The sequence below is a fragment of the Adiantum capillus-veneris genome, chromosome 15 (assembly GCF_014529385.1).
Source record: "Adiantum capillus-veneris isolate H3 chromosome 15, ASM1452938v2, whole genome shotgun sequence".
NCBI lineage: Eukaryota > Viridiplantae > Streptophyta > Polypodiopsida > Polypodiales > Pteridaceae > Adiantum > Adiantum capillus-veneris.
In genome coordinates this window covers 115,320,784-115,392,872 of record NC_140945.1, presented here as the reverse complement: position 1 = coordinate 115,392,872, position 72,089 = coordinate 115,320,784, and positions in this window count along the sequence as shown.

Genomic DNA, 72,089 nt, shown 5'->3' with positions numbered 1-72,089 from the left:
TTATTAAAATTATCTTTTCTTTAAAAAAACACTAAACCATTTTTTTTAATTTTTAATTTTATTGTTTTTATTTTACTTCTTTCTCTTTTTACTTTTTTTGGAAATGTTGATGTGCAATGTGCACCTTTCACATTATTTAAGTGGGGCTCTTTGCAATATATAAACCATGTGTGATGATACATGTATAATAGATAATACAATTCTATATTAAAACACAATAAACAAGGTGAGGACTCACGATGGCCTGTTGAAGGTAAGGGGAAGGAAAGATTTATTGAAAGTAGGTCTTAATCAGTGTTGCAGTTGTATTGTTTTAATATAAAATTGTATTGTCCATATACAGGTGAAATAAAAAGATCCATTTAATATTATAACATTTAAGGTAAGTCTCAATCATGCCATTTTTTAATTTCTTCTAGTCGATACCCGCTACTCACAAATGCCTTATATATTATAAAGGGGCCCCAATAATAAGGTAAATGGTGCACATTTTTTGAAACAAAATAAAACAAAAAGGAAGTAAAATAAAAAGACACATTAAAAATCAAAACAAAAGAATATTTTAATTCTTTCAAATAAGCATAGAAAATAATTAAACAATTTAGTGAAGTGATTTTTTTAAAAATCCTCAAATGAGAGAACCGTTTATCAATACCTCAGTGTTTGAGAAAGATGTGTCTGAGCTTAGGCTTAAGCCGATTGAAAATCGAGATTAGCCGCTTACAAAGGATGGCAAAGGAGAAAAAACTGATAAAATATACTAAAAAATAGTTCGAATATTTTGCAAATTTGAAATGTCTACTAGTATTTCTATTTTCTATTTGTACAAGGAGGAAACTTGCCGCTTAGACAAAAAGACTTTCTCGAAGACTTCATCATAAGATCAAACTCCTATGAATATTTTGTTTAATGTTTTGATCTCTAAAGTCATTTTCAAGCATGCAGACAAAGTAAATGTTGCCTTGGAGAATAGCTTTCTATTCCAAAGTTTTAGCTTTCTATTCACAAGACTTTTGAATTACTTAGGGACACTTGTCTCTCAAAGAAGGTGATGTAAGGAAACAAAAGGAACAACAAAGTTATTTACAAAGACCCTTGCCATGTGGCACTCATCCAACCAAAGAATCCAACGACCTCAGTGTTGCAACAACCTTGCACAATGAACCCTATGGCCTTCCGTAGGCGAAAAAAATCTATGTGATTGTAGACACTTATTTAAAATTACTCCCCCTCATCTACCTTAGTGCCTCCTCACCTTGTTTGACTTTACATTCCCAAACTCTATAAGTCTTTTCATTTTCTACCACATCTTAGTACTTGCCTTTCACTTTCCATTTCAAATTAAATGTTTCTTAAGGTTTCTTCTTTTGAAATGAGTATGTGTGACTTGTGACAGGTGGAGATTCTCTCTTTCTTTAAAAATTATAAGATACATTATACATAGTATAGAATGTAGATGTTACACTAGAGTAACAAGGTGACATTTGCATATTTAAACCAAAAGTTTTTTTAAAATACTTATGAAAAAAGTTTTTCATTTAAGGATAATTTATGATTTTTTGTTTTAAAAATAAATTTTTACAATTTACAATTCTTTCATTCTTAAATATAAATTTTTTTTATTTAAGAATAATTTACAATTTTTTATTATAAATTATTTTTAAATAATTTTTTCAAAGAGATTATATAAATATTTTTAAAATAAAAAATAAAAAACCATTGGGTCTTAAATGAAAGGACCAAATTACAAAGTAAACAAATTTATATTTTTTTAAAGTCAAATGAGCATTTAATGAAAAGACCAAGTTACCATGATAGAAAGATCAATTTACATTATAAAACAACGAGTCTTGCTTGGTGGGCGTTGCTATAGAGTATGACAGAACATGTGTAGCTTAACAACAAAGCATCTAGCATTAAAGTAAACAAGTACAAAGTGCATTAGCAAATTTTTTAAAAAATAATTGTACATATGATGATTGATGACCTCTAGCTGTCTGTAAAATGGTCCAATTTCACGACATTGGCGAACTTTTCTTAAAAAAATTGCATGTGTATTTATTACACTAAATCAAGAGCTCAATTTTCTCTTATCTCTTGGGATAAAGGGTTGTCTTCGTGCTACAAAAGGTTATGCAAAGAAGAACATTGACCTACAATATATAAGGTGCATTTCCAAACAAGGACATATACAGATTGACATCAACCACCTAGGAATAAAGTAAACATGTATAGAGTGCATTGACCGTTGCAGTACATAAGTTGAATTGTCCAACTATGAGAAAAGAAGTACGTACGATTTATTTGATATATAGATATGATGATCGAGATTGAGCATGTACTACTGAGGAAAACATGCAGCTAAACTAAACTTAAGGAAGCATTAAAACACTCAAAAAGCATCAACAAACTATAAAAATTAAACTGCACAATCGACCTGATAATCGTGCATGACTGTCTTCCAATTGTGCAAGCCGGAGGACAATGTTTGAGTGAAGCTACATAAAAGCAATGTGAATAGTCAAGCATTTCGTTTTGCAATGAAGCATCACATGTGAAAATGCTAAAAATATAATATCTAACTTTACCAAATGATTTTTTCATATTAAACTGACCATTTAATATGGGAAGATAAAAGGGGAACAAGAGTTAGGATATAGATGTGTGCTTCTAGACCTATCTCAAGGGACCAAAAGGAGAAAGGGTTGCATCTCAATAGGGGTTCAAAAGAACACGGTCTACCAAAGAGCAATGTGCAATAAGTGCTTCTAGACTTACCTTAGCAGGGGACCAAGAGGAGAGATGGTTACATCTCAATAGGGGTCCAAAAGGATGTAGTCTATGAAGAAGCAACGTGCATCTAATGGAACTTAAAATACCTTACGGTTAACTTCATTAAAGACCTCCAAAGGTTAGTGTTAAAAGTCCTTAGACCTTGGGCAAGCAGGGTTGTGCTTGAGGTGGAAACCTGGCCCAAGCTTGAGGTGCTTGTCATGCTTGGTGACTAAGGTGCTTGAGGTGCTTGTCATGCTTGATGAGTAAGGTTCTGGAGGTGCTTGTTGTGCTTGCTGACTAAGGTTCTTGAGGTGCTTGTCATGCTTGATGAGGAAGGTGCTTGAGAAGCTTCCCACTCATGGGGGGTAATGTGCTTGAGCCAAAAGAGACCTACAAAGGAGGGGGGAAGCCCCAAAGTTAGGGGAATCTTTGACTTAACCTCCCACTCACCCAAAGGGCACCCCCTTTCTCAAGGGACACATAGGCACATGCCAAGCTTTCCCTGTGCTTAGCCACATGGTGTGCTTGAATCCTATTGGCTTGGCTAAAGAGGCGTCCAATGAGTTTCTACTTCAATTCAACAAATATCTAGATATTTTGAAGCTCTCTCTCTCAAAGGGGTAAGGAGGAGACTTTTCCAAAGGCTACCCATGTTGCTTGAAATACATTGTGCATGTGATTGGCTAGGCTTAGAGGGGTCCAATGAGCTTCAAGCTTGAGCAAAAAGGAGGGGTCGACCAAAACAAGAAAGGGGTGTGCTTGGGGGTATACACCCTCTCACACACTCATTTTTCATTCTCACTTGGTGAAAGTGGAAGAATTTTTTCTCCTTCTCCAAGCTTGTTGAGAAGTTAAGAGCCTTCACCAGCACTCTTGGCTATGGAATGCAAATCCAACCAAGAGCCATGCTTCAATGCTTAATCTTGTCATCTTCTCCATCTTCATTACTATGCTATTATGCTATGCTAAGCAAGAAGAGTAATGATAAGTGAGGAGCAATTTCTTTCTCCTATGAATATTTCTTCTTCCTCTTCCCTACCCCCATTCCCCGCTAGCTCTCTCCACCTTTAAATGTGTTTGAGGCCTTGGGAGTGAGGCCGGGGATGTTTAATGCTTTTACAAAGTTTATGTTATGCTCGTGATGAATGAAGCTTTCCATCTTCATAGCATCACCAAGATCACAAGGAACACAAACATTGTATTATACCAAGTCCCTCTTTATGGGAGAATCTATAATACAAAAGCCTATTGAAAGGGGGACCGCCGACTCCACATAAATCTAGTCCTCAACTGTTGTCAAGTTCTCTAATTCTCTCTCTCTCTCTCTCTCTTGCAAAAGTCTTGTTCATGCCAAGTAAGTTAAGTATAATGGTTATGTTGCTACCTCTAATTAAGTTCACCCTCTATGTTCTCAAAGTAGTCTCACAAAAATGCTCTCTTTAATTCTCCTAGTTCTGCTATTCTCAAAGTTCATAGACCATTTTCATTACATTGGTATCAGAGCTACTGGTTTCTCTTTTCTTGCTTAAGAAGAGAGGTCCTTAAGTTGTCCATGAAAGGTTGGGCTTGTTTATTGCAATAGGGTAAGTGGGACAGGGATCTATTATCTTGGTTGAGAAGGACTTAGTTCAAGGTACACCGTTGGGAACTATAGTCTTAATAAAGGAGTCTCTCGGGGCTTGCCTTTGGCTTAACCATTATTGAGCTACTAGCAAGCTCAACAAGAACTATAATCAACCGAGCAATGTTAAACCCTCTCCACTAGTCTTTGCAATCAATAGTGTCTAAACCACGGGTGTGGCTGCTTGAGAAATCATTTTCAAAGGTAAAGAAGAGTAGCAACTAAGGTTTTTGAGGGTACCAAAGCACAAAGTAATTTATACTTAAGTTTAATAATCATGGCTTACAATAACGAAGAGAGTAGAATGAATATGAATATTGACAAATTTGATTTTTCACATGAAGGTGCTAATGATGATGCCCCCAAGTTTGTTAATTATCTTGTTACTATGGGAAACCCTACTTTGCAAGCCGAAGTTACTCAACAACTTCGTGCTTATGGGATTTCCCTTCCTCTCCAAGAGGAGAGAGAGCTTAGGAGTCCTCTTGATGAGACCCCCAAAAGAAGAGGAGGAATCCAAATAATGAGGAAGTAACAAATCCCTAAGTTCCTTTGAAGATGTGGCTCCATGAAGACGACGGTCTAGACAATTGGAAACTCCTCCTAAGAGAAAATGGTCAAACCATAGTCCTTCTCCTCGTCACTCCAAACGGGAAGAGAGGAAACAAAGGAAGAAAAGGGTAAGAAAGAGGTCACCCTCTTCTTAACCTTCCTCCTCTTATGATGAAATCAATAGCTATTCTCTTAGATAATACAAGATGCGAGGATATCTCAAATCTTACCCTGCATGGCAAAGGTCCCAAAAGCACAAGAAGTTCAAAGAGGGAGGAAAGGGTATCTCTTTTCTCACCTATGATGGTACCTTTGGTGCTACCAACAAGGTATTGGCCTTCATCCAACAATTTGATGTGGCCTTTGGAGATGAGGGCTTCATAGAGTCCTCCAAGCTAAGTTATGTAGCTCTACACTTCCAGAAATTGGCTCGTCAATGGTGGGCTAGCCTTCGTGGCAACGGCAAATCCCCAAAGACATGGAAAACTCTATGAGTTTCCATCATGAAGCAATTTTTTTTCAAGCGATACAAAGGACAAAGTGCTTACCAAATGGTGCTTACCAAATGGTGGAGTTTGAATCTTCTCTCGTATGAGTCTATCCACAAATATATGAACAAGTTTTGGGATTTACATCTCAAGGCTACTATCTTTCAAAAAATAGAATTTGCCAAGCAAAAGCAACAATTATGTACAGGATTACCTGAAGAAATGGCCGAGTATGTCAACTCCCAATGGACTGGTTCTATTACAGAAGTAATCCAACACTCTATGGTTGCTTCACGCATCAATTTCCAACAAGGTCTAAAAGGAATGCCAAGCCCATGGAAAACAAAGATCGAAATGAAGCAAACGGAAAGAACAATGCTCAAAATTCTTCCCCAAGGCAACTCTATCAACAACAATAAAGCTAAGAATAAAGGAGTCTACAAAGGCAAGAATCGAGTTTCTCCTGAGGATCTAGAGAGTTATCGCAAAGATAGCCGGTGCTTCAAGTGCGGGGAGCAAGGATATGCCTATCGTGCTTGTGCCCAAAGAAATGTGCGCAATGAGCCGCCTAGAGTCCCTATGGTTGAATCTCCAAAGGAGGATGCTCATTACCAAGGATTTCTCCTTTCTTATGCTTGGGAAAAAATGCAAGAGCATGATGCCTTTATTTTGTTTGACCCTGGTTCAACTCACAACTTCATATCCACGGAGTTGACCACCAAGCTAGGTATACAAGCCCATGAGATGGGAGATGCATTGAAAGCCGATGGAGCTATCAAGGGAAAGGACGTCTCATTTACTCCCGTAATTGTAAAATTGAGGCTTCATGTCCAAATCTATGTGGACAAAGAGGATTTCTTCATCTCTCCTCTCAAACATGAGGATGTTATCGTTGGGGCACCATGGTTTAAATGCATGGCTTCTAACATAAAGTTCCCTGAAAGGAGAATCTACTTTACCTACAAGGAAAAGAGCATGTACATAGATGCTAAAGAGTCGGGGAACACCATATCCCTGGTAAATATGCTTGCTTTGATAATTCCATGGAAAGCTCTACTTCAGCGTATATGATTTTTGTTGGAGAATCTGTAAATGATTCTAATGGTTTCACAAGCAGCAATAAAGGGAATCAAGAGGAATTAGAGTTGTCTATTTCCTAAATGGATTCCAAGATATTTTCATTGATGACATCCCTAGTGAGCTACCTCCAAAATGAGGGATGATGACCATGCAATAGAGCTCCTACCAAGAAGCTCACCCCCTAATAAACCTCCTTATTGATTTTCACAAGCTCAACAAGAGTAGATCATGAGGCAAGTGCATGAATTGGTGGAAAAGGGGATGGTGAGGCCTAGCTCCTCTCCATTCTGTTCACCAGTACTTTTAGTGCAAAAGAAAGATAGCACCTATCACATGTGTGTCGACTATAGAGCACTAAATAGGATCATTTTAAACAAAGAGATTTCCTGTGCCGTGGGTAGAAGATCTATTTGATAAGTTACAAGTTGTGGCCTGACAAATGCTCCAGATGAATTCAAACTCATGATGGAAAAAATTCTTTAGGCCACTCAAATTCTCTTGAGGAGTACAAGAGACACCTCCAAGTAATCATTCAAGTTGTGAGAGAGAATAATCTTTTCATTAATCAAAAGAAAAGGGATTTTTTCCTACAAGAGATTCAATATTTAGGTCACATTATCTCTAAAGATGGCACCGTATAGATCCAACAAAGTTAGAGGCACGGGGGATTCACTAAGTTTTACCATATGGTATCACATGAGTGTACAATAGGGGGTTCTTCTATGGCCAAATGGATAGATTTTACATAGGAGGGTACCGTATATAGGGGTTAAACAGGCAATTTTTTTGCACACAGGTGGCATTCCCCTATTACTACTAGTAAATCCCCCGTGGTTAGAGGTAATAAAAGGATGTCCTAATCCAAGGAATCTATAGGAGGTACAAAGCTTTATAGGTATGTGTGCATACTATAGATGCTTCATAGAAAAATTCTCGCTAATAGGGATGACTTAACAAAAAACAATGTTAAGTATTCATGGACTGCAAAAGTGCAAGAAGCTTTTGAGAAGCTTATCTCTCAACTTGTACTCACACTACTAGACCTCTCAAAGCTATTTGAGGTCCAATGTGATGCTTGTGGTGATTGCCTTGGAGCTATTTTGCTTCAAGAAGGGCATGCCATAGCATATGAGAGTCAAAGACTCAACTCCGATAAGCGAGTATTGGGAAAATACAAAAAAGAGCTACTAGTTGTTCTGTATGCCCTAGACATGTGGAAATGCTATCTCTTGGGGACTCCATTCATCCTACAAATGGATCACAAAGCCTCAAGAACTTCATGATGCAAACCAAGCTCTCCGGCCCCGACAAACAAATGAGGTGGGCAAATTTTCTTTTGCAATTTAAATTTCATATTGCTCACATTGCTGGGAAGCACAATCAAGTGGTCAATGCACTTTCACGATGGCCAATGGTAAATGTTGTGTCTATAGCAACTCACAATGATCTATCTTTTATGATAGATGAGTATGCTATTGATCGAGACTTTAAGTACGTAATTACATTCTTTACATTAGGGAAGAAAAAAGAACCATTCACCTTGAAGAATGGTTATCTTCCAAACGGAAATAGGCTATGTGTTACTCACCTATACAATAAGAAAGTCATGTATCCATACCATGCTTCTCCTTCTGCGGGGAAAAGACGGATTCCATAATCTACTCTTCAAGGAGTAGAAATGTATTTCTATTGATCTATCATGAAAAGTAAACATACAAGAGTATGTTTCAAACTGTGTGGTATACCAAAATTGAAATTTGATCGAGGGAAGAAACTTGGATTGTTTTAGTCAATAGGCTTAGCAAGAAAGCACACTCTATGTCCGTCAAAAAGACTATTAAGGCACATCACAAACAACAACCCTCTTTAGATCTCAACTTTTCAAGTATCATGGCTTGCCAACATCCATAGTGTTGGACAAAGATCCTAGAATGACTATAATTTCTAAAAGGGTCCCTTTGAGAATCTAGGAAGTACATTGATTTCTCTTTCGGCCTATCATCCATAAACGGATGACCAAAGTGAAATAACTAATTTAACGGTTTTTGAATCTACTAAAAGTCTATGTCATGGAAGTAGATCAACATTCTCAATGAGAAAATTACCTACCTCTTTTAGAGTATGGGTACAATGACATTGTACATACTTCTATGGAGAAAGCACCTTTTGAGGTTAAAGAGGGAAGATCCAAATGTCCCTTACTACTTAAAGTACATGAGAAGATCTTTGCTACTACTGATGAATATAGCTAAGACTCACACGCATATTTTCCAAAGATTAAAGAGGTTATATCCATCTCACAACAAAGGCAAAAAGGGCTACTGCTAATAAGCACCAAAAGAGCCTTAGCCTTTAAGGAAAATGATTGGGCCTTGCTAAAGTTTCTCAAGGCTCATATAAGGCATACTATGGGCAAGAATCCTACAGGACACCAAGAGTATTATGCTAAACTAGCAAAAAGATACTATGGTCCTTTTTGAATTCTTAAGCCAATCAATGAGATGGCTTATCAATTAAAGTTGCCCGACCATTGGCTCATGCACAATGTTTTCCATGAGAGCCTATGTAAGCCTTACAAAGGAGCACCACCAAAAGAAGCAATAGTTGCAGGCCCTCCAAAAATCAAAGATCAAGAAGAAGTACTTCAATCTGAGTCCATCCTATGATATGAAGACAAGGTATTAAGAAGCGGTAAGATTATCCGATGATATTTTATTAAGTTTGAGGATTATCCTTTTAAAGATGTTAGATGGATGCAAGGAACCTAGCTTAAGGATAGTATGAACCTTGTCAATGCTTACAATGCTACAGTGGAGTAAGAAAATGAAAGTGCATTTTAAATGAACAATGTTTTTGTTTTATAAGACTAGTTCTCTTTTTATTGTGCACAAATTTAGATAGTATGCATGCTTAAGATCATGTTTGTACTGATGACGTCTCCCAAACACCAAGTAAAACTTGTCACTCTACTTTGAAAGTATGATATGGACTAAAGAGCAAACATGCTTGTGGTAGCTAAGTCTTCCAAGCACCAAATCTAGATTATTCATCCATTTTGGAATGATGTCATAGGTTAAAAAGGGATCCTCTACCCGCTAAGAGGCAAGGACTAATGACTAGGCTTTATATTCTCTACCTCATAGTCGAGGACGACTATGATTTCAAGAGAGAGGTAATGTCATAAAATATAATATCTAACTTTACCAAATGATTTTCTCATATTAAAATAATCATTTAATATGGGAACATAAAAGAGAAACAAGAGTTAGGATATAGATATGTGCTTCTAGACCTATTACAACAGGGGACCAAAAGGAGAAATGGTTGCATCTCAATAGGGGTACAAAAGGAGACGGTCTACCAAAGAGTAATGTGAAATAAGTTCTTCTAAACTTACCTCAACAGGGGACCAAGAGTCTCTGGGGGTTCACTATGTAATGGAAATGGCCTATGAACTTTGAGAGTAGCGGAATTAGGAAATTAGACAAAGCACTTTTGTGAGATTACTTTGTGAACATAACGGGTGAACTTATTTGATGGTAGCAACATAAACATGGTATTTAGTTAACTTGGCATGAACAATACTTTTGCAAGAGAGAGAGAGAGAGAGAGAGAGAGCAAGAGAGAGAGAGAGAGAGAGAGAGAGTGGGATGCATGTCTAACTTCACCATCCTATCTTATTGCAGTATTAGCGAGAACCACGATTGAATTGTCAATCCATGGGATGAAGCTGACTCGACTAGTGCATAGAGGCTACAAGAGGTTGTCAATCTCTCAGAAAACAACTAACAACTCGCATCTAACCCAAGCTACACACAAGTGACTAAAATCACCAAAAGCCAATCGCTCATGGACAAAAACATCACATCCGTTACAGCATCAGATGACATCCAAACATAATGAAACTTCTAGGACATGTTTATAAGACCTAAGCACACATGCTTATGGTCTCAAATCCCACTTTAGGTCAAGTTCCCAAATCGCAAATATTAACAGCAGTGGATTTTTGACCTAGTATTTTTCGACTCAGAATGCATCTAAATGCTTAGCAATGATCCCCCAATACCCCACCTATGCTTAGTTTTTGTTTGAAAGTGTAAATTCCTAATTATGATGAAATTAGGAGTCATGGATGGTCGGCAACGCAATGCAACAAACATGATTGCAATGTGACAATCGGGGAGGGAGTAGGAAGCGCGAGAAGGAGAGGAGTGAGCGTTGTTAGTTCACGCTGTGTGTTTCATTATCCAAAACTTATAAAAAAATTACAAGAATTGTCTTTTATACCTTAGCCAAGGTTTTTGGTGGTCAAAACTAATAATCTGGGAGTTCTACCAAAGATGGGTAATGACAGGCTGATACAATCTGGAAGCTTGTAGCCCCGGCTCATTGATTATAGAGATTATCCGAGAAAATAAGAGTTACAATATTCCCGATTTATAAAAAATAATAAGTGTTTTACAATGATAATTTTGAAAAATGCTATATGTGGTATCTGTGTTAGCTTGCTACTGACATTTCCCCCTCCTTGCCTGTGTCGTCCCTTGACACAACTTTATGGGCTGAAATAGTCTTCGGGTTGGCGGCTAGCGAGGCGGTCTTTAAACGCATTCAATGCCTTTTGGTATCTGATTTTCCATTCTTTATCTAGCACTTGTAGAAACTGCATAGTCACTCTGTTCTTCAGCTCCACCGTTGAGTAGCCTACAAACCTGAATGTGAGGTTGCTCATCACTGGCGCAAATATCTTTGTTCTCCAAGTGAAGAATCTCGTGTAGAACGCTTCCTCGAATGCCAGTGATCCGAGCCTATCACAAATTTTCGTTTATCATATTTTGTTGGTTTTCCTTGCTTCTAGAGGTTTACAATAAAAGAAAGAGTGAGAACAACCTCTTGGAAAAATTTTAAAAAAATGATTTTTTCTTGACTATTTCACCGGAGGTGAAAGGTAGAGGGAGAACCTAGTGGTAAAGGGAAGGGAAAATATGTAAATGTGAAAAGAAAAGATATGATGTGGTTGTGGAGCCATGCACCCATGATTCAAGGGACATGAGTGGCTCATATCATCATGGCTTTGGAGCCATATGATGATTCAAACAAATGGGACCCAAGTGGAAGACTTGGTAAAGGAAGAAACCAGGCACATGATTTTGTTGAATTTTTAAAAAATACTTCCACTCCGATCCAAGAAAAGTTGTCTTCATCAAAGTTGTAACTGACAAGCTGAAGATTCTGGCCATATTTTTTTTATAATTTTTGCACCTACGGTCTAGGAGATATGGCCAAAATGGTGGACGGCAGTTTTTTCAACTGTGGTGGAGACCACCCCCCTACCTTTACACACACACACCCTTCCTTTTCCACATTGAGACCTTCTTTTAAATCAGCCATTAGTCTTCTCACCCTCCTCTCCTTCCTCCTCTCTCTCAAGCTCAAAAACCCATCAAAGTTCCTCTTCTAATCACCTCTCAAGTCATGCTTAATCTTGTTGTAATTCATAAGTTCTCATTCAACCCCTTTCTATTATTACTAGATATGTATTGATTTTATGTAGATTCCTTACATTTTAAAATAAGGAAGCTCTTGGACTCAAGCTATGGAGGAAGGAGTGAAGACAACACAAGTGATGATGGAGCTAATTGGTCAACAAATCACTTGGAAGGAGCTTCTTCATTGGTTGAAGGTCCCTAATCAAGCTTCATTTGTACAAATTACACTTGTATCTTAACCTCACTCCTAATCACTCTCTTTCCTATATAAAGAGGCCTTCCCCTTTGTAATTTCAAGCCTCCCTCAGCCCATTGAGCCTTTGTATCACTCACCATGAGCCCATAAGCTCATTCATTCACTCTATTCTTGCACATCCTAGAGTGAAAATGGTTTCATGCTAGTAACCTCTCCTCCTCTTACTTGTGTTAATTAAGTGAAATGTTGTATATGCGTGTGAGGGTGCTTGATGTGATCTTGGCTAATCCTTGAGTGATTGTTTGGTAATCTATATGCTATTTGTATTGGGAGTGTTTGAAGTCATCCATTCCTTGTACACACACCACGGTTAATGCTTCATTCATAGTGCTCTCTCTCTCTCTCTCTCTCTCTCTCTCTCTCTCTCTCTCTCTCTCTCTCTCTCTCTCTCTTTGTGTAGCGGTCCTAGTCCACGCTTCCAAGACTAGGTGGTGCCCTCATCTCATTTCCCTTGTGGCGCAATGGAGTTTGTTTTGGTGTAGAGGCCGCCATTCCAAATTTCCTTCGTCATAAATTGGTGCCCCCACTGAGGAGTTCTCAAGCAGCGCTCTATCAATCCTATGAAGGAAGATCCATCAAATTCCCCGAGACTTCCACTATGGTCTCCCCAAGAAGCTCGAGAAAAGAAGCGTCTTTATCTACAAACGGCACGTATGCGGGTAAAGAGAGTTAACTACACACACCCTTCTTTGCTTCAAGGAAAATCTTGTAGTCATCAAGTCCCTAGGTCAAAAAACTGTGTTGAGTGCTTTGTGGCTAGTGTGAAGACACTTCCTTTGAAGCCTCGACTTCAGGTGGTGAAAGCACTCTCAAACTCGGGTATTAACAAGTTTTTGGAGGGGGAGCTACACATCAATGGGGTGCGGTATTGGCAAGAGGTTACATATGGTGATGCACTCCAACTACTACTAGCAAGAAGGCTCAAGGTGGTTGAGAGGGTAGCCATCGAACCCTATGAACTCTACAAAGCTGAAGATGGTCACACCAAAGCTAGGCTAATCACCGGTGAGCAAATTCTTCGCATCTCTCAAATGGTGGGATCCAAGAGAGCTCAACTTCAATGAAGTGCTTCATGGAAGGTTGTAATTAATGCACCAATGAATAATCCCATTTTCCACAACTTTCAATCAGTTCAGAATATTAGGGTGAATGTGCGCATTGATAGAAAGATTTTTTTCCAACAAAGATTGGTCTTCTATTTTGGAGCTGAGAGGTTGAGAGAGATATTGCTGTCCCCTGACCCTATAATATTTCCTATTTTGGAGTATAATGTATCTTTTGATGTTCACATCTTCATCTTGCTTTAAGCATACTCCATGAATCATAGGGATTTATATGGACCTTTCCAACTTCTTGCTAGACAAACTGTGCATATAATAGCTAGCACAAAGCTTAGGTTCCAAAACATCATAAGGGACTTACTAGGCCCTCATCGTCTAGCTGAGATTAATGCATCTATCAATCCATTTATTCTACCCTTAATAAGATATGATTTGGGCCTAGACGTTTTCATCTTTGTGCTATATTGAGAGGAAGGCAACCCACTTTTATGATGGCTTTCCCAAATTTTTTCGGGCGTAGTGGGGAAAATGCTGGGGATTTTTTGGATAACTTGGAGATGGCTTTCCTTGTCTCCGGGAGGGATGACGAAGCATTGAAATTGAGAGCTTTTCCTTTGGTGCTCAAAGAAGAAGCTAGGGTATGGTTCCAGGCTCTAGATCCAACCCAAAGAATTGATTGGGAGGGATTGAAGGTGGCTTTCCTACGAAGATTTCAACGAGCCAATTCGGCAGAAGAACTATGGCAACGACTTCTGTCCCTTCATCAAGTTGACCCTCATGGTTATGCAACCTATGAGGAAGGTTTTCTGAAACTTTGGGGGCAATGGTCAGACTCACTAAACCCTGGTGAGCGAGCTCCCAATTGCCTCCAAAAGGATCGATTTATCTCAGGTTTGTACCCCTTGCTAAGGGAGAAGGTAAAGGGAAAATTTCCAAATGCTTTTGAAGATGCCTTAAGAATTGCTAGGGAAAAGAATAGAAAGATTCTCTATCAAGCCCAAGCTGGCCAGCTAGCTTTGGGAGGCAATATCACAACTATGGAAGCTTCTCACATACCTCCAAATGTGCCTAATGCACCAGACCTCAATAGAGGTCAACAAGAAGATATGCTCCAACAAATAAACAATCTCACAAACCAGCTAGAGGGGTTGAGAGTAAATCTTGTGCAGGGTGTAAGGAGGCCTATTGAGGGAAATGGTGGGAATCGGCCACCAATGCGACGTCAAGCAAGGGAAATGTTGTGTTACAATTGTGGGGAAATTGGCCACGGCATGTATAATTGCCCTCATCCCAGAAGATATGACTACCCTGTCAGAGGTCCTCGACAACAAGTAAGTCCACCCCGTGCTAGAGCTCAAGCACAAGAGCAACCGCAACCTCAAATTTTGCAGCCACCTCGTGCTCAAGCTCAAGCCCCTGCTACTCAACCAAATGTGAGCATCATAAGGATGGAGGAGGTCCTCAAGGGCAGAAGCAACCAGGAAGAAATAGCTAAAGGGAAGATGAAGATAGATGAAGTGGCTACAATGCCTATCAAACGTGTGCGTGTCCAAGATGAAGTAGGTAAAGAAACAAGCAAGGATGCAAGCAATGAAGCAAGTACATCTCGGGCAACTAAAGATGAAGCCAAGAAGAGAAAGACCCGTACTAGGTCTCAAATTGACATCTCTGATTTCCCTATGGGATCTCGGACACAACCTTATGACTTGACAGCTGATGTGAGTTCTCAAGGACCAAAGATTACTTGGCCACAACTACTTCATATCTCCCCAAAGCTTCGACGACAATGGTCAAAAATGGTGAGCACGAGAGCAAAGCGAAGTAAGCTAGTAAGTGTAATCAAAGCATATGGTCTCAAGGATATAGTGCCTTTGGTGGAGGCTCAAATCAAGGGACAACGGATTCCAAAAACTTACATTGACAGTGGAGCAGAGGTTTGTGTCATGACAGAAAAGCTAATGCATCAATTGGGTTTAGAGGTAATGGAATCATCAAACTTTAGGGCAAAAATGGCCAATAATGTCTCTGTCACTTGTGTGGGTGTAGTGAAAGCTTTGAGAGTTTCTGTTTTTGGAATCACTACAGAGGTTGATGCTTATGTGATGCCAGTAAAGGGAGAAGGATACCCCCTTATTTTAGGACGACCTTGGCTTATGGGTATAGGAGCTAGGCAAGATTGGGCAACAGGAGACTTGGAGTTGAGGCCTCGCATGGGTGGCCATAGTCGGAAGGTGGTTTATAACCTAAAGAATGGGCGACAAGAGAACCTTGAACTAGAGACGTCAGCTGATGAGTGGAGCTCAAGTGGATGCTCCTCATCCATGGACGAGGAAGAGAGTTCAAGTGAAGAGAGTGATAGCACTCTCGAAGTCATGGGCGTCACCATAAAGGAAACTACCTCATCAGAAGACAACCCAAGGATCCAAATGGAGAATGTGTGGGATGCCAGCCTAGAGGAGATGTTATCCAAGGATATAAAGGAAGAAGAAAAGGAGGGTTATGTAAATGTTCTCAAGAAGCATGCATCATTGTTTATTTCTGATTACACTCACATTACAGGTGTCACTGCAGTGTAGCATCATATCCATCTAAAAGAAGGGAGCAAGCCAGTGGTACAAAAACTAAGAAGATTAGGAGTTGTGCAACAAAATGCACTGTTGTCTGAGGTGAAGAGACTCTTAGAAGCAGGATTCATATACCCAGTGGAAGATTCAGAATGGGTCTCCCCAGTAGTGGTGAGGCCAAAGAAGAATGGTAAATGGCGAGTGTGCGTGGATTACAAGCCACTAAATGCTGCAACAAAGAGGGACCACTTCCCTCTCCCATTTCAAGATGAGATTCTAAATGAAGTAGCAGGCCATGAGAGATACACAGTGTGTGATGGCTACTCTGGCTACTTTCAAATACGCATTGCAGAGGAGGACCAGAAAAAGACTACTTTCATCACACCATGGGGATGTTTTGCATTTCGAGTCATGCCTTTTGGTCTCACCAACGCTCCAGCCACCTTCCAACGATTCATGAACATGGTCTTCCAACCTTACTTTGGTAAGTCCATAAGGGTTTTCATTGATGACTTTTGTATTTACAGCTCCAAAAGTATGCATCTCGGCAAGATTGATGAAGGATTTACTCGTTTAGCTAAGCTGGGTGGACAACTAAACAAGGACAAATGTCACATTGGGGAAAGCAAGGTTACACTATTAGGGCATGTAGTGTCCATTGATGGAATCGAGGTAGATCCTGAAAAGATAGAAACATTGCTAAATCTACCTTCCCCAACTTCCATCAAACAATTAATCTCCTTCTTGCAAAAGCTAAGATATTTGAGTAGATTCATACACTTACTCTCCCAAGTGATATTTCCTCTACAACAGCTGACTCGTCAAGAGACGCTTGTTTGGAGTGAAGAAAGTGAAGGGCATTTTAGAGAGATTAAAAAAATGTTAGGGTCACTCCCTGTAATCCTCCAACCTTGTTGGGAAGAAACATTCTTTGTAAACCCTAGTGTGGGAGAAGAAGCCATTGGTGCTGCCCTCCTACAAAAAGATCCAAAAACCTCCTTTATGAGGCCTGTGTATTTTGCTAGCCGCCTCATGGAAAACACAGAGAAGGCCTACACCCTAATGGAACAGCTAGTGTTAGCTCTCATGTTTGCGGTAACCAAATTTCGGCCATACTTGCTGCCGAAGAGGTTTGTAATTATCACTGTGGAGGATATGTTTCCCTATGCACTACAACATATGGAAATCTCTGACAAAATAGCAAAGTGGGTGGTGCGACTTCAAGAGTTTGATTATACAATACAGGTTGAAAGAACAACTCGAGCATGCTTAGCCGACATTTTAACAAACAAGTGCTATGAAAAAGTTTGCCATTTGAAGAGAAAGGAACTTCCACCACCTCCAGCTGTAGAGGCTTTGGTCAATGCTTATAGCCTCTACTTTGATGGAGCATACAAGAGAACCAAGGATAAGGCAGCTGCAGGCATCGTGGTCTTATCCCCATTGGGAGAGAGGATCCATGGTGAAGGGATCACTCTAGAAGATGTCCACTCCAACAATGAAGCAGAATATCATGCTCTAATTCATGGCCTTTGTTGGTGCCTCGATAATTCAATTAAGAGATTAAACGCTTTTGGTGACTCCATGCTTTTGGTAAGGCAAATGCAAGGTACATGGGGTTGCAAAAATGCCCGTCTCTCTACTAAAATGAGAGAAGCAAAAGCTCTTATGAGGAGATTTAGGGAGGCACAAGTACATCATGTACCAAGAGACCAGAACAAGGATGCAGACCACCTAGCATCATCAAAGTTAAACGAGTCAATAGTGGGAGCAGTGGCCATCAAACTTCCACTTCAGCAAGGCAAGGAGAACTTGGAAGATATTATGCACATTCTGGAGCAAGGAGAGGCTCCTAAACACTTGAATGCAGGGGAAAGGCGATGGTTAGCTAGGAAGGCTACCAGGTATCGCATAGTAAATGATGACCTGTATTGTCTTGGTAAGGATAGTGTGCTTAGGAGAGTTCCTTTGAAGAGTGAAATTGAAGAGATTTTAAAAGCTTGTCACGATGATATGTGCGGAGGACACTTTGCACACGACGTCACTAGTAGAAAGGTTCTACAAGCTGGGTTTACTTGGCCAAGTCTTCATCGTGATGTCAAATATTGGTGTCAAACATGTGATGAATGTCAGAAAGCAGGACCACGACGGCTCATAGCTGAACCTCAGAACCCAATAAAGGTATATGGGCCCTTTGAGAAGTGGGGAATTGATGCCATAGGGCCTCTACCACGCACTCAATCAGGTAAAGAGTACATCATCATGGGAGTAGACTACATGACTAGATGGGCTGAGGCTATGCCGACCAATAGAATTACTGCTAAGGATGTGAGTCAGTTCATCTTTGACCACATTTGTTGCCGGTTTGGCACCCCTCTTGAAATATTATCTGATAGAGGACCAGGGTTTAGAGCAGACTTGGTAGGAGAACTCATGAAGAAGCTAAATATTCAGCATCAACACTCTACTCCTTACTACCCTCAGTGCAATGGTTTGGTGGAAAAGGTAAATGGAATCATTTGCAAAATTCTCACCAAACAGGTACATGCCAGGCGCCAAGATTGGGACAAACACCTGAATGGAGCTCTATGGGCCTATAGAACCTCCTTCAAAACCACATTAGGGTACACACCCTTTCATTTGGTTTATGGAAAGGAGGCGCTTTTGCCCATTGAAGTGAAGTTAACAAGTCTTCGAATATTGGGTAGCCAGGTAGGCTCTCAAAAGGAGAAAGTACATCAAAGGATCATGGATCTAGAGAGGCTGCAATTGGATCGTGAAGAAGCCATCAACCACTATTCTCAAGAAGCAGAGAAACGCAGAGAAAAGTTCAACAAAAAGCTAGCATCCAAAGACATCAAAAAGGGATCTCTGGTGCTTCGATATGACAATCGCTTCGACACTCGTAAGGATGGAAAGTTTCTTTTCCGATGGGAAGGCCCGTTCTTGGTCACCAAAAAGTTCAAAAACGGCTCTTACAGACTTCAGGACATTGATGGTAAAGTGCACAAGACCAGGACAAATGGATGGCGTCTAAAGCCTTATCACATCAGGATAAGGTCAGCTCAAGATCAAAGAAAGTAGGCTAGAGGCATAAATACCCCTAGCCAGGTTTGGGGGGGCTATGATCCGAGCCTATCACAAATTTTCGTTTATCATATTTTGTTGGTTTTCCTTGCTTCTAGAGGTTTACAATAAAAGAAAGAGTGAGAACAACCTCTTGGAAAAATTTTAAAAAAATGATTTTTTCTTGACTATTTCACCGGAGGTGAAAGGTAGAGGGAGAACCTAGTGGTAAAGGGAAGGGAAAATATGTAAATGTGAAAAGAAAAGATATGATGTGGTTGTGGAGCCATGCACCCATGATTCAAGGGACATGAGTGGCTCATATCATCATGGCTTTGGAGCCATATGATGATTCAAACAAATGGGACCCAAGTGGAAGACTTGGTAAAGGAAGAAACCAGGCACATGATTTTGTTGAATTTTTAAAAAATACTTCCACTCCGATCCAAGAAAAGTTGTCTTCATCAAAGTTGTAACTGACGAGCTGAAGATTCTGGCCATATTTTTTTTATAATTTTTGCACCTACGGTCTAGGAGATATGGCCAAAATGGTGGACGGCAGTTTTTTCAACTGTGGTGGAGACCACCCCCCTACCTTTACACACACACACCCTTCCTTTTCCACATTGAGACCTTCTTTTAAATCAGCCATTAGTCTTCTCACCCTCCTCTCCTTCCTCCTCTCTCTCAAGCTCAAAAACCCATCAAAGTTCCTCTTCTAATCACCTCTCAAGTCATGCTTAATCTTGTTGTAATTCATAAGTTCTCATTCAACCCCTTTCTATTATTACTAGATATGTATTGATTTTATGTAGATTCCTTACATTTTAAAATAAGGAAGCTCTTGGACTCAAGCTATGGAGGAAGGAGTGAAGACAACACAAGTGATGATGGAGCTAATTGGTCAACAAATCACTTGGAAGGAGCTTCTTCATTGGTTGAAGGTCCCTAATCAAGCTTCATTTGTACAAATTACACTTGTATCTTAACCTCACTCCTAATCACTCTCTTTCCTATATAAAGAGGCCTTCCCCTTTGTAATTTCAAGCCTCCCTCAACCCATTGAGCCTTTGTATCACTCACCATGAGCCCATAAGCTCATTCATTCACTCTATTCTTGCACATCCTAGAGTGAAAATGGTTTCATGCTAGTAACCTCTCCTCCTCTTACTTGTGTTAATTAAGTGAAATGTTGTATATGCGTGTGAGGGTGCTTGATGTGATCTTGGCTAATCCTTGAGTTATTGTTTGGTAATCTATATGCTATTTGTATTGGGAGTGTTTGAAGTCATCCATTCCTTGTACACACACCACGGTTAATGCTTCATTCATAGTGCTCTCTCTCTCTCTCTCTCTCTCTCTCTCTCTCTCTCTCTCTCTCTATCTCTCTCTCTCTCTCTCTCTCTTTGTGTAGCGGTCCTAGTCCACGCTTCCAAGACTAGGTGGTGCCCTCATCTCATTTCCCTTGTGGCGCAATGGAGTTTGTTTTGGTGTAGAGGCCGCCATTCCAAATTTCCTTCGTCACCAGCATATTGTGTGAAGGTAGAAACATGAATCTGACGTAGAAGCCATAGAGGAATTCTTCGGAAGGTTGGCCACTGAGATCATAGCACAAACCTTTATTTCCCTCGAGGAATGACATCCACGGGGTGCCTGCTTGCTCTGAATCATGAAAAACTTCAATACAGGTGAGCAGCATTCGGCATATTTTATATAACATTGCGCAAGTGAGATCAGGTAGACTCTTGAAGAATAACATGGCGCCCGTTAGGGTTTTCACCATATATTCCTCTGTGGCCAGTCCCTTCTCTAGAGCCGGCAATCTCGGGTAGTTCAGCCAGGTTGGCCGCTTCTTCGTCAGTGCCTCATGCGCTTGCCAGTCCTTACTCTTGATACATGACAGAAAGTGGGATCTTTTTGTAGCGATGCAGGTGCTCTTGTGAACAGAATCAAATACCTTGGATTCTTGTTCAACCAACTCAGCCTCCACTTGGGGTGGTCTTGATCTGCACCATCTATTTGCATGTCTGCATAAAGCCTTTATTTAACCTATAGTAAGTCCACTTTTATCAGAGGGTATGGCAGGGGTTGTTGGTGTCGTTGCGCATTGATTTTATTGGGAGTGAGTTGTGTAACGTTGACGGAGTGAAGAACTCTCAACTCCCAATCCATCGCTACCTTCCACTGCTCATCCACCTCTTGTGTGATCTTTTCTTTCAGTGCATCTTCTTCATCTTTTGAGACCTGGACCATGGACACTGTGTCTGCGTCTATAATGTTTACCTGGAAATCATCCTCACCACTCAGCTTTGCTGTGGACTATCTCCAATTCAACAAATGACACTGAGGGTATATCTATTTGTGGTTGCTCCGAGTGTCTACCTCTTCTTGCGTTTCCGGCCTTCCGCCTCTCAGCAGCAGCTGGTTAACTCTTTTAAGCTCAGTTATCTCCTTCAGCAACTCTTCTTCTCTTTGGACCCGCATCAAGACCAGGTCTCGGCATTGAGACTGCTCCAGCTTTAACTCCAGCTCGAGGTCTTTGTTCTTTTTCTCTAATGCTTTGTACACTTCATCTATCCCTTTGTACACTTCATCTGTCCCTTTGATCGAGGCTACAGGTGGATTTTCACGTATTTGCCGCCGCAAGAAAATTGCCTAATCATTTATTCTTTGTTTTGAATATTGTAAAGAAGCGTTGGCGACATCCAACTGCACTTGAATTTTTTGAGCTGACAGGGTGGTCGTTAGAAGTTCCTTTCTTCTGTCAGTTGTTCATCCTTGGCTTTACAAGCATCTGACAACTTTGTAAGCAAGTCACCTAACTCTTCCATCTCCTTCTGTTGTCTATCTCTTGCTAGCTGATGTGTGTTCAGCTTCATGTTTCATTTCCTGTACTTGCCTCTGAAGATCGGTGATGATGTTTAATCTATCTTCTAACTCTCCTTGGAGAGCGTCAATCACCATCTCTAACTCCTTGGCCTTTGTGCTATGGCCAAGTGCTACTGATCAGAGTCTTTCCGTCATATCCTGCATTTGCTTTGCATATTCGTTGACTTGCAAGATTACTTCGTCATTTGTTTTCCAGTCGTCATTTCTTGCTAGCTGCCTAGATGTCGCTGCAGCCTCTTGTGTGTCTCTCAGCTGCATCGTGGCGGCTGGTTCTTCTTGCCCTTGAGGCTATGTCCGGCCTTCTTCTGCCTTGTCTTCCTGAGGCTTTGTGGATGCCTCGACTGTTTCATGCTGTGTGGAGGTAGAAGGTATTGGCTCTATTCCATGTTCCTGTGTTTGCTCAGACTTTGTGGTCTCCTTTGGTGCAGGACTCACTTCCTTTTTTGGATCAGATTCTTTCTCTTTTTGTTGCTCTTGTGTAGTAGTAGCCTCTTGTGTAGATTCTTCTGCTTCTTTTGATTCAGGTTCTGGTGTAGCATCGACTGCTTTCTGTTGTTCAGGCTCAGCTTATTTAATTGGCTCTTTTGTGGCATCTTTACCTACAGATGATGATGGTGGGCTTGGCATAGGATTTTCCTGTTGTTCTGTAGACAGTGAAGTGGGTCGGGGAGACTCGTAACCTTATTCGTGTTGTGCCTCTTCCCTTGCTGTTTCCTCAGCTTGTCTCTGGTCCTCCCCCTCTTTTGATTTACTTGCCTTTTCTTGGGCTTCTTTCAACTTCAGGGCTTCTGCTTCTTGATACATTTTTTCCAAGGACTCTGTTGAATCTTCAGCTTCTTTTCTGGTGTAATGCTTTGTCCTTGGGCCCTTTAAGTCCACTAGGCACCCATTTTTTTGGCTCCTTTTCTTGTGCTTGTTGGTTGCACTGGTAAGGATGTTTTTCTCTTTCAAAGCAGGCTTGCTTTTGCATGGGCTCTTCTTGGTGTGCGGCCATAGCTTTTCTCTTCATCTCCTCTCTTCATGCTCTCTTCTCCTCATTATCTGAGCTCTCACTGTTGTCCCTTTCCGGCGAGCTTTCAAACGACTCTTCATCAGATGTGTAGGATCTCTTGGCTGATCTTGTAGCTCTCGGAGATGGTTGTGCTGCCAATATCCACGTGTTTTGGTCTGGGGCAGGTGGTAGGTTGTCGGCCATGCCGATGGCATGGTATGCAATCCTTGTCAAGACTTATGGTGCACCTAGGTAAGTGATCTTCCCTTCTTTCTTTGTGCCCTTCAACGTGGTCAAGACATATTATGTGTGGTCCACCGGTTGCCTGGTTGTTGACTTGAGAACTTACGTGAAAGTGGTGGCAACCGTGTGATTTGGCGTGGTATACCTTGGTGACCTTTTAGCCAAGAAGTGGAAATGCTAGTGGTATAACCTGGCTGGCTCTTCCACTTGCTTGTAAATTAAATATGCAAAGGTGTCTACGGCGGTTTCTTTGGTGAAAGTACCTGCCGTTTTCCTATCCCTTGCTCTCATTGTCATTCCTTCTGTAGGCAGTCTGAGTGCTTTTGCCACTATTTCTTTGGTTATTACCACTTCGACTTTATTTCCCTGCGTGTCAGAAATTTGGACAGTTCCATCTTCTTTAATAGTAGACAAAAGCTCGTAAGATTTTTGGAAATCCACACCGCATGGCTCCTGTTCATAAAAATATCTAGATCCCAGCCTGCGGTTGGCTTCTTTGGTCTCAGGCTTCGTGGCAACATCATATACTTCTTTCGGTAGGAGTTGCAACTCTACTTGATGTCCCTCATCACTCTTGAATCTGCCAGTGAACACTGTGGTGTGATGCTCTTCTAGCTGTTCTTTTGAAAGATATGATGCCTTGGCTGCTTTGATTAAATCTGGATCCAATTGGTATACGGGCAGCTCTTGTAACTTTTCTTTTTGGTTGAGCTTCTTCTTGACCCTCTATGCTGCTTGCATGGCTCCTATTCAGTGAATAGAGTGTCAAAGTTAGCAGATTTGTCGAAATTTTCTCTGAAATGTTCTTTAGTCTGAAATGCTGACAATTTTGGTCCAGTTTTCTTCAAATCAATTTTTGAACAATCATAGATGCATAAAAACATGCAAGGAGCAAAATTGTAAAGTCCAAACAAATTTTTGCAACCAAAGTGCTGAGTATTTTTTTCAACTTTTTGCAAAAGTGGCTTCATAGGCTTGAAGTATATACCAAATACATACTCTAAGTGAAATATGGGCTCATTTGGATGCATAGGGTGAAAATGGTACCAGATTTTGGCTTTAGGTCTCTGAAACAGTAGATATAAAGGAAATCTGAGATTTTGAGCTCCAAATTGGTTCAAACTTGGCTAATGGGCTTAACACATCCTATACTTTGGATGTATGATGGAAAAATATCAAAACTTCCCCAATTTGGCTAGAAAGTAATAATCATGATTACTAACTTTTCTACCAAAGTCAACATTTTTTGGTACAATTTGGTTCTAGGCATTGTACAGACCCTGTGTATGAGCTATGAGGTGATTTGGATCAAGAAATGTTGTCCATAATCCAAAAATTGGCTTGCAAAGACTTCTTTGCATTTTCTGGCAATTTTCCAAGTTATATGTGCTCATTTTGGCTCATACTTGATTTTTGGTATGTAATAGGTGTGTATACATATGATAGGTGAGGTGATGATACAATTTCCAAGCAAAAATGGTGCAAAGTAAATAATCACGATTATTTACAATAGTCACAAAGTGTTTGCAAAACTTATAACTTTTGACCTAGACACATTCTATATATCTAAAATAAGTCCTAAATTGAATTTGGTCAAGTTTGGTCTTGTCGACATCACTTTGTGCTTTGTCACCTCTGAAATCACCGATTTCGATCACTACACTGCCTGTTGAGTTGGTCAGTCAATTTTGAGGCTTGGACTTGTCCGCAAGATAGTCGTGAAGTAGCTCATCCAATTCTGGCTCATTTGGAGTCAGTTTGACCCCGTATGTCGAATTTGACGCTTTGTAGCCTTCGAGCCATTTTTTGCTTTTCGAGGGCTTTGCTTGATTGATTTCACTAAACCAATCATATACATTGTATATGAACCTCGTAGGCAAGCTATATGTGGAGTCAGATCGAAATTATGGCATTTGCCAAAAACCTAGCTTTTCTACTGGGGACCCCCTCAACCTCTGTTGAATGGTCAACTGATGATATAGAAATATTTTATTATGTTAGGGCATGCTGCAATTCAAATCCCATCTAATTTGGTCGAGCTGACAGGCGCTATGGTCAGTTGTTGGTCGTAGGTCTTCGTGCACTGCTCAGTTTCTAGGGTTTTTTCTAGGGGTTTAGACTAGCTACCGGCCGTACAAAATGGATCATTGACGAGTAAAGAACTTACCCCTCATGTCTCGTGTAAGACGGCGCTGAAAACAGGCAACTGTAGACTCCGGAAAAGATGCGCGAAAGAGGTCGAAAAGCTCTCTCTGCCAAGGCTGCAAGTGGAAATGAGGTGGTTTTAGCCTACCTTGGATATCTATACCCGGACTTCCCGAACCAATTTTCCTCAGATTCCCTTGTTAGTCCTACTTGGCCGGGAAATCTATGTTAGACTAAAAAATCTCCTTGATTGGATTCTGGTAGCTCATTCTGCAAGAATTTTGCAAAAGTAGGCTTGGCCGCCTAATTTAGGCTTCCCACTTCCATTTTCTGATTTTATTGAAAATTTTTGTGCTTGTCCGCCTTGTTTTTTTTATCACCATCGTGTCTTCCATTTTTTCATCTGAGCTTCCTTGCTATTTATTATTTTTGACCTATTATTGAAAAAATCAAAGAAAATAACAAAATGCTCTAAAAAAGTAAAGTAAAAATTCAATAATTAAGAAAATCCATTGAAAAACACAGCTTTATTGTTTTTTGTTGGATTTTTCTTTTTTTTCAAGTCTCATTATCAAAAATGATGAAAAATATCCAAAAAAGGACTATTTTTTGATGATTTTCTGATAGTATATACACTATTTACACTCATTGTAAAGATATTATCAATGAATTGTCCCTTGGTGGTGATGAATTATAAGGACATTATTAGGTAATTTTGCAAAAAATCACACGTTAACATCGAACTTTTTCCTCTGTCTTCAAACATTATCCTTAATTACTTAGTACTTAGTGCCTTTCCACCCCTCCTAGATGGCGTACTTTGGGATGACTGTGTGCATGGGTTTAACAACCATGTCTATGCATAGCCGTGGTTGGCTCTACCATGGTTTGAAGATCAATGCAATTCAAACCACTATGCCGTGCAAGAGCTAGGTCTTAAGTAATTAACTCAAGGGTTTCTGATGTCGAGGTTTGTTGCTGATGTCTTCCAAAGAGCAAATCTTGTAGCTTGTGTGCTCTCTGTTTGATTGTACCATTGGATGCTTCAGTACGTTGATTGCTTGAGCTGTTGGTAGCACTTTTGATTGTTGTCGAGCTTTTTCTCGCCATTGGTAGCTTGGTCTGCTTGGTGCTGTATGGTGTGGTGGAATCTTTTGAGACTTAACTCACCATTGCTTGATTGATTTTATGGTGTGTGGAGAAGATAAGTGCTCTTTTTTCTTCCAAACCAATTTCATGTTAGGTTCCTTGCTCGGAGATGCTTGTCTCTGTGTTTTTACCCTTGGAACCTTCTTTTGTTTTGTTGAGGGTGGATGCATGAGTAGGTGGCCCGGTTTTAACCGGTTGAAAGTTTCTTTTGGAGGCTTAAAATTTAGGGGGTATGAAACTGGTGTTATGGGCAAGAATTGTTTGAATTAAATATTCGTGTGGAGGATACAAAATCTTAAAAATCATGTGGAGGATTCAAAAACACGTGTGGAGCCCACGTCAGAACGAATGTTCAGTCGAATGTTTTCATGACTGTGACTTCTCTGTATCTTTGTGCCTTTCTCCTTCTGCACCTTTCTCAGCTCGCTCTACAGCCCCCTTGTGCACGCTGCTTATCCTTCGCTATGGATAGGAACCTAAGAAAGAGCCCAAGGAATGCAGCCCGATAGGTCTCCCCCACAAAGACCCGACATTCTCCCACGAAGGTATGTCACCTCTCTCTGTCTCTCTCTGTGTTGTGTACAGCGGACCTGTGTATAGTAGAGTACTGAGGTGTGGATACATTGAGTAATGAGTATGGATTTATTCCTTTCAGAGATAGAAGTTACAGACTCCTCCCAAAATCAGTCGCTTTGTTCACCCCAAGGATGTGGAGGTGCCATTAAAGGCATTCTGCACGACAAAGGAGGATTTTCACAGGGAATATGGGTTAAGTCTTGAGGGGAAAGATGTTAGGAAGTTGACAGATGCAGATGTGCCCATATCCGACTGGATGAAAGTTTTCACGTGTCTTCCAGTGAAGGAGAAAAAAGTGCCGATAAAAACAGCAAGTCCGGATCACTACAAGGCACTCTACCAGCTCTACAAGCAGGTGTACCAATCCAAACCACCAAACTATCTACTGGGAGTCAAGTTTGCACGCGGATATGTTTATTTCGTATGCACAAGTTCGGTAAAGTGGGCTGAGTTTGCATCTGAGGTGGTGAAGAATGTGACCAATGAAGGTCACTTAGATAGGAAAAGAGAACAATGGAAGTTAGAGATTTCCCAAGTATCCACAGGTACCCCAAGTGGTTCTGCCATCTTCTTAGTAAATACCCCATCCGGAAGTACACCAGCCGGAAGTGGACTTTTTGCGACCACTTAGTCGGCCTTTAGTGTTGAAGTATCCACTTCCTTGCAAGAACTTCTTGTTGAGGTTAGAAAATCTCATGACAATGTATCAGCCGAGTGTCAAAAGGCTAAGGATTCAGTGGTCAAATCTGTTGCTGATGTGCACCATTGCGAGGGTGCCCTTGACACCATCCGAATGCACTTACCTGATGATGCCAATGTACCAATAGGCTTGCTTGACAGCCTCCAAGAAAAAGTTGACCAAGAAAAAGCCACGCTACAGTAGGCACAGTGTTGGACGGATACGCCGTGACGGACGTCAGCATAGCGAGAACTCACCTGACATATAATGTCAACTGAGGACGAAGCTCGACCCGCAGGCGCGTGGAAGCAAGCAAAGGGTGTCAACCTCTACTCGACCGACTAATGACTACTTCCTACAGAGATATCAAATCTACATGCCATCGGTTCTGTGAATGTGAGAGTCTCCTATGATGCTACCGCAAGCCAAAATCCCATTAGACGTTCTCGAAACGTTACGAAACTTGAGGGATATCCTATCAACACCAATAGGCCACTCTCCCTAAGGTCCGTGACCAAAAAACCTACTCAATACCCTCCGTGCAGAAAACGCGTAGGATGTCTGGCCGGTTTTTGCAGGTCGACGTTTCTGAAAACTAAAGAGCCTAATGTGTAGCTCTACTCGCTCTGATCGTGTGGATATGCTGAAATGCAAAAAGGGACAACAGTTACTCACCGAAACTCCAAAAGTAGCTCGCGGGTGAATCTGCCAAAACACAGACAAACGCACGTGATGTAAGCATCAACGCATAGGTCTCCTCGTGGGTAGCACACTGCTGCTCTCCGTTTGCGATTCCAACCATCGTAGCTCCTGTAGCACACACACACACTCTCTCACTCTCTCGCAGTCTCCCAACGACACAGAAGATCAGATTTATTAGAAGTCTCTTTACAAAGCTTTAGGTTTTGGCTTATATACTAAGCCTTGGAAAACCTAATGTCCGACCAAAATGACCTGATTTGTCCCTAGGCTTCTATAGAGCTTAATTACAACACTGTGAGCTGGCTTTGCTCATCCAACAAGCATCTCTGGCCAAAATACAATTGTCGACTTAAAATATGAAGTTCCCGTAAACATTACAAAAGTGGCTGTAATGGCTCAAAATAATAATAACGGGATATTCGATGATGTCCATGAGCTTGTATCTTCACATTACAGCATCCATCTTCGTCTTCATTACTTCATCAGCATCTTTATTTGGAATCTTTAGAGAATCTTTGAGGGATCTTTATGGAATCTTTGTGGAAGCGTTGTCTAAAGGTTGACCTTTCAACACACATGTATGCTTTTAACTCCATCTGATTGTAGTATAATACATGCAAAGTACCATACGATATGATTTTTCATACCGGTAGGATTATATCATATTCGGTAAGGGTAGATGACAATACCGGTAGGATGTTATCATACCGGTAGGATTATACCCTAACGGTATGATTACATCCTACCGGTATGATTATATCCTACCAGTAGGATGTTATCTTAGCGGTAGGATTTAGGAGATAGTCCTACTGGTATGATAACATCCTACTGGTATGGTTACATCCGACCGGTATGGTTAGATCCAACCGGTATGATAAAATCGAACCGGTTTGATGTTATGCTTCCGATATACTGTTATCCTACTGGTATGATGTTACCGGATGTTATCCTACCGGTATGATGTTATACTATCCAGTATAATAACATTATACCGGTGGGATAACATCATACCAGTAGGATGTAATCATACCGATAACATCATTATACCGATTTTCAAGCATTCATACCGATTTTATACCTGTTTGACATTGTCTGATAACAGAGGTCTCTTGCCTACAGGAAGAATTATCCAAATGCTTGGACTGTGAGGAAACCTTTGGTCTCTATGTCACGTTTGTGACAGTCATAATTAGTCAACCAATGACCTGAAACCATAGTCTTGCCTACACGAGTTTCAAATCCTGGACATAGTGTTGTTCTCATTGATGTGTGCAATGCTTGTGGTGTAAAAATTCATGATCACAATCGCTCAAGACATGTTGTTCTATTGCCTTGTTCACATGCATACCATGCATTCTGCTATGCTCACTTGGCTGAGAAAGGAAAGTGCATGCTTAAGGATTGCCTCGGAGTTATTTCTGCAGAAGACCAATCCCTTCTAAAGAAGAAGCCAGTTGAACCATGCCCAAAAACAGGTGAGAAAATTGTTTCAATGGGTAATCAGGTGGTTGATTTTTTTCTTCTCTGATGTTTTTTCAGAGTCAAGCTGCTTCAGAAGTACTGCCAGTAAAGACACAGGGAACGATGCAGTGACGCCTGCATACAAGACACCTGTGGAGGTATTGCTTGATGAAAATGTCCCTGGTAATGCTGAGAAACATGTTTTGGAAACAACAGAAGAAGAACAAAACTTTGAGGTAAAGGAGCAGAGTACGACTGGTGCTGAAGAGAAAACCCAAAATGAGGAAGACGATGTGTTCCTAGACACTGGCGTGCGGGTGACAAGATCAAATACCCCGAGAAAACGAGGCCAACGTGGCAAGAGTAAGTTTTTTCATTGATTATGGCTCTAATAAGTGATCTCTTGCTGCAAAGCTTTCTAAAGCTGATGGTCGTGTAGATGTTAGGCTGGAGGGAAGTCCCGAGGAGACCCTTGCTCAGCATATAAGAAAGGCAAAAAGAAAAAAAATCGAGAAGACTGGAGATGAGAAGCCTGAAATGGAGCAAAAAAGCAAGGAAGAGGAAGAGACCCAGGGGCAACCAGAAGAGGAGATGGACATAGAAGACACTAAGGAGATGCAGAATACCGGCACAAGTTCTAACCCTAAACCCAGAGCATGCAAAAGATTATAGTTTGCCCCCCCATGTTTCTTTTTATGTAACCACTTCTGAAATTAATATAACTTTCTTTCCTATTCGACGTCTCTTTCATCTTGTGCCTAATTTTTGAACATTGTGTGTTTTTATTGTATGATTTCAATCTATAGATATGTCCTAATTGCATATTTAAATTTGAGTCTTGTGTAATTTTGCATCTGCAGATATGTTTTCAGTTGAAGAATGGTGCCTTGCAGATAGGTTCAGGGCTGACAAGCAGAATGGCAGGGCTGACATTCGTGCAATATGGAATTGCGTGTTGTCTCCTGCACTGCTCTTGTTTCCTCTATGGTATAGACTAATTAAAAGAATCCCACTGATATGGCCAAGGCCACCACCTCCGTTGAGCGTCCAGCGTAGGGTTCTCATTTTGGACCTTAATGGATTATTGCTCAAGAAATTTGATGGAAAATATGGTGAAGAATTGCCCCACTGGCCAAAAATGCGGTATGTTGTTGAAGGGGATACACAGTTTTGGGTAAGGCACGATGCAGAAGTGTTTCTGAATTTTTGTTTCAGATGGTTCGAAGTGTGGATATGGAGCTGTTGCGAGTTTGAGAAGCTCAAACGCACGCTAGCGACTGTGTTCCCTGACCACCACAAAAGATTCAATAGAGTGGTAAGTCAGGCGCAGTGCACAAGGGCCCCTTTTAAATTGGGCGCAACAGATAAACCGGTGTTCCACAAGAATCTCGAAAATTTTCCTGACCTACCACCTGACACACTTATCTTTGATGATTCTGGATATAAGCTAATGTTTAATCCATTGGGGTCATTTCTTGTTTTTCCCAAGCTAGAAAAGCAGTCTAAAGAAGTGCGCGCCTGTTTTCTGTCAACCACTGTCATAAACTGGCTGGCACACTGGTTGTACTCGAAGGACAGAATTGAGTATACAAAGAGGACTGTAATTTGTGCAGACGGAAAACCTGACGACACCTATGTGCGTCATTTTTATTGGAAATGGCGGATTGACTTTTTCAAGAAGAAAGGAACAGATTTTTTATATAAAAAGAAAGCTTCATAAAATCTGTGAAGTGGGCGACTTTTGTCGATGTATTTTTTTGTCGATGGATGTAAATGGAGAATTACTCAGCCAAAAGGCTCAATCAATGTAACAGAATTCATGTATAATACATTTACAAGCAAGTTGGACGGAAATACGTTGTATTCTATATTTGAAGTATATTGCAAATAAAAGGAGAGAGTGAGAGAGAGTGTCTGATAACGGTATTATACTGGGCATGACTGGTATGATACTGAGAAGTGAGAGAGAGAGAGAGAGAGAGAGAGAGAGAGAGAGAGAGAGAGAAAGAGAGAGAGTCGGATGACTGGTATGATACTGAGAAGTGAGAGAGAGAGAGAGAAAGAGAGAGAGTCGGATACAAAGAAGTGACATGTATGATACCGGTATGATTCTTTCAAGTGACTGGTATGATACAGGTATGATATTGAGAAGTGACCGGTATGATATTGAGAAGTGACACGAGAGAGAGAGAGAGAGAGAGAGAGAGAGAGAGAGAGAGAGAGAGAGAGAGAGAGAGAGAGTCTTATATTGAGAAGTGACTGGTATGATACTGGTATGATACTGTGAAGTGACTAATATGATACCGGTATGATACTAAGGAGTGACCGGTATGATACTTAGCAGTGACAGAGAGAGGGATAGGTACTGGTATGATACTGTGGAGTGACCGGTATGATACTGAGACATTACACACACACACACACACACACAGATAGGGACTGGTATGATACCAGTATGATATTGAGGAGTTACTCGTATGATACCGGTATGATACTGAGAAGTGACTGGTATGATACTAAGAAATGACAAAGAGAGGATACTGAGAAATGACAAAGAGAGAGAGAGAGAGAGAGAAAGAGAGAGGAACTTGTATAATACCGGTATCATACCAGTCACTCCTCAGTATCATACTGGTATGATACTGAGAAATGACTGGTATGATGTTTAGAAATGACAGAGAGAGAGAGAGAGAGAGAGAGAGAGAGGGAATGTATGATATGGGTATGATACTGGGAAATGACTGGTATGATACTGTATCATACCGGTATGATACTGGGAATTGACTGGTATGATACCGGTATGATACTAAGAAGTGACTGGTATGATACAGAAATGGTACTGAGAAGTGAGAGAGAGAGAGAGGGGGAGACAATTCAGTTTATAGTAATAGGCAGATATACACAAAATTATGCATTTGTTAAGATGGTTACAGCTCAAAAGGCATACTATTGTAGATAGACTCACTGACATCAAGTGATATTGTATATAGTTATGAGTTGCTGGGATGGGGTATCATGGGGATTTTGATTGCCCGAACAAGATGTGAATATATGAACACCTCTGGCTTTTTGTCCAAAAGCTCGTAGGTCTGCTCATTTATCATACGATAGTAAAACCCTTTGATAGCATAGGATCCTCTCCCAATGATATTGCCCCAGTCATCTTCAGCGTCTGAATGAAACTCTTGAATAGCTGCAGTGCATTTCACTATATAGAAATCCACTTTTTCTTCATTGTCATTTGGTGCGGGAATAGCAAAATTATCACCAACAATAAGAGCTTGACTGAGGGTGTCATAGTGTCCTTCATATGCTGCATCCTTATTTATTTCGTCGTCATCGTCTTCCCCTTCTTCTGTAGGCTCCAAAATAAGGTATGTCCAGAAAGGAACGTGTGACTTGCTCACACATCTCCTCCACTTTTCCTGTTTACATGCACTACAGAAACAAGACAGTGAACGTGTTCTCAAAGCAGTTGTATCATGCTCTGAATATGCAAAAACAGAGTGCATTGAGCGGGTATTTTGTACAGCCTTCACATCCCAATTTTTTCCCCTTTCGACATCTCCCAATTCAATCACCCAAAAAATCCTGCTTACATAACGGGCCTGGGATGCATAGGTGGCTGTAGCACCATCTGACAAGGTCCGTCTCAATAATGCCACAACATCTGTAGCACAGTCTATCTTTGGGCAGTTTGGCTGCAATTGGTATTGAGTTAAAGACCTTTTTATCACTTCTCCCGCACCATCGTGTTCTCCCTTACCATGTCCGGATCCAAAAAAGTTCCAAGACATTTTCCATCCTGTAAAAACACTGTATCTGCAATTTATTCAATGGATAGAAGAAGATTAATATACTCTTGGCACGATAAAATTACCAAAAAAAAACATGTATTATAATATTACTGATGTTAGGCAAGCATTTTATTACAACTTTAATGCCACTATTATAGGTCTCTATATTAAAACCACCTTCAGATAATGTTTGTTAGAACATGGTATACCTGGCAAGGAAATAGAATGGTCTTCTTGCTTTGAATTGTGAAGCTGCTCCATCAGACCATACCCAATGGCGTTTTATGTTTAGACCAAATTGCTTTAGCCATTCCGCATGTTTCAGAAAACAGTGTTGAACAAAATGTGTGTCATGTTGCTTGTCATCTAAAATGAAGAAGTGAATTGTCTTGTGGATGTCACCTGCATAATATAAAAATCAAAAATTATTGAAGGCTTAATAAAAAAGAAATAATAATGATCTAGGGTGATGTCGTTACCTGCAATTCGAAAATATGTTATATGCACAAAAATAGTTACTTGATTTGAATACTAGTGCATGGACTGAATCTCATTTTGTTCTTTGAAACTTTAATTTCAGCAAAGTCAACAACTAACACAACAACATCTTCTGGAAAGCTTTGTATACATTCCTTATATTGTTCTGCTTGCCATCTATACACAAAATTATGCATTATGTATTTCTTAAGATGGTCTTTGAACATGACTGAGAGATCCTGGCATGATATCTCCTTATGCGACAAGACTTTCCTTTTCTTCTTCAGACCGTCACGCGCAGTTACTACTTCTAGGTCCTCAAAAATCTTCACCACAATCTTTTTAGCAATAAATGTAGCCTCTGCAGCACAAAAGTCTAACTTATCCGGGCCACACCTTTTACATTGACCACTCAAGCAGGCAAGGGCATGGAAGGTGGACGTATCTGATTTAGGACACAGTATAGAGTCCAATAAGGCTGTTACACTCTTGATAGGGTTTTTTGGTGCCTTGCATCCACCATTGTCTTTGCATATGTTGCATTGACAATGGCAAGCTTTTCCATGCAGACCGAATACAGAACTTCGCATGTGATTCATGGCATCCTTTAGGAAGGACATTTGAACATGTGAAATGTAGCAGCAAGTATATCGGTCTCTCAATTTCCGCACAAAATATGGCTTCATGTACTCAAACGGCCGCTGCCTTATTACAATTTCAGGGTATTGTTCTTTGAAGTTGAGAAAGAGTTCCACCTACAATGAAAGACATATATGGTTAAAGAACATTGAAGAAAACTGCAGGTTTTGAGGAAAACTGTTACATTACTATAAACCAGTATTTTTATTTCAAACCACTATGTTTTTTCACTTAATTGGTTAGGTAAACCAGTATATATGAACGCATGTCCTTGGTACGTACCAGTGGTATATAAGTGTCAACCAGTGCAAATCTCATCTCTTGCATCGTAGTAGAGGTCTCAAAAGACTTGTTGAGCTTTCATTAAGTCCTTGGGTTCCTCATCTTCGTCTTCAATGTTGAGGATTGAAATCATTTGGATGGGAATTATGTCGTAGCCATCCTCATTGCAAAATTGAGTAGGCAAATATGTATTTACACATACATCCATTGTCGCTAAAATTTGAGTCCACTCGAATGGCTCAAACAAATGCTCTGGAAAGGGTTCAGGTACATAGGCTTCGTCTGTGCAGTCCCTTTCTAGAATACATTCTTCGCATTTTAAACTCCCGTTTTTTGAAGCTCCACACATCCAAATAGGAGTGTCTTTGTTTAACCAGGATGGAATCTTAGTTTCAGCCGAAGAGACTAAATCAAACTCTTGTATGGGTGTTTTCAAGACATCTCTATAAGTGTGATCTTTTAGATTTACTCTTGTTATAGATTCCACTTGCTTCAGTACAGATAATTGTTTCCCTAATCTTGGATAAGTTGTACCTGTTGCATGAAAGGTCTTCCCAATATGATTTCATAATTGAGTTTTTTTCCAAAGTCTACTATGGCAAAAGTGTGTTGATATTCAATTCCATAGGAATTGACTATCACCTTTTCAAGCAGTCCTAGTGGTCTCTCAATGTGTTCGTCTCAGCCAATTGCAATTTCATTCAAGTTTGTCTTATGGCTGGTTGTCCCCAGGATTCCCGTACTGCTTTCGTGGCTATGGCTATGCCTACTCCACTATCCAGTATTGCCATGGTTTCAATGTCATTATATTTCACTGGAAGGGTGGTGTTTCCTTCTTCCCCTTCGTAATATTCTCCGACTTTGTTCATTGGAATAGATCGGATCTCTTTGTTGTCCATTTCGTTTTTCAAATTTTCCAAATTTTTTGAGATTAACCATCCCCCTTCTCTAGGGTTTTCTGTAGATCATTCCCTAAGTATGGTCTGAGTTTTAACAGTTCTCCCAAGGTAAGAGTGTGTTGGATGGGTGTAGACATGATTGAATAAATGTTGTCTACTTCTAGGGTCTGTTCAGCTCTTTTTACTTGAGTGGTCTGCAATCCCCGTACAAGGATTGTACATTTATATTTATAACAAAAGGTAGGTTATCCAATAAGACTTCCTCTATAGGAGCTGACTTTAAGGTTAGATTGATCTCTCTTACTTTTTCCCATAAGTGTCCTGGCCAGTCTTCCTCTACGAATGGAATTTTTTCTAAGGCATCTTCGCTATCCGGCACTATAAGTTCTGGTTCTTTTGTTTCAAGGTGGGGTTCTGCCACCACATCAAATTTTTTGTTAATGTCTCTTACCACAAGCTCTTCAGGTTTTGCGATACTTTCAAGCTTGGGTTTTTGTTTTTCCAGCATTTCTTGTGTGATTCTTACCAAATTTTGATAAGCTTCCAGCTTAGCTGCTTCCATGTCTGGAGAAGGATAGTTTTTCCATTTGTTTTCCATGTTTTGGCCTACTTTAAGTCCTGCTTGGTAGGCTTCCAAGGCGGCATTAATAGGCTCAGAAATTTGATCAACCAAAATGGATCCTCCAGATTTCACGGTTGTTTCCTTGATTTCACTTCCAGTTTCTTTCAAGTTTTCTTGGAATAGCTTTTTTGCTTTCTTCTCGATTTCAACGCGCTATTTTTGTTTTCTCATCTCATATCTTTTGCTTCTGCTTCTTTTGACTTTTTGAGATGAAACTTTCGTATTTTTTGAATTATCACAGGATTTGTGTTTCTTTTTCTTGGCCTGGGCTCTAGTGATTACCTTGATTGGAACAATCGGTTCACTCTCTGATGAGCAACTAGGTATCACTTGGACTCTGTTTACTATTGTTTTACCCTTGTTTAAAGGATTTTTAGGACAATCTTCTAGAAAGTGTCCTCCCTTTTTCCAACATTGTATGCAATAGGATTCAACTGGCTTGAGGTTTTTGTCAGGCTTCAGGCTACGGACATTCAATTTTCCAGTGATCATCAGCATCACAGTTGTGACAATTTCCCGTTCTTGGCTTAATCATGGGTCTTACCATGAGGAGGTTCGACCCCTTGATTAGATACATAATACATTGGTGCGAGCTCTGGTGGATCATAACTCACAGTTTCTTCCATTGGTGGTGGATGTGAATTATACCAATCTTCTTCTACCATTACTATAGATGGACTAGGCTCCACATAGGGTGTAACAGACACTAATGCTTGTTCATCTATGACTCCTTCAGAGTGCATGTACTTTACAGGCACTGCATTATGTCCTAGGTAAGGAGGTTGTTGAGGTCTTTCCATACCCATTCGTGGTCTTTGAGCTTGGGCCATATTAGGCTGATATATGTACATGGGTTGTCCTTGTGGCCTAATGGGCACGTACTGAACATTTCCATCATACTTTGGTCTGAAGTAGCACTCGTGGGTCTCATGGTTGGTCCACTTACCCTCAATTGCACACCATTTTTGTGGCCTAATTGGTTGTCCATGTTGAGGTATCCCTTGTTCTGGTGCCCTCATAGGTGCTTTTTGCATGTTGTTCATCCTTTTGAGCATATCTTTTATGTCTAAAAGTGGTGGTGCAACAGCCGTTCCCACTTGTACTGGTTTAGTGGATGATGTTTTATCACTTTGGTTATCCTTAGGGACATCTTTTTCGTTAAAAATATCACAATTTTCTCCTAAGTCAATAGCATCTGACACACACTCTTCTAGAGTTGTATACTTTTTACTATAGAGTACATCATGAAGTTCTTTGTAACAATCCCTAAACAGGTAGGTTGGTAGGTCTGATGATACCTTATCTTTGATCTTGAAGATATAGATAATTTTCATGGCCGTTAGTTGTCCTGGTTTGGCATGCGAAGTCCACAGAAGATCTTTTTTGTTTCTATCTTCCCAACAATAGACTCCGATCCTAGGCTTCAAATCTACTTGATCGTATCCCTTGAATTCTAAAGTTGTGCTCCTTCTTTTGCTGACATGTCTGGGATTATGGTGTTTACTTTCTGCCCCCATTTGTCTATCACATCGGGGTTTTCGACTTGTATATATTGAGTTCCATTTCTGTCCATGTACATATTTCCTTGTTTGTTTGCCCTAATCCCTTCTTCGAACTCAATATCATGGTCATCAATGCAAATAGCATACTCCTTGTTAGGGTCCAAGTAAACCTGGGCTCCATGGCGGTTAGTCTTGTAAAAAGAAAGTATATGCTTATAGCGCATTGTCGTTCCGATTTTCGAGTGAGTTGAGTAAGAAGACATTCAGATGCTGAATCTGAAAAAGTGTATGAGACTTCTTCAAGAATTGTGTGCAAGAAAGTGCCTTGATTCACGCTGTCTTCGGTGGATACTCTACTAGAGGTTTCTCCAAGTATGCCTTGATTTCCTAGTACACAACCAGCTCTAAGGTTCATATAGACTTATGAAGCCCTGGATAGAGTACTTACCTTTGGATTGACCTGTCGTCAATTTCCCAATTTACACTTAGGATTCAAAAAGTCAGTACAAGCTTTAGTTTTTACCCAATTTTTGGTCAGTTTGGTGATCCAAATCTTTTGGGCCTTTACAAAAGTTTTTTGTACACACGCAATGAGTCAATGGTATGAACCTTGGTCAATTTGGAGCAGAAAGTTAATAATCGCGATTATTAACTCCAGGCTTGAAATGAACACCTTTTTGCAATTTTTTCAAAGACAGTCTTTACATGAGCTATTTTAAGCCTGAATCAAGTCAAAACTTAATTGGCCTAAATGTCAAGAAAAAGTAAATAATCTGAATTTTGGCCAACTCTTGAATTTTTACCTCGAAGTGTCTTTGATCTTACCAACTGGTTCAGACAACTTTTCAGTTTACTCTCCAATCGGATCGAGTGGTTTCGAGTCTTTTCGTGCTATTTCTAGCCATAGACCTGAAATTCTGCAACTTCCAATAACAACTCACACTTGATTCTTTTAGAGAGAGCAATGTTCTGAAATCCACCTTGGATCCTACTTACCTACTCCTAGATTCTCATGCAATGGGGTTGTGGAAAGTGTCCACAAACACTCGTTTTCTTGTCTTTTATGGTTTTTAGAGCATTGATCTAAGACTTGTCTCGTCTACCGATCATCCTCAAAATCCAAATCTATTTCTGCAATCCTACAATCCTAAAGGCACTCAGCAAATACGATTACTTCCAAGCTACCTCTACACAGCAAAAGACGACAATCTTAAGCTATGCGGTTTCTAAAAGACAGTTTTGAACTCTAGGCGATACTAGAGGAAGTTAAAGGCTAACTTCACAAGATGCTCGTGTTTTTCCTTACTTTAGGTCTCTTCAATCCCCGGCAACGGTGCCAAATGTGGGATGCATGTCTAACCTCGCCATCCTATCTTATTACAGTATTAGAGAGAACCACAATTAAATTGTCAATCCATGGGATGAATCTGACTCGACTAGTGCATAGAGGCTACAAGATGTTGTCAATCTCTCGGAAAACAACTAACAACTCGCATCTAACTCAAGCTACACCTCAAGTGACTGAAATCACCAAAATCCAACCGCTCATCGGCAAACAAATCACATCCATTACAACATCAGATGACATCCAAACGTAACAAAACCTCTAGGACATTTTTATAAGACCTAAGCACACATGCTTATGGTCTCAAACCCCACATTAGGTCAAGTTACAAAATCGCGATTATTAACAGCAATGGATTTTTGAGCTAGTCGTTTTCGACTCAGAATGCATCTAAATGCTTAGGAATGATGCCCCAATACCCTGCCTATGCTTAGTTTTTTATTTGAAACAGTAAATTGCTAGTTATGATGAAATTAGGCCGCGGGTCGGCGACGCCAAAAACTACGAATTATTGTGAACTGCTTACGTCGATGCGTAGAGCTCTTACCTACGGTTGCAATGCAACAAACAGACTATAATGTGACAACCGGGGAGGGAGTAGGAAGCGCGAGAAGGAGAGGAGTGAGCGGTGTTAGCTCACACTGTGTATTTCATTATCCAAAACTTATAAAAATTGGCTTTTATACCTTAGCCAAGGATTTTGGTGGTCAAAACTAATAATCTGGGAGTTCTACCAAAGATGGGTAATGACAGGCTGATACAATCTGGAAGCTTGTAGCCCCACTCATTAATTACAGAGTTTATCCAAGAAAGTAGGAGTTACAATATTCTCAATTTATTAAAAAAAAAGTATTTTACAATGAAAATTCTGAAAAATGGTATCTGTGGTATCCATGTTAGCTTGCTGCTAATAGAGAGAGTTTAGAGAACATAACAATAGTTGAGGACCGAATTCATACGGAAAGGATCCCCCCTCCTATAGGCATTTGTATTATAGTTTCTCCCATCAAGAGAGAATTGGTACAATACAATCTTTGTGTTCCTTGTGACCTAGGTGATGCAATGAAAATGGAAAGCTTCATGCATCACAAACATAACATAAACTTTGTAGAAAGCGTTAACTATCCCAAGCCTTAGTTCCAAGGCCTCAAACACCTTCGAAGGTGGAGAGAGCTAGCGGGGAATGAGGATAGGGAAGAAGAAGAAGAAACATTCCATAGGAGAAAGAACAGTTCCTCACTTATCATCATTCTTCTTCCTAACATACATAATAGTACAGTAATGAAGATGGAGAAGATGGCAAGCTTAAGCATTGAAGCATGGCTCTTGGTTGGATTTGCATTCCATAGTCAAGAGTGTTGGTGTAGGCTCTCACTTCTCACAAGCTTGGAGAAGGAGGTGGAGTTCCTCAACTTTCACCAAGTGAGAATGATCCACAAAATGAGTGTGTGTGTGTGGTGTATATCACCCCAGCACCCCCCTTGCTTGCTTGGGGTGAGTTGTAGCTTTTACACATGTTTCAAGCTCATTGGACCCCTCTCCCCCCTAGCCAATCACATGCAGCATGCATTCAAGTACATGGGTAGTCTTTGACAAGTGTCCTCCTTACCCCTTAGAGAGAGAGAGCTTGAAAATATCTAGATATTTTTTGGATGGAACTAGAAGCTCATTGGACCCCTCCTTAGCCCAACCAATAGCATTCAAGCACACCATGTGGTTAAGCACATGTGTCCCATGTGCCCTTTGAGAAAAGGGGTTCCCTTTGGGTGAGTGGAAGATTAAGTCAAAGATTCCCCAAACTTTGGGACTTTCATGCATAGAAAACTTCTCAAGCACCTTCCTCATTAAGTTTGTAGGGTATCTTTTTGACTCAAGCACCTTACCCCCCTCCCCCCCATGCATGGGAAGCTTCTCAAGCACCTTCATCATTAAGCTTGTAGGTCTCTTTTTAACTCAAGCACCTTACCCCCCCATGCATGGAAAGCTTTTCAAGCACCTTCCTCATTAAGTTTGTAGGGTCTCTTTTTGACTCAAGCACCTTACCCCCCCATGCATGGGAAGCTTCTAAATCACCTTCCTCATTAAGTTTGTAGGTCTCTTTTTGACTTAAGCACCTTACCCCCCATGCATGGGAAGCTTCTCAAGCACCTTCCTCATTAAGTATGACAAGCACCTCAAGTACCTTAGTCATCAAGCATGACAAGCACCTCAAGCACCTTGGTCATCAAGCACAACAAGCACCTTAGTCATCAAACACGCACCTTAGTCATCAAGCACGACAAGCACCTCAAGCTTAGGTCGGGTTCCCACCTCAAGCTCAGTCCTAGCTTGCCTAAGGTCAAAGGACTTTTAACACTAACTATTGGAGGTCTTTAATGAAGCTAACCCTAAGGTCTTTTAAGCTCCATTAGATGCACGTTGCTCTTTGATAGAATACCTCCTTTTGGACCCGTGTTGAGATGTAACCATCTCTCCTCTTGGTCCCTTGTTGAGATAAGTTTAGAAGCACTTATTGCACATTGCTCTTTGGTAGACCATCTCCTTTTGGACCCATATTGAGATGCAACCATCTCTCCTTTTGGTCCCCCGCTGAGATAGGTCTAGAAGCACATGTCTGAATTCTAACTCTTGTTCCCGTTTATTCTCCCACATTAAATGATCAGTTTAATATGAGAAAATCATTTGCGTAAGCTAGATATTAGATTTTATGACACACTATGTGTAAAACTACCATATCACGTGCGTTCAAGACATGTTTGTAAAACCCCTTATCTGTGAATTTTGTTAGGAATATAATGTACCCTTGTCTTTTAAAATGTGTAAGTGTTTTTGAAATTTGAAAAAATAATACACTTTTGTGTATATATTTGTGTAAGTTTCAAGAACTTTAAATACCCTTCCGTTGAACTCACGTGATAGGTTACATTTTTATTAGGTGACCTCCCTGGGCCAAGAGAAGAGATGGGTACATCTCAATGGGGTCCAAAAGGAGGTAGCCTATCAAAGAGCAACATGCATCTAATGGAGCTTAAAAGACCTTAGGGTTAACTTCATTAAAGACATCGAAAGGTTAGTGTTAAAAGTCCTTAGACCTTAGGCAAGCTAGGGATGTGCTTGAGGTGGGAACCCGACCCAAGCTTGAGGTGCTTGTCATGCTTGGTGACTAAGGTGCTTGTCATGCTCTCTGACTAAGGTGCTTAAGGTGCTTGTCATGCTTGATCAAGAAGGTGTTTGAGAAACTTCCTATGCATGAGAGGTAAGGTGCTTTAGTCAAAAAGAGACCCTACAAAGGAGGGGAAAGCCCCAAAATTAGGAGAGTCTTTGACTTAACCTCCCACTCACCCAAAGGGCACCCCCTTTCTCAAGGGGCACATAGACACATGTAAAGATCTCCCTATGCTTAACCATATGGTGTGCTTGAATCCTATTGGCTTCGCTAAAGAGGGTTCCAATGAGCTTCTAGTTCAATTCAACAAATATCTAGATATTTTGAAGCTCTGCCTCTCAAAGTGGTAAGGAGGACACTTGTCCAAAGGCTACCCATGTTGCTTGAAATGCATTGTGCATGTGACTGGCTAGGCTTAGAGGGGTCCAATGAGATTCAAGCTTGAGCAAAAAGGAGGGGTTGACCAAATCAAGCAAGGGGTGTGCTTGGGGGTATACACCCTCTCACACACTCATTATTCACACATTCTCACTTGGTGAAAGTGGAAGAACTCCATCTCCTTCTTTAAGCTTGTTGAGAAGTTAAGAGCCTACACCAACACTCTTGGCTATGGAATGCAAATCCAACCAAGAGCCATGCTTCAATGCTTAAGCTTTCCATCTTCTCCATATTCATTACTATGCTATTATGCTATGCTAAGCAAGAAGAGTAATGATAAGTGAGGAACTATTTCTTTCTCCTATGAATGTTTCTTCTTCCTTTTCCTTACCCTCATTTCCCGCTAGCTCTCTCCACCTTTGAAGGTGTTTGAGGTCTTGAGACTAAGGCCGGGGATGGTTAATGCTTTTACAAAGTTTATGTTAAGCTCGTGATGCATGAAGCTTTCCTTTTTCATAGCATCACCAAGGTCACAAGGAAGACAAAGATTGTATTATACCAAGTCTCTCTTTATGGGAGAATCTACAATGCAAAATACTATTGGAGGGGAGACCGGCTCCACATAAATCCGGTCCTCAACTATTGTCAAGTTCTCTAATTCTCTCTCTCTTGCAAAAGTCTTGTTCATGCCAAGTTAATTAAGTATACTGGTTATGTTGCTACCTCTAATTAAGTTCACCCCCTATGTTCTCAAAGTAGTCTCACAAAAATGCTCTCTTTAATTCTCCTAATTCCTCTATTCTCAAAGTTCATAGGCCATTTCCATTACAACTTTTGTGAATATATGTCCTCTCTGTCAGACACAAAAGACAAATACAAAAGATATAAGAGATAAATTTAACTTAAAAAGAAGCAGAGATAACTTTATATTCTACGTCATAAATGATGGGGGTTTATTATAGTGAACGCCTTCTCATCTCATAAGCTCTAGTGCAATTACTATAGTAGAATGGCTCAATCAATATTACTTGTAACATTTAATGGTCTAGTAACTGGTAGCGAAAAATAACATAGACAAAGTGAGAATTTCATTAGAATAAATTCCTAATGAGCATAGCGAGAGTGCTTGGATGGAGAGAGCAACAAAAGCATAACACCTAGCTAGATAGGCATGAACAATACTTCAAAAAGAGAGAGAAAGTAAGCTATTGACAACAGTTGAGGACCGAATTTACATGGAGCCGGTCCCCCCTCCAAAAGGCTTTGTATTATAGGTCTCTCACATCAAGGGAGACATTTTACAATACAATCCCTATCTTACTCTACGACATCGTTCCAGAATGGATGACTAATTCATTTAGTGCTTGAGAGCCTAAACTGCCGCAAGCATGTCTGTGTATTAGTCCTATCAATCTTCCATTTTAGAGTGACAACTCTAATCGGTGTTTGGAAGACATCATCTCTGCAAACTTGACTTTAAGCATGCATACTACTTAACATTTGTGCACAATAAAGAAAAAGAGAGTCTTATAAGACAAAAAACTCTGTTCATTTTAAACATTTGTACATTTGCTTACTCTAGGGAAGCATTGTAAGCATTAACAAGGTTTAGGTTATCCTTTAATTGTATGCCTTGCATCCATCTATCATGTTCAAAGGATAATTCTTAAACTTAACAAGATATCTTTGGATAGTCTTACCGCCTCTTAGTACCTTGTCTTCATGTCGGAGAATTGACTCAGGCTGCAGCACCTCTTCTTGGTCCTCGATCTCCGGTGGGTCTTCAATAGTTGGTTCTTGAGGTGGCTCTCCTTTGTAAGGCTTTAATAGGCTCACATGAAAAGCATTGTGTATGAGCCAATGATTGGGCAACTTGAGTTGATAGGCCATCTCATTGATTGGCCTAAGAATCTGAAAGGGACCATAGTACCTTTTTGCTAGTTTAGCATAGTACTTTTGGTGACCCGTCGTAGGATTCTTGCCTGTTGTGTGCCTTAATCGAGCCTTGGGAAACTTTAACAAGACCCAATCATTTTCTTTAACGGCTTGGGCTCTTCTGTGCTTGTCAGCAGCAGCCTTTTGCCTTTGCTGTGAGATAGAGATAGCATCCTTAATCTTTTGGAAAGATTCTTGTAGGTCTCGGCTATACTCAACTGCAGTGAAGATCTTCCCATGTACCTTAAGTAGCAAGGGACTTTTTGATCTTCCCTCAATTACCTCGAAAGGTGCTTTTCCCGTGGAAGTATGTACAGTGTTATTGTAAGCATACTACACTAAGGGTAAGTACTTCTCCCATTGGGATCTTTGATCTACTTCCGTTACATAGGCTTTTAGTAGATCGAGAATGGTTAGGTTAGCTATTTCAATTTGGCCATCCGTTTGTGGATGATAGGCCGAAGAGAAGTTTAGCCTTGTCCCTAAATTCTCAAAGAGACCCTTCCCAAAATTACTGGTCATTCTAGGATCTCTATCCAACCATGGTACTTGAAGATTTGTGATATGAAGAGGGGTTGCCATTTGATGGGCTTTGATAGTCTTTTTCACAGGTAGAAAATGAGCTTGTTTGTTGAACCTGTCTACTATTGTCCATATTCCTGTATTCCCATGGATAGACTTAGGCAATCCAAAGATAAAATCCATGGATATGATCTCCCATGGTGAATTAGGGATTGGCAAAGGTTGAAGCAATCCAGGTTGTTTCCCTCTATCAAACTTTGTCTTTTGGCATACCACACATTTAGAACCATACTCTTGTATGTTTGCTTCTATGGCAGGCCAATAGAATTATGTTTCAATCCCTTTTAGAGTAGACTGAATTCCTCTATGCCCCGCATAAGGAGGAGCATGAGATTCATACATTACTTTCTCATGTAGTGAGTTAGTAATCCATAGTCTATTACCATAGAGAAGATAACCATCTTGTAAGGTAAATGGTTCTTCTTTCTTCCCTAGTGCAAGGGCTGAAATCACATCTCTAAAATCGGGATCAATAGCGTACTCATCTATCATAGAAGATAGATCATTGTGAGTTGCTATGGAAACCGCATTCACTCTCGGCCATCTTGAGAGTGCATCGGCTACTTGATTATGCTTGCCAACAATGTGAGCAATATGAAAATGAAATTGCAAAAGCAAATTTGCCCACCTCATTTGTTTGTCGGAGAGCTTGGTCTGCATCATGAAGTACTTAAGGATTTGGTGATACGTCCACAGAATGAAAGGAGTCCCCAATAAATAGTGCTTCCACGAGTCTAAGGTGTCATAATAATCAATATCTAATTCTCCTAAATGATTTTCTCATGTTAAACTGATCATTTAATGTGGGGAAGTGCCAGGGGAGAAAAGGCTAGAATATTAGTTAAGCTAGCAGACCGGCCACAGTAGGGATCCAAACGAGGGAAAATAGGGATCCAAAGGGGGGGCCATCTGCAAAAGAGCCATGTGCAACAATGGGCTAAAAAGACCCTAAGGTTCAGCCCATTAAGACTTCCAAAATGCTAAGGTTCCAAAATTCAAAGGTTGTGTCCAAAGGGTTAAAGCTTAGGGGGAATTGGATGCTTTGTGTGCTCTCCAAAGTCAACACATATCCCTACATGGGAGGGGGCGAGCCCTTCTTCTAGGGGATGAGAGAGAAAGCCACACACACACACACAGGCTCCCTTTACACAAAGGGAATGAGGGACACATGTCAGCTCCCTAGGCCAGATGTCCACAAGGTGTGCCCAGTTTCTATTGGATGACCTTTGAAGTGGACCAATGAGAATTAAGCTAGAGTAAATCTAGTTTAATTAATTTAAAAACATTTAATAAAAGAAACCAATGAAAATTAAGTCTCCTAGAAGACTATTGGGCAGTCTCACAAGGGGTCCAATGAGCATTCAGGAGCCCAATGGCTTGCCTGATTCCTATTGTCCAGGAGGCAAAGGGGTCCAATGAGAGTTTAGTTTAATTATTTAATTACCTAAAGATCTCACAAAAGGGGAAAGGGAGACACATGCCAGAAGGCTATCACTTATGTTGCTTAATAGTCATTGGCTTGACTTGGGGAGAGCCAATGAGGGCTCAACAAGAGCAAATAGCAAGAGGGCTCGCCCAAGAGAGAGAGGGGGCTGATTTTTGCAAGGCATTATCACACACACACACTCACACAATCTCATGTGTGAAGAAAGAGAAGACTATCTCTTCCCAAGCTTTAATGGAGAGCTCATCACCTACTCCAAGCTTGTGAGATAGAAGCCTACATCAACACACTCTTGGCATGTGGATGCAAATCCAACCAAGAGCCAAGCTTCAATGCATGCTCATCTCCTCTACCAAGCTAATCACTAAGCCTGAGCTATGCTAATATGAGTGATTATGTGAGGAGATGTACATCTTTCTCGTAAGATACTCCTTCTTCCTCTCAATCTACTCTCATACCCTGCTAGCTCTCACCATCTTCGAAGGTGTGTGAGGTCTTGGGTCTGAGAACGGGGATAATTCAAGTTGTGTTTGCTAAGTGTTTTGCTTAGTGCATGAAGCTTTCATCTTCATTGCACTAGCTAGTCTTGAAGGAACACAAAGAATTGTATTGTACAATGTCTCTCTTGATGGGAGAAACCATAATACAAAGCCTTTTGGAGGGGGGACCGGCTCCATGCAAATCCGTTCCTCAACTGTCTTCATTAGCTTAATTTCTCTCTCTTTTGAAAGTATTGTCGATGCTATCTAGCTACGTGTTATGCTTTTTGTTGCTCTCTCCACCCAAGCACTCTTGTAATTCTCATTAGGAATCTATTCTAATGAAATGCCCACTATGTTCATGCTAATTTCCGCTACACATAAGTTTTTAAACCATTAAATGTTACAAAGGCATGTGGAACTGCAAGGAGTTCCTTTTCATATATGCCTAGAGCTTGCTCAACAGGGTCGAGCCTTTGACTTTTGTAGGCTATGGCATGTCCTTCTTGGAGTAAAACAGCTCCAAGGCAATCACCACAAGCTTCACATTGTACCTCAAATGGCTTTAAGAGATCTGACATTGTAAGCACAAGTTGAGAGATAAGCTTTTCGAAAGCATTGGTCTCCTTCGTAGACCATGTATACCTAACATTTGTCTTTGTTAGATCATGTAATAGTCCCGCGATTTGTGAGAACTTTTTTATGAAGTGTATATAGTATGCACACATACATATAAAGCTTCTTAGTTCATGTAGATTCCTTGGATTAGGCCATCCTTTTATTACCTCTAACTTTGATGGATCCATTTGGATGCCATCTTGAGAGATAATGTGACCTAAATACTGTATCTCTCGTAAGAAAAACTCACTTTTCTTTCGATTAATATAGAGTTTATTCTCTTGTAAGACTTGAAATATTACCTGGAGGTGTTTCTTGTGTTCGTCTAGTGAATTAGAGTAGATGATTATATCATCAAAGAACACTCCAATAAAGGTTCGTTGAGGCCTAAATAGCTTCTCCATCAAGCGGTTGAAGGTGGCTAGTGCATTGGTCAAGCCAAAAGGCATAACAATGTATTCGTAAAGACCAAACATAGTGAATTAGATTAGATGATTATATAATCAAAGAACACTCCAGTAAAGGTTCAGTGAACCCTGAATAGCTTCCCCATCAAGCGGTTGAAGGTGGCTGGTGCATTGGTCAAGCCAAAAGGCATGACAATGTATTCGTAAAGACCAAACGTAGTGCAAAATGTGGTCTTTACAATGACTTGATCAACTATCCTTATTTGATGGTAGCCACTTTTTAGGTCAATCCTACTGAAGTAGGTCGACCCTTGTAGCTTATCAAACAGGTCTTCTACCCGTGGAATAGGAAACCTATTCTTGATAGTGATCCTATTTAGCGCTCTATAGTCGACACACATACGATATGTGCCGTCTTTCTTTTTCACTAATAATACAGGTGAGCAAAATGGAGATGAGCTAGGCCTAACCATGCCCTTCTCAACTAACTCATGAAATTGCCGCATAATCTCCTCTTGTTGAGCGTGAGAAACTCTATAAGGAGGTTTATTAGGCGGTGAACTTACTGGAAGAAGTTCAATTTCATGGTCATCATTGCCTCATTTACGAGGTAGTTCACAAGGGATGTCGTTAATAAAAACATATTGAAATCCCTTGAGAAAATTGGATAACTCTAACTCCTTGTGATTGTTTATATTTTCTTTTGCTAAAACATTAGGTTCATTTTGAGAATCTTTAACAAAAATCATGTACACATAAATAGAGCTTTTTATTGACTTATTAAAAGCTTGCGTATGTACAATGGTATGGTGTTACCCAACTCTTTGGCATCTATGTATATATCTTTTTCCCTGAACCTAAAGTAGATTTGCCTTTCAGGGAATTTAACATTGGCAGCCATGTGATCAAACCATGGTGCCCCTAGAATTACATCCTCATGCTTGAGAGGAGAGATAAAGAAGTCCTCTTTGTCCACATAGCTTTGGACATGGAGCCTCAATTTCCCAATTAAGGGAGTGACTCAAGATTCTTGCCACTTGAAAGCACCATCGGCGGGTAGGACATCTCCCATCTCATAGTCTTGGATGCCTAGCTTGGTGGCCAACTCTATGGATATGAAATTGTGAGTAGAACCAGGGTCAAAGAGAATAAAAGCATCATGTTCTCTTACCTTTCCCCAAGCATGGCATAGAGGAGATCCTTTGTGGTGAGCCTCTTCTTGGATTTCGACCAAGGTAGCTCTAGGAGGCCCATTTCTTGTATTCTTGTGGGGACAAGCACGATAGGCATGCCCTTGCTCCCTGCACTTGAAACAATGGTTATCTTGACAATAATGCTCAAGCTCTTCAGGAGAGAGTTTATTTTTGCCTTTATAAACTCCCTTATCCTTAGCTTTGTTGTTGTTGGCATTGCCTTTAGGAGACTTTTGGATACTGTCCTTCCCCTTAGGCTCATTATTACGGTCCTTGTTCTCCGTGAGCTTAAGATTTCTCTTAGCCCCTTGTTGGAAATTGATTCAAGAAGCCACAGATATGATGCGTGGCCTTTGGGAGTTGACATACTCCACCATATCTTTAGTTAGACCCACACAAAATTGTTGTTTTTGCTCTCCAAAATCCATCTTTTTGAAGACAGTGGCTTTGAGATGTAAGTCCCAAGACTTGTCTACATATTTGTGAATAGATTCATAGGGAGAGAGCTTCAAGGTTCACCTTTCGGTGAGTACTTTGTCTTTGGCATCGGTAGACAAAAACTGCTTCATAGTGGAAGCTTTTAAAGCTTTCCATGTTTGTGGAGCTTCACCGTTGCCCGTAGGCTAGACCACCATTGCCTGGTGGACTTTTGAAAATGCATAGCTACATGGCGTAGCTTAGAGGACTCCGTGAAGCCCTCATCTCCAAACGCTGCATCGAATTGTTGGATGAAGGCCAAGACTTTGTCCGTAGCACCAAAGGTGCCATGGTAGGTAAGGAAAGAGATGTTCTTTCCTCCCTCTTTGAACTTTTTGAGCTTGGATGACCTCTTCTACGCGGCCTAGGATTTCCTATGACCTCTTCTTTTTGGTGGTTCAAAAGTTGCACCATCACGTTCTTAAGAGGAGGAAGAATTTGAGGAGGATGGAGAAGAGGGTGACCTCTTTCTCGCCTTTTTCTTCCCTTGTTCCTCCTTGTTTGCACCATCACTTTCTTCGTAAGAGGAAGAGGATGAAGAAGATGGAGAAGAGGGTGATATCTTTCTCGCCTTTTTCTTCTCTTGTTTTCTCTCCTCTGTTGAGGGCCTACACCCTCAACAGGGAAAACTCAAAGACGAGTCTCAAAACAGCATACAGAAAGATTGAGAGAGAGCAAGAAGAGAGAGAGAGAGAGAGAGAGAGAGAGAGAGAGAGAGAGAGAGAGAGAGACTCATAACTGCTTTTCATTATGTCTTTGCTCGTATCAAACATTAAAATGTATAGCTTTTACCTACCTCCTAATTGAATCCGACTAAGTCTAACAGAGTCTGACTAAACATTCGATTTCAAAGAAATATCAGAGAAATATCTGACTTACCAACTTCTGAGTGAGAAATACCTAGTCAACACATGGCACATCCCGGTGGTGGATTTCATAGAAATCCGACACAGATTCACATATCCCTTGATCACAGTCAAATTCCTTATCACATGGAATAGGATTACAAAGATTTGAGAATGAAACATGTTGGAAAAAACATAATGATTTCATTTGGCATTGGTTCACCAAAAGATTCCTCCAAATGCTTGTCCAAGATTGTGCTTCTTGCAGGCTCTATGTCTCTAGGTAGTACATCTGATCTTCTCTTTGCCGGTATGCTGCCTTTGGATCTCTTTGTCCTTGCCAAGAGTCATCATCTCGAAACCTCTTTAGAAGTACACCATCTAATGTCCATGCTTTTTGTTTGCATGTTGATGTAATTTTCCTTCTTGATGTCAACTATAGTGTGCTTGAAATACCAATTCAGATTTCGGTTTTCCCAGCAAATGAGATTAGAGACTGCAGCAAGGTTGATGTTGTTCGCTAGCACCATGTCTTCCAAATTCCTTTACTTTATGAAAATCTACAGGTACAAATTCATGCTTTTTGGCTGAAAGCTTGCTCTTCAGATTAGGCTAAGTTATGCAGAGAAAACTATGGAGAACGAGATCAGAGATAGCGCTACACAAAGGGAAATTAGAGAACAAAAATTGAAATAAAAAACCAGAAACTAGGATTCTGCAAGAGAGAATAAAGGAAACTTTTCTTGCAAATAGTGGAGATGAATGTTGCAAAGAACATACGTAGGAAGAATTGAATAATGCAGGTACAACTGATTCAGCAAGATCCCACCAAAGATTTTTGTTTCTGTGTGTGTGTGTGTGTGTGTGTGTCCCTAAACCACATCTCAATAGTACAGGAAATGGTGAGTCTTCATCACTAAAACATCGTGATCGCCAAAGTGTTGAGGGCCTACCCCCTCAACAGGGAAAACTCAGAGACGACTCTCAAAATAGCATACGTAAAGATTGAGAGAGAACAAGAAGAGAGAGAGAGAGAGAGACAGAGACTTGTAACTGCTTTTCATTATGTCTTTGTTGGTATCAAACATTACAATTTATAGCTTTTACCTACCTCCTAACTGAATTCGACTAAGTCTAACAAAATCTGACTAAACATTCGACTTTCAGAGAAATATCCGACTTAGCAACTTTTGATTGAGCAATACCCAATCAACATCATCCCTCTTTGAACTATGGTGTGGAGAAGTGTGCAATGGTCTTCTTCGTTTAGGGGGTGATGGAGAGTGTTTTTCTCGTCGTCTTCGTGGAGCCATCTCCGCCGAGGTGGAAGGAAACTCACTTCTTTCTCGTTCTTTTGGTGGGGGCTCTATCATTAAGACTTGAGTTCTCCTTTGGGAAGGAGATGCATCGTCAAGTAGTAGATTTTTGAGCCCCTCATAAGGATCCTCTTCTTCTTCCCGAATTGGAGAGAGACCTCTTTTGGAAGTCTCACAAGGATGCTTCCTAGGTACTCTCTCTTCTTGGTGGGGAGTTTGGAGAATCCCAAGAGCACGTAGTTGCCGTTGCACTTCACTTTGGAGGGATGGATTTCCCATGGCTTGTTGAAGCTTAGAAACAAGATAGTTGATAAGCATAGGGGCATCATTAGTAGCCTGCTCATTAGCAAAATCAAAGCTATCAACATTAATTTCACTCTGTTTACTATTGTCAGCCATTGCAACAACTTTAGGTGTAAAATTTTTTAGGTGTACTTTGGCACTTCAAGACCTAGTTGCTACTCCTCTTTACCCCATTAGAAAATCACTCAAGCTCCTATACCCATGGCTCGAATATCATTAATTGCAAGGAATAGAAGAGAGGATATTTCAACACCAAAATAGTACCGGCTCCTGTCAAGCTTCTAATAAGCCCCATAGGACTCCACTATTAAGACGATAGCTCTCGACGGCGATTCCCGGTTACACAAAGCAGGCGCATTGCAAGGCTGAAAAATCCCTATTCTACTTACTCAATTGCAATTAGTAATACCAACCATTTATAGTTAGCTTAAGGACCTCTCTTCTTGAGCAAGAAAAGAGAAACCTTGTGCTCTTATACCAATGTAATATTTAATGGTCTAGTAACTTGTGTGTAGCAGAAAATAACATAGACATAGTGAGAATTTCATTAGAATCGATTCCTAATGAGCATAGCAAGACTTGGATGGAGTGAGCAACAAAAGCATAACACCTAGTTAGATAGGCATGAACAATACTTCAAAAAGAGAGAGAAATTAAGCTATTGACAACAGTTGAGGACTGAATTTACATGGAGCCCATTCCCCCTCCAAAAGGCTTTGTATTATAGGTTTCCCCCATCAAGGGAGACATTTTACAATACAATACTTTGTGTTCCTTCAATAACTTGCTGGTGCAATGAATATGGAAGCTTCAAGAACCAAGCTCACACTTATAAAACACAACATCAATTCCCTCACAGTCTCAGACCCAAGACCTCACACACCTTCAAAGATGGTGAGAGCTAGCAGGGTATGAGAGTAGATTGAGAGGAAGAAGGAGTATTCTTACGAGAAAGAAGTATATCTCCTCACGTAATCACTCGTAATAGCTTAGCATAGCTTAGTAATTAGCATGGTTGAGGAGATGAGCATGCATTGGAGCTTGGCTCTTGGTTGGATTTGCATCACAAAGCCAATAGTTGGTGGTGTAGGCCTCCCTTCTCACAAGCTTGGAGTAGATGATGAGATTTCCATTAAAGCTTGAGAAGGAGAGAGAGTCTTGTTTGCTTCATACATGAGATTGTGTGTGTGTGCGATAATGCCTTGCCAAAATCAACCCTCTCTCTCTCTCTCTCTCTCTCTCTCTCTCTCTCTCTCTCTCTCTCTCTCTCTCTCTCTCTCTCTCGGTCGACCCCTCTTGATTTTTACTCATGTTGGCATCCCATTGGACCCTGCAAAGCTTAGCCAATGATAATTAAGAAGCATAAGTGATAGCCTTGTGACATGTGCCCCCCTTTTCCCTTTTGTGAGAGCTTTAGGTATTTAATTAATGCACTTAAACTCTCATTGGACCCCTTAGTCTTCTGGCCAATAAGAATCAGGCAAGCCATTGGGCTGTTGAATGCTCATTGAACCCCTTGGGAGACTGTCCAATAGTCTTCTAAGAGCTTAATTTCTAATGGTTCTTTTATCAAGTGTTTTTAAATGAATTAAACTAAATATACTCTAGCCTAATTCTCATTGGTCCACCTCTATGGCCATCCAATCGGATTTGAATGCACCTTGGGGGCAACTGGCTAGGGAGCTGACATGTGTCCCCTATTCCCTTTGTGTAGGGAGAGCTTGCTATAGTGTGTGTATGTGTTTCTCTCATCCCCTACAAGAAAGGCTCGCCCCCTCCTATCTAGGGATATATGAAGACGTTATGGTCTTCACATAAGCATCCAATTTTACCTAGAGTTTGACCATTGAACCTAACCTTTGAATTTTGGAACCTTAGCATTTTGGAAGTCTTAATGGGCTGAACCTTAGGGTCTTTGAAGCCCATTGTTTCACATTGCTCCTTTGCAAATGCCCCCCCCCTTTGGATCCCTATTTTCTCTCCTTTGGATCTACTGTGACCGGTCTGCCAACTTAACCAATATTCTAGCTTTTTCTCCCCTAGTACTTCCTCATAGCAAATGATCAGTTTAACACGAGAAAATCATTTAGGAGAATTAGATATTAGTTATTATGATATTACTTTTGTATTCTAAGGACACTATTTAAGTTTCTCGCTGATGCATCCATGAAGTTCTCATATGGGGGCCATGTGCCAAGGTACACACTTTTGTGCTTTTTTAAGGGTACCATTAAAGTTGGCATGCATATCGAACAGAGAATTACCAAGCACAACATGTTACTCCAAGGGCCCTTGATTATTGCTTCATTATCTCTACTACAACAACTTTTCATCGTGTCAATTTTTGCATTCATATATGCTAGCATGTCTATCATCACCAATACTTCTATGTTATTCCTTAGAAAGCCCAAGGAAGAGTGAGTATGAATGCTTACTTTTGTTAGCCTTATGATCAAGTTCATTTTGCAACAAATCTTTGGTTCTCCTTCAGTTTCTTCTCCCCTTGCTACAGAGGTTTGTTGATGTCTCCTTTGACTTTCGTTGGATTGTTGACTTGATGGATTGATTGCAAATAAAGATGAGCGGCTTGGGGAGAAACGAGTTGAAGAGGAGGGTGCGAGAGGGTAATCCAAGGGGAGGTTCATGATGGGTATCCTCATCCTCATCCTCAGTCGAATCATCATCATCATCATCGCCATGTCTAGTAGAAGCAATAGTGCATCCTCCTGTGTGGAAGATGGGAGTTGCCTTGCATGCAAAGTTGCGACAGAAGGGGACGCAACACTTGGATAGAGAATAGTCAGTTGTGGATAGGAGCAGATAGAGACAGGGCCAACAGTAGACATGGTCACACACAGAATAAATCATGACGAGATCTGAAGCTTGTGGCTTATTGCAATGTTGACATGAGAAGTTGGGCTATGAAAGCGTTGTTGCTGCTTTGAGCTTTTCCATTGATGCCGGTGCCCGAACTGCCATTAGGATGAGAGGAGATGCCGGTGCCCGAAGTGCCATTGGGATGAGAGGAAGCAGGTGCACCACTTGGCAACATATTGGGAAGCCCACCATGACTTGATCCTCGGCTAGCCACATTTGCTGTTATGAGGACGTATAGAGCTAGAAGAGAGCAAGGGGAGGCGCTCACAATGTACAAGAACTTGGATTTGATGATAAGCTTAATATTGATTACAAGACTTAATACTTTATTAAGAGATCTAGATACAAGACTTGGATTATATGACTTGAGTACAAGACAGGGCTTGATTGGAGTCTTACCATTCACCGAGCAACATTTTTTGAGCAAACCAAAATCCGAGCAAATATTTTAGAGAAGTTAGCTCTAAAGGTCCTTTAACTCTCTAGATAAAAAGACGAGGTGTGGGCTCCCTTTCGCCACTAGCAAAATTTTCCTCCAACATGTTAGAGTTTAAATTTTCCTAGTGGCAGTATGTAACAATTGGAAGCTTCTCTACTCAACATTACTTACTGGGTTTCCATCCTCAACATCAAGGATGAAGAAGAGGGGGGCATGCCACCTAGAGACCATTTCTATAGTTTTTTCTAATATTCTCTCTCTCTCTCTCTCTCTCTCTCTCTCTCTCTCTCTCTCTCTCTCTCTCTCTAGCAATTTTATTTCCTTCAAAGCCTAATAGAGTATTGATCTATATGTGTCGATTCTTGTCTTCACATCCTTATTTGAGACACGTGATTCGTGAGTCTTTGGCTCCAAGAGTTATAGAGACAATTATAATAACATAACTGGCACGATAAAACTTATCGATATGGTGGTGGAAACAATAGTGATTTTGTAGAGAAAGCGTTGTGTGGCAACAACTCAAGTTTCCCATGGCAGCTCTTGTGCAAGTCCTACATGTAGCCCATTGGCTCCTCAGGTTGAGAAAAGAGTATGTATATCTCTACCCTTTCAATGGGTAGTAATTTCGACAAAACAACTTTTTGTTTCTGCAATTGACACAACTAATCATGATAAGGTGATGAGAATGGGAGGATGTATATGCAGGTGGAGCGGGGCAACAAACCAAGGGGAGGGAGCCTCTATTATTGTTGGAAGCAAGAGCTTGGTGAGGACGCGTTTGTAGCAACAATGCATGAAATTAACGGGGGTGTTTGCGTGCTGCACATGATAGGAATTGCACTTTGAAAATTAAGAACACATGAAGGGGACATGACATGTGGTGAATGAGACTGACATCTGTGCAACAGCAAGGCAACACTATGGAGGTGTAGGCGAGCTGTGCACGGCGTAGCTTGTGGCTCGAGTGCAAGACGAACAAGGTGGTTGCGACTAGCTATGAACACTGCACCTTGTGGCTCAAAAAGACAGGAAACGTGTGCAGAGGACGGGGCCTTGCTTGACTTTTCCTAGTTTTGGGAGGGAGAGAGACTGGGTATATTTCATGAAAATTAAAAGGGGGAGAGAATAGAGGAGCTAGGCAGGAGGGTCAACTTGATGGAAACAAGGTACATGTTGAAGATTTTAGTGTAAAAACCAGTAAAAGCAGTAAAACTTTCACTAAAAACTGGTCAAGTAGGTTGCCCACATAATCTTCATAATTTGATACACCTATATGCAAAAAATTTATAAGCTCATCTTGCACATGCAGGAAAATGAGAGCATGTGTGCTTATGCTATAGCCTAGAGTATCAACATCAATATAAATAGTGACTAATCACTATATCCTATTCATGTGACATATCAGCTCAAAAGTTCATGCATTGCAAACTAAAAGAATTGCAATTTTGGGCAGCTTTTTGGGTCAATTATAATGGTAGAAATCACCCTTTGATTTTTTCATTCACAATACTAGAGAAGCTTTTTCTAATCATTGATCACCAAGAAATAGTCCTATTATTACCATCCAAGTTATAAAACATGTTGTTGGCCAAGGCTTGCAATGGAGGTTTATACATGATCTTAAGCTCCAATTCTTTTTTAGCATCAATCCATATTGGATTTGAGTTGACCATCAAGTTATCTAAACCAACATGAAAGTGATCTATTCAATTAAAATACATTTTTTCCAAAGCTTAAACCAATACTACTAGGCATGCAATAACCTTCCCGGTATGAATCACATAACCAAAAAAAAGTCTTCATCTCTTTCTATTACTTGTAGGTATGCTTGCCAACACGGATGGGTACATGCAATGAAAGGTGGAGAAAGGAGAAAGGCATGCCACACAAGGTTAACTTAAGTCATTAAATTAGGTCTAATTTGTAGATTTTGGTGTGTCAAGCGATAATGTATCCCTCTTTTGCTATTTATTCAATGTAAGTGCTCGCAATGATGCTTGTGATGGTTGTGTCTCGAGCCATCAGCTAGGTTGACATTGTGGGTACATATAAAGTTTTAGTAAGCAAGTACATTAGAATAGCAACAAGACATCTGCCATCATTTGAATGATGTGAGTGAAAGATTATGGGTCGTGTCACATATGTTTGCTCCTTGGAAATGTCTGATTTTCGGTTTGTGGGTACATATAAAGTTTTAGTAAGCAAGTACATTAGAATAGCAACAAGACATCTGCCATCATTTGAATGATGTGAGTGAAAGATTATGGGTCGTGTCACATATGTTTGCTCCTTGGACATGTCTGATTTTCGGTTTGTGCACAATTTGTGGCAAGAAGCTACATTGAAGGAGACATTTGTTGCTCAGGGCAACCTCCTCGAGAAGACAAAGACATTCCTTTTATTACAGGCAAGAAGGACAATTAAATTCCTTGAACTTTGGATCCCAAGGAGGCATCATGAACACTTTATAGCAAGACGAGACCTTCATTTTCTTCAGCTCACCACCTATATGTGTTACATGTGACAAGGGAAATATTTGGTAAATAATGGAAGTGTCTGTAGCTGGCACGGATGGTTACACATAGGTTTCTAATGGAAATCTTTACCTATGAGATTATACAGGTAGTTAGCAAGGGTGTTTAACTTGCCTTGTATGAGCACCACGTGTGACTCAAGGGAATTATTTGAACCATGATGGAATTTCCTATAGCCATGTGTGCCGACGACGGAGATGGCTAGAGATAGTTTTCTAAGGCCTATGTCACACTAGGACGGGCACAAGCAAGCCAAGATTATGTGGTGACAGTTTATTGGCTGCTGTAGCAAAAAAAAGCAAATGCCTCACGTGTTGTCAGAGGGGCGGCCTAGCTAGCCCGGCCTACTTTGCAAAGTCGCGGCCAACTGCAAAAGCGTGCGTGCGAAGTCAGTTAATAGGCCTCGAGCTCTGACAGGCAGCGGTGATGGTGGGCGCTTCACCATTTGGCTTAAATTTATTTGATGACAATAGTTAGAAGCTTTTTGAATATTTCCAGGTGTGACATGAAGTAGATGCCCACACTTCCAAGAAGGAGGCGGACGCCCGCCCCAGTGTGACATAGGCCTAAGCTTATTAGGCTACATTTAGATGAACCGATGACAGTGTGTGTGAGTCCAAGGTGAAACTACCTGTAGCCATCCACGCCGGCATGGATGGCTACATGCAGTTTATTTTTTGAACGATCTTGCCAATGCGTGCAGGAGTTCTGGGTAAATATTTCCATTAGGCGGGGTTCAGATGAGCCTAGTGGAAAGGAGCAGCCTTCTTTTTGCCGTCATTCTGCCTGTTCACAAGGGCTGGCGGTAGTGTTTCTTCACAATGCTCTTGATCCGCCAATGTGGTTGCACTACAAGAGGTTGTGTGCTCTTGTGACGCTGTTAGCGACGGAAATACACTGGGTTTTTATAACCCCCGGCGTCGCTAAAACCGTCGCTACGAGAGCGTCGCTATAGGCGTCGCTATATAGCGACACCCATAGAGACGCCCATAGCGACGTTTACACAGAAGACTATAGCGACGCTACAGAGCCATAAATAGCGACGCTTATAGCGACGCCCGAGAGAATTTTTTTTTGGTGGCAAGACATTGAATGCCCTGCCACCCATCAACCATATTGTACTTGATTCACTTTTTAAAAAAAGTGCAAGGATAGATAATAGACCCAAAATAGTCACCCACAAGACGCATTGTTTGCAAAATTGACAATTGTACACATCATAGGCAAAATGAATTGATTGGCAAATGTAATAATGACAATTGTACAACATCATAGGCATAAAGAATTGATTGGCAAAAGGAACTGCGGTGACAAATGTAATAATATACATGGTTCAAAAAGACGTATAAAATTCGTCTCATGATACATAAGCTATGAGAAACCCTAAACTAATGCTATCTAGCTATGGCTAAACTGACGTCGTCTAGTCAGACGTCTCATCGCGTCCAAGCGGCGTATCTGTCGGATTCTGCAAAAAAAGACAATAAGACAGCTTTCAGTAAGTATAAACATATAACGACATTTATAAAACAATACAAAAAATAAAAAAGAGTAAACCCTAATACTAACCATGCCGCCGCGAGAACTGAGAATGTCCATCAGGGCGTTTAAGCCCTTCCTGCCTGCGTACTCGCGCTCGTACGGTGTGGGATCACGTCCTGTCATCGACCACTGTCAAAACATACAAAGATTTCATTATGTTAGAATTAAAAAACTCATAAACCCTAAACTATCGAACATAAAGAGTAATGCAAAAACACTTACAAAATCGGCCTCAAATGATGCCCATCCACCGCTCCCCAAGTGGTGCGAGCTCCCTGCCTCTACTCGCGCTCTGGCTGCATCCTTTTGTTGCTTCCACTTGTCGGGATTCTCGCGCGCTGCTTTCTTCGCATTCTTCCAATCTTCTTTGGCCAGCCAATCTGGCCTGTTCCACCCATTCTTGATTGCTTTTTGCACTTCGGAACGCTTGTGTTTGCAGTATTCGCGCATTCGAATCTTCATCAGGTCTTCATTGAAGCGCTGATCCCGTGTTGGAATGGGAAACTCATCATGAAGTATGCTGATGACTCTGTTTTTTAAATCACTTGGTACTTCACTCCATTTGTTTAGTATGTAGTGTCTAAACAGCTGAGAGCAAAGACCACGCATGCGCGAGATCACCTACTTGCCGTCATCATCCATGATGATGCCGCCGCTGATGTCGACGGAGTAAGGCAAGCCCTCTGGCCGGTGACGCGTGAACCTGGGTGTCCCGGCAGGGGTCTCTAGCGGCGTGTCGATGGGGGTACGGACGTCAGGTGTCTCCACCGGTATCTGGGTCCCGAAGCGAGGAGTGTCAAGTGGGGTGGCTCCTGGCGGAGTAGGTAGAGGTGTGTAGCTTCTAGGAACAGTCAGTCGTGCAAAACCTGGCGTAGATGGCGATGTTGTGGCTGGTGTGGGGGCGGGCAAAGAAGGGGAGGGTAAAGAGCCTCATCGAACACGAGGCGGTGTGGAGGCATCGGTGGCGGAATCCCCACAACAACCGCCACCGCCACCACTAGAGCGCCGGTGTCTAAACGAGTGTGAAGCTCGTCTCGTCGACGCCGAAGCTTCGGAGCGCGCCGAATGCTCCGAAAGAGAGGGAGATGTGGATGGAGTAGGAACGCGCGATGATGCGCCAGAGCGATGACGCTCCATGTACCACTGTCTCTGCTGCGGTGACAAAGAAGAAAGAAACTCCTCATCATCCATACCTGCATTAAACACACGAATATTTAAACTTAATATTGAATGAATAGAGTAGACAATGACGCAAAGACCATTAAATACAATGACGTAATGACGCATATAAATACAATGACGCAATGAATTGTGAAGCGCCAGAGCGATGACGCTCCATGTACCACTGTCTCTGCTGCGGTGACAAAGAAGAAAGAAACTCCTCATCATCCATACCTGCATTAACACACGAATATTTAAACTTAATATTGAATGAATAGAGTAGACAATGACGCAAAGACCATTAAATACAATGACGTAATGACGCATATAAATACAATGACGCAATGAATTGAGTGATAGAAGAGGCAAGTCGAAAAACTCAGAATTTTCAATCAAAAGATGTGAGCAAGAGTAGAAAAGAGCGTTATAACCATGGAAGGTACTTAGAGAGCCAGAGCTTTTACAACACGGAGCAAAATTGTTCAAAATACAATATTTGTGGCTTTAAGAGATCTCTCTCTCATCTCGCATAACTCAGCATAACTCCTATATCTATATAGAGCTCTCCGTTTAAACACATATCCTCTGTTTCATTTTGTAGCTCCTCTGCATGCACCCCATATAGAGTAGTAGCATCTTGATGCTCGTCTGGCACCACCACAGCGGCTTCTGATTGAGCATCTTCTCTGATCTCCTCCATTGATGCCGTTGTGATTGGCACATGGTAGCCTTCATACGTCTTGCACTACGAGGGGCTACCTCTATGACGTACCACCAGTTTGATGTAGACTTTGTAGGATGAAATATTACCTGCCAGAGCCACAACTTACATCATGAGAGTTCAGCACATAACTTGTAAAAGGGGGATGTTAACTATTTACATACTTACTTGTTCACAATGCTGGGTAGTACGAAAGTGTCTCTTAGGTCAGTCCATTTCTTAGTAGAATCCACTCAAGAAAACCAGACTCTCTCTACGCACAGTAGCGTTGCGACCCTCCATGATATCTTGAACCATTGCACGTCGAACAAGTCGACAAAAAATCCTCTGTAATCGATCCTCAAAATCTCTTGCAGCGTGCCGAAGTAAGTGAGTTCCGCCACCACAGGATCTGCATCAGAGGAACGTCATCGACTAGACTGTTCAAATTTTGCCATGATTCCACAATCTTGAGTAAAACGCTTTTTGTCGATTCGTTCCACCCTAAAATGTCGACCTTTACACCATGCTGCTGTGTATGACTTATACTACAACGAAACAAGATATGAGTGGCCGTTCAAACGTTTATAAATAAAGTCACTTGCTAGTCGTACATTGCAAACTTACCTTGGTCGCGCAACCCCGAGAGTACTCCCACTCTTCTTCAGCCACTTCGTCACCGCATTGTTGTGCGCTTTTCATATTGGTTGTGCAACCATCTTAAGCTCATGAAGTTGGTAGGCTCTCCAAAACCGCTGGATAGTGCATCGGTGGTCATCTTCCCGTCTCCACTCGATTCGTGCCCTTTGTCGCTCTGCTTTGCATCCTCATATTGTGAAATCCACTTTTGATCACTGGATTGTGAAGCATGCAAAATCGGTTGATTTTAGCCTCTAGATCTTCGTCATCTTCTTCTCAACACCGAGATTGCACATGACAATCCCAGATATGCGCTCATCATCTATGGTTCGCCATAGCGTGTCCCGGGATTTATCAAATCCGTCTAGCCACTCTCCAATGTACACTAGGGACTTGATACCAACCAACCTTCTGCCATGCTACCCTCCGACGTGCCTTTTGACGCACATATCCCTTAAGCGTTTTCATGAAACGCTCTAAGAAGAACATCCATCTGGAATGAACTGTGCCAGCTATTTCCACCTCATCAACTATGTGAACAAGAAGATGCACCTGAATGGTTAGCATTGTAGTAGGAAAATGTTTCTCAAACATGCACACAAGCTCCGCAGCATTTAGTTTGGCGAAAGGTATGGAGTCTACGTTGATCTCCTTTTGTGAGATCCATTGCACCAGCTTTGCAAGTTTGTAGATTGTGTTACGGATGTTGAGAGACAAACATCCCTCAATGGCAACGGTAAAAATAAACTGTAAAGTATGTGCAGCAATGATATTAAAGTCCACATTTTATGCAATGATATTAAAGTCCACTATGAACGTACCTGACACATTTTTATGCAATCGTGTGAATTCAAACCGGTAAGCTTTCCTTCTTTAGTAAAAACACGTTCGGAGCGAGTGCATTACGCCAGTGGGGTCCGCAAAGATCGAATGGTCTCTTTTACTTTGCGTTCTTGGGCTCCTGTGAAAATCCATGGTGCTTTAGGGAGTTTTATCGATCCATTAGACGCTGTTTGCGGCCAATATTGCTCCATACGATCCACATTTCTAAGGTCAACTCTGGCTCCCAAAGTATCTTTCTTGCCGGTCAGATGGTCCCATAGTAGATTACCCACATTCTTGAATATGTGCATTGGATCGAGCAAGTGATTGATCATGAGTCGGGGCCAGTATGGTAACTCGTACCATAGAGATAGTCTCTTCATCCCTGGAGGCAATCCGTCATCGTACATCTCCTTCTGCTCTAACCATGCTTGTGCAGACATCCTTGGTGGCTCTCTTCCCAAAAAGCCGTCGCGTAACACATGATTCTCTGGAAGATACGCTTGATGACCTTCGTAGATTTGCTTCTTCAGTGAGGGTGCCCTACGTGCATTCAGTCTAGGTCCACATGTGACACATGCTAGGGCGGCCATGGACTTACATTCGAAGAAATGCTTGATGCGAGGAAGCAGAGGGAAATGTCGCAAAACCTTTTGTGGAATTTTTGTCCCGTGGAGATCTACTCGATATCTTTCGGAATCACATTTCGGACACTTCTCCATGTCTATGTATTCCCCTCTGAAAAGAATGCAGTCATTAGGACAAGCGTGGATAGAATTGTAATCCATCCCCAAGTTTCGCAAAATCTTTCTTGCTTCATCTCGGGAATCTGGCATCACATTGTCAGGTGGTAGTATGTGCTCTTTTAGCAATCTACACAACATAAAAATATGATACAGTCGTGTAAAAATCTATCAGATCATTATACATTTAGAGTTTTATTAAAGTAAACTAATTGTAATAGATCACCTGAAAAGCGCTGTGACGCTAGTGTCACTCCATCCAAACTTTGCCTGCATGTTGAGAAGAACCAGGAGTGCTTTCAATCTAGACATACGTGCTCCATTATACAATGGCGTATCGGCTTCACTTTTCATATCATCATAGATAAGCTTTCTGAATCCATGATCGTCTCGATCATTTCATCAATCTCGGGCTCAAACATTGCCTCGTTGGGAATGTGCTGCATGATCATCCCCCGAGCTGTCAGAGGCTACATCTTGTAGCCTCACATATGCTGCTTGACCAAAGCGCCTGCGAACACGTCTATTGGGTTGCAAGATTGCTGCTTGTTGGCCAGCGTCAGAGTCCGACGAGTTATAATTGGCAACAACTCGATCTATAATAGATGGATCGAACTCGCCAAATTCACGAACGTGCTGCAAAGAAACACGTCTTGTCCGTTGCACAGCATGCTTGCATTGATTACAAGGACATAAGACCCTCGTTGAGAGATAGGTGTTTCGGTTGGACGGTCCCACATTCTCGTCGCTACTCATAATGAGGATAAAAAACTTATAACCTGGACAACAAATTTAATATTCTATTGGCATTCTTCGTCTTATCTCTCTCTCTCTCTCTCTCTCTCTCTCTCTCTCTCTCTCTCTCTTTACCTCACATTCTCTAGTCATGTCCAATCCCCGCACACCTCGGTCTAGAGGTGCACGGAGATCAGAACCACCGGGTTATAATCTCGTCTTTATTGGTCAATACCTATATTTGTGGGTACAAGAAATCTACACACCCACGTCTACATGATACTGCATGTAGTGGACAAAACCCCTTTGCCTCTTCTCTAGCTGTAGCACTTCACAGCATCTTAACATCTTTTCACAGTAGATTTTTTCATTGTTCGTCTAACTCTAAACCCTAAACCGTAAGTAATTCTTGCGTGGACTCGATCTAACGTAAATAGCGTAAATCTAAATAAACATAAATCTAACTAAAAATAAACCTAAATCTAATTTAACGTAAGTCTACATCTAACCTAATCTTTAACGTCTTTTGGGATAGTTTCCTACAACGTTAAAACTCTCTTCTTCTTGTGTGTGTGTGTGTGTGTGTGTGTGTGTGTGTGTGTGGGTAAACCTAAATAAACCTAAGTCTAATCTAATATAGCATAAATCTAAATCTAACGTAAATATATTATGTTATATTAAAAACAAAGAACTAAACTAACAGGGATTATAAGAACCTTAAAACTGATTTAACACATAATTTTTCACATAACTCGGCAAGAGTTGGCATTCTCATCACTAAAGATGTGAGAGTTAACTTCCGGCGGTGACGCTGCCTCATCTCCATCCACATCTGACAACAGCAATTGGCCCTTTAGACCGTTCTTGCTCTTGTTACTAACTTTGAAGTTGCTGTTGAATGACTAGAGGTTGTCTAGATGGTCATTGTGTCGGGGATGTAGTGACTCTTGCCGCCCTGAAGATCCACCTTCTTCCCTATCTTCTGAAGACATTTCACCAGTACTTTTGGATCGACGGAGCCCACCATGAGTGAAGGCAGCAATACCCTATATTCCATTGAGGGCTTTCTTCACCCGCTTCATGCAGGCATCGCAGTCTATGGAGACCTAAATCTAATCTAATATAACGTAAATCTAAATCTAGCGTAAATAAACGTAAATCTAGTTAAAAATAAACATAAATCTAATTTAATGTAAGTCTACATATAACCTAATCTTTAACGTCTTTTAAGATAGTTTCCTACGACGTTATAACTCTCTTCTTCTTGTGTGTGTGCGCGTGTGTGGATGTGTGTGCCAATAAAAAAGATAAATGGTATAACCTTTCTATCACCCATGCCAAGTATGATAGATTGATTATGCCATTTCCCTCTTGAATAATAGGTCTTGAGTTCAACTCCTCGTCGGCTAGATCTTTAGTTCTTTTAATTTTAATTAGTTTCCTACGACGTTAAATTAGTTTCTCTCTCTTTCTCTCTCAATGTGTGCGTTTTTTTGGATTGTATGCATGTTTTCTCTCTCTTTTCCTCTCTCAATGTGTGCGTTTTTTGTTTATGCATGTTCTCTCTCTCTTTTCCTCTCTCAATGCGTGCGTTTTTTGTTTATGCATGCTCTCTCTCTCTTTTTCTCTCTCAATGTGTGTGTGCATTCTTTGTTTATGTATGTGTGTGTGCGTTTTTGTTTTTGTTTGTACTCTCTCTCTCTCTCTCTCTCTCTCTCTCTCTCTCTCTCTCTCTCTCAAAAACACTATGTGTGTGTGTATGTGTGTGTGTGAGAGAGAGAGAGAGGGAGAGAGAAAGAGGGGAAGGGAACATGAGAATGAGGAGAGGGAAGAAGCATACCTGGCTCTCCTTCCTCTCCTCGTGTGTGTGTGTGTGTGTGGAGAAGAAAAAGAGAGAGAGAGAGAGAGGGAGAGAGAGAAAGAGGGGAAGGGAACATGAGAATGAGGAGAGGGAAGGAGCATACCTGGCTCTCCTTCCTCTCCTCGTGTGTGTGTGTGTGTGGAGAAGAAAGAGAGAGAGAGAGAGAGAGAGAGAGAGAGGGAGAGCATTACTTGCTCCTTGCTTGAGGGCGCCGAAAAACTCAGATCTGAGATCTGAGTTTTTGGGCGCGCTCGGTTATTTTTTTAGCCCAGCCGGCGTCGCTATGAGCGTCGCAAATTCACAAAGAATTTTGCGACGCTCATAGAACGCCGGGAATTTTTTTTTTGAGCGTCGCTGTGTGAGCGTCGCTAATATGAATAGCCTCTTGTAGTGTTGCTGAGGTAACATGAACTCTGAGGTTCTCATTCGCTTCTTGCAAAAGTGGTGCAGGTTTTAGCAGAGCTTCCAAGACATGATGGACCGCTGCATCCAAAGTGTGAAGCTTGGGAAGGAGGTTGGCGCATTCCTGAGTTTTCTTTTGTTGGAGAATCTCTGCGTTGAGCTGACCTTTGAGGGCGAGCATGCACGGTACCCAAGTATACTGTGGTGGATGGGTCATCATTGGGCAAGATGATTTGCGGGGAGAAGAGAGGGCCGTTAAGAGAAGCCTGAGAAAGAATAGGGCACACATCTAGCCTCCATATAGGGCTAGCCAATCAAGAGCAACCTTAAGCACCCAGCCTGCACTTCCCACATCCCACGCTAAGTGAGGGGGGGAATGCCGCCCAAAAAGTGGTGGGTCAGGAAAGCTTAGGGTTGTCCAGCAGCTTGCTGAGAGCGAAGCCCCTTCACTCCATGGAAGCTGCAGTGGTCCCCATGTCAAGCTGTGTTCCACGTATTCTCTCTTATTAGAGTCAGGGCCTTATAAGTATGTTCCAGCTCCAAGAAATGAGATCTTGCCTTGCCCGCCTACAAAGTTTTAAAAATGGCCTATCCTTGCAGCATAGCCTATTCTTTTCACATAGTTCGATGTTTCTGCAGGATCGGCGTGGCTAGGAATGCCAGGAAGGTCACCGAAAAAGGAGTAGGAGGAGGATCTAGGAGCCCGCAACAGAGGCATTGCAGTGATAGCGAAGGTAACCAGGGCTATCCTGGCTTGATGCTGATATTTTATTCATCTTTAGAGCCTGAGCGGCTTGCCAAACGTTGACACCTGCATTATGCATATCTCAGATTCATTTTGGGAGCAAGGGGTTGGATGATGGAATTTACAATGGCATTGATCGAGCTTTGTTTTTCCTCATGATTTTTGTGTTCTCTCTGCAGTTTGCCGACTCTCTTGCCTTACGATATCCCTGCACCTGATCTTGAATTTGAGCACCTGTTGCCCTCACTTTAATCATTGGCTCAAACAATAATATAGCAAAAAGATAGTGACACATGGAAAATGACCAGGAAAGTGGACAAGGTCAAGCTTCTAGCTTCCTCTACAAATTTGAGAGAGAGAGAGAGAGAGAGAGAGAGAGAGAGAGAGAGAGAGAGAGAGAGAGAGAGAGAGAAGGGCAAATGGTGAGTGTCACCCGAGTGAATTCGGCCATGGTTTCTCTCAAGCTGCAAAAGTGCACGGTAGCTAGTATTCTCAAATGCGCGATGGCCCAATCCCAATGAGGTCAATGAGATTTCCATGGCCAACTCACTTTCAATATGGCAGGACATCACGAAGCTTGTCAAAGATGGTTTTGTAATTTGGAAGCTAACCAATAGTTACTTTAGACCAAGGATGAAGTGTGATGCCATCCAAGGTCTAGTGGCTGAGATGCATGTGTGTTCTACCATTGGCTTCTTTGTACGTACAAGGAAGCCAAGAAGATCGATAAGTCTGATGTGTACATGAACATGTTCAAGAACCAACCGTTTCTTGTGGGGAGTATCCACATGTCTCAAAGGCTAAAAAATGCATGCAAGAAAAAATTTTCAAATCAATTTGAAGCTTGGAGAGCCCAAGGAAAGGCTATTTGTTAGAGGAAGGGTGCAAGAAGGGAAGAGCTATTGGTGTTGAAGCTGCTGCTCTAGTTATAGCTGCATTCAGCAAGATCACAAAGATATCCAAGAGCTAAGCGAAATTTTTTAGGAATTGACTTTTTTAGGGCTTCTACATTCATACTCGCATGTATCAATCATCAGCGCAAATGGAATTTGAGTCTTTGACTACACGAGAGAGAGAGAGAGAGAGAGAGAGAGAGAGAGAGAGAGAGAGGGGACATGTTAGAGTTCAAAATTTTGCTAGTGGAGAAAGGGAGCCCACACCCCTTTAGTCTAGCAGTGACTATGTAGCTCTTGTATCAACCCTTTATTGGTCTTTGAATTTTTCCTCTAGTGTTAAGGTCTAGCTTTGGAGTAGCTTCAATTTGGGGAAAAGTTATTCCTTGAATTAATTGAAGCATGCCACTTGATCATGAGGGTATGCTATTTGTAGATTGCAATAAAAGCATGGTCGCATGATGCATATTTTTCAATTGCTTTTCAAATAACTATGCACCAATTACGAGATTCATAGGCTCTGTAGCTATGAGCAAAGTAGAACTATGTTGGGGGCTTTAGCAACCATGCCAAAATCAACATACTTACACTATTAACCCCTTTCTTACTTTTGTGAAGATGGTTGCAAGCAATAGCACATATGGACCAAGCAAATATGAGAAGGTAGTGGAAACTAGATGCTATCACATATATTATGCACATAGCTCATCTCCATGTGGTGGTCGATGTTGGGAAATGTGATGTTAGTTAGTGCACTTGAACATGACATGGAGCACTACTTCCCCTTGTAATTAATGCTAGGCATTATTACCTTAGTTATCATTTATGAATAACTAGGTGATATCACTTGACCATCACCTAGACAACCACCACCAAAAACAACTTCCATTAACCCAAAGAAAAATGAAGGTTGTGTACACAAGTTCTGCACGGATGGTATGGAAGGATGCTCCACTATGATGCATCACTATGTGCCATCTATGGCCTTTGAAATTTCCCCTTGAGAGAGTCATCTAACTCTCTCTTTACAAAAGTTTCACATTCAATGTTGACAAGCTTGCTTCCTTAGCTTCTCTCTAACAAATGCTAGTACCTCCCATCCCTCTCCAACTCTTGCAAGAGAATAGCCTTCGATGGATAGCCATATCCCTATCTTTAGTCCTCTTCCTAGCCATAAGGTTATGATGATGTTAGAATGTAGAATGTTTGAGATCAAGGTTATTGTTTGGAAAAAAATTTTGAGCCTATTGGAGACCGTGTATCCTTGTATCCATTGACATTTTGGGAGCACAAGTGAAGTTTGGAGGCCGTAAACATAGAGATGGAGAAGATGCGTATGTGAAGTTGAAAATCATAAAAATGTACTTTTGAATTTGATTTCTTGCTTGATCATGAGTTGCATCAATTTTACAACATGGATATATTCAAGGTGCTTTGCTAGATATCGCTCGATTTTGTATTAGCTCGGAAACACTTGCTCGAAGTTTCGGATTCCTCCTTGATTGCACGGACAAGACTTGAACATAAGGGATTTCCTCATAGGAGGCTCACAACTAGTGTTGGCAAGACTGAGGGGCTTGTGGCCCAAGACCCCTATTTATACTAGTGCTTGAGAAGGTTACTTGAGGAGGTTAGGACTTTCTAGGTTCTTCTTGAGGAGGTTAGAATCTTCTAGAACCTTCTAGATACTTCTTCAACTTTCTAGAGATTTCCAGAAACTTCTAGATTCTTTCGAAATCTTCTCCATGCTTCTAGAAACTTCTAGAATCTCCTTGATACTTTTTAGAACCTTCTAGAATCTTCTAGATCCTTTTAAATTCTTCTAGAGTCTTCTAGTGATGATGTAGGCAATGACACGTGTGATGATGCAGGCGATGATATCAGCGATGATGCATGCGATTACACAAGCAATGATGCAAGCGACTCTAGAGACGAGTTCCACGAGGAGTGGTTTTGCTTCTTGGCATGGGAGCAAAGCTTGATGGATGACTGTTGATGGTACTCATGAAGTTTGGACCAATGGCAAGACTCGAGTACTAAACCATGGAAGATTGCATAAATCCGCATAGACTGTGGAAACTGGAGATGATATGTGAGTGGATTCACTTGGCCAACTATCTTGAATGGTCCAAGTCTTTGGTAATTCAGCTTTTGAAAGGGAAAAATGTACATAGATCATGGCAGAGAGGCCACACTTGATCCTTAATCTCGTATAGTGGATGTTGCATTTGATGTTTGTCCACACTAGCTTTATACCTGTGTTGAGCTCTTCTGATATTTATTGTCAATTCTTTGTGAATGCTTTATAGATGTGTGGCTAAATCTGTGGCAGTCCGATTCTTCACTCGATGATTCATGTGGACATCCATCATTAGGTGATGATGATAGTTGATTGTACATCGATGATACGGCTCTATGGCTTGATTCACCCCCTTTGTTTGTCCATCACTTTGTGGATGATTGGATAAAGAGAGGTTAATCTTTACGACTTGAATCTTGAACAAATCTAAATCCAAAAGCTTGATAGAAACTCTAGTCCTTGATTTGAAACAATGTCACCTAGAAGTCCATGATAGCGGTAAATATCCTCAATGAATGAAGAAGGATGATAGCCTTGACGTAGTTTGCTAAGCTTGGTTTCAACAACTACTTCTTCAAAGCGTGTTGAGAGAAGTGCGCCAATGAGATTAATTTGAGAAGAACCATCCGAATAAAGCTTTGGTTGCATGCATATAGACAGCTCCGCTTGTTGGAAGAAGCCTCTAAATTTTGATCCTATCCCATCATACTTTTTAGGTAAGTTGTCCTCGGGCTCCTTCCTTTGTTGTGATGAACTAGCTGAAACCACGGGTAGATTTTCAAACGTATTGGCTTCTTGGATTGGTGATTGAGGCTCTTGCACTACTGGACTTGGAAAGTGTGGTTGCTCTACTTGACCCATTGGACTAGCCAAAATCATGGGTGGATTTTGGCACATAGTGGCTTTATGGAGTTCTTGCATTGGGGGTTGAAACCCTTGGGAATGGGATGGGGGTTGAAGCTCTTGCACCACTAGACATGGCAAGTGTGATTGCTCTTCTTTCCGTTGTGCATGTAGCTCCTGAATTTGTTGCTGCACCTTTTGCAAGGTGGATGCAATGCCTTCCAAACTAGATTTTGCATGGCTAGGTAATCCATGATGGGAGTCTTGCCAAACTGTTATGAGCGCGTATAGAGCTAGAAGAGAGCAAGAGGAGGCGCTCACAATGTGCAAGAACTTGGATTTGATGATAAGCTTAATATTGATTACAAGGCTTAATACTTTATTAAGAGAGCTAGATACAAGACTTGGATTACATGACTTGAGTACAAGACAAGGCTTGATTGCAAGGACAAGACTTGAACATAAGAACTAGAAGAGGGATTTCCTCATAGGAGGCTCACAACTGGTGTTGGCAAGACTGAGGGGCTTGTGGCCCAAGACCCCTATTTATACTAGTGCTTGAGGAGGTTACTTGAGGAGG